Source organism: Eublepharis macularius, chromosome 8 (genome assembly GCF_028583425.1).
Source record: "Eublepharis macularius isolate TG4126 chromosome 8, MPM_Emac_v1.0, whole genome shotgun sequence".
NCBI classification, from domain to species: domain Eukaryota; kingdom Metazoa; phylum Chordata; class Lepidosauria; order Squamata; family Eublepharidae; genus Eublepharis; species Eublepharis macularius.
In genome coordinates this window covers 57,177,662-57,249,750 of record NC_072797.1, presented here as the reverse complement: position 1 = coordinate 57,249,750, position 72,089 = coordinate 57,177,662, and positions in this window count along the sequence as shown.

Genomic DNA, 72,089 nt, shown 5'->3' with positions numbered 1-72,089 from the left:
CCGCGCTGGGATGCGGCGCTGGCCCGCCGGCGGGCTTGCACTGGCGGAAGCCTCAGGCGCCCGGACGGCGGCGTAGGAGTGGCATAGAGCCCTGCGCCGGCATGGGGGGAGGGTGGGGCCGGAGTTAGTCCGCTCCCTAAGCCCCTCCAGAAGCGGGAACGCCCACAGCGGCGCAAAAAAGCTACGCCACGGAAAAAGAAGGCGTAGCCCATAGGCGTCCATGGAACGGCGAAAAATCAGCCCCCTCTCTGAGCGCCCAGCCCCACCCCTATGGCCCGAAGGAGCATAGGATGAGAACTATCCCGGGGACCAATCAGCGTGCGCACCCGGCGTGGACGAGCCCCCCTCTCTGCACCCAATCATCTGAGAACCCGCCCTACAAAACATCCGGCCAGCGCTGCCCAAACCCCCAGGTAAGTGAGCACTCTGCCGGAGGCTCTGCCCGTGTGCTGAGTGGCATTGCCCCTTTGAAAACCAAAACGGGCTGAGGGCATTCACGTTGGCAGGCGCAGAATGCACTCGGGGGACTTTGCGAAAAGTGGGGGAACTTCTCGTAAAGGGGAAGAGGTGCAAATGTCTGCCTAACTCCCTTTCTACCGTGATAGAAAGAATGACTCAACATCTAACTGGATTCATGCACGCTAGTTGCTTCTAACTAAGCACAAACAAACTAACCCTTCCGTGACAGAAGGGAATGACACTTTGCAAATTAACCGCAGGCTCTCCCGTTTCCTTGCAGGTGCCCTGACTCTGGCGCTCCCACCTGGTGATGACCAACGGAGCACTGACAGGTGAGGAGGAGGTGGGGGGGGGCGTTCCGCAGATTAGTGCAAACCGCCCATTCACCTGAACCCACCCGCTCACTTGCCGCTTTGGGTGAGGCCCAGCAGGGGTGGGGGGCAACCATGGCCGCCCCTGGCTGCCTCAGAGGCAGGCGCCTCAAAAACCACATGTGACCAGGTGTTTGTTGTGACCAGCTCATTCCCTCCCATAAAGGTAAAGGCTTCCCAAGGCCGAGTGCATCCTTGACAGACTGTCAGGCATCAGCTGCTGCCCTCGACCATGTGCAACCCCCCCGGATGGCGGAGTGTGGGGCTTGCCTCAGCAGTAGAATGAGGTAAAGCCCACATGTGTCTTTTTCTCCCGCAGGCACGTCCAGGGCATGCCTGCTCCCCCGCGCCCCACCCTCCCCAAACATCTCTGACGGACGGTTGGCTGCAGCCCAGGAAGCACCGTCGCGCCGCGGCCTGCATCCCAGCCCCGCCCCTCCGAGCGGGAAGGAGGGCTGTGTGGAATGCTCCGGCTCCCTCGCCAGCCTAAACGCAAGCCCGCTTTTTCCAGTGCAATAAAACGAGATGTACAACAACTGCCTTCTGTGTCTGCGAGTCTGACTTCGTCCTCCGCCCCTCCCCCAACACTCCCGTCACATATCTCCACCTGCACATTGCCACAAATGTATCCGACACACCCCGTCTTGCCTCCCCGCCCCCTCCCTCCCCTCACAGTAACGCCCCTCCCTCCCTCCTCCCCCCCCTCCTCCTCTGTATTTGACCAGTGTCTGTACCACCCATCTGCCGAAGAGAACCTGATTCTCAGAAGCCTATGCTACAATAAAATTGGTTAGTTTTAAAGGTGCTACGGGACCCTTTTTGAATTCGCTACCACAGGCTAACACGGCTAACCCCCCTGCATCTATGGCCAGGTAGAGGGTTGGGGTGGGGCATGTGAGCGGGGAGGGGGATCAATCCCTGGTGGGGAGAGTAGCTGGCACCCGATAAGCCAGGGAGAGGGTGGTGCGAGCTGCCGCTGCAAGGGGGCGGGAGATGGCAGGGGAAACGGTCCGCTCGCTGGAACCCTAGCCCCACCAGTGGAGAATCCAGGGTGGTGGCAGGCGGATGCCATATCCTGGGCAGGAGGTCTCGCGCGCCTGGGGAGGGTCGCCCCCATCGCAGCCGCAGCCCCAGCAACACAGTCCCGTGAGCGGCCGCCTCCCAGAGTGGGTCCAGCCCCTCGGGCGTCTGCAGCAGCCCCATTGGTCATTCCAACACCTTCCACCCCAGGGCGTCCTGCCTCGCATCCAATCCTGTGGGGCAGTTGCGAGGCCCCCGCACCAACACAGCGTGGTTGTTGGGAGGGAAGGGGTGCGTCCGAGGCTGCCTGTGGCTCTGCCCTGGCCCGGCGCCGTCTCCTGCGTTCAGCAATTGTGGCCGCTCGCGTTGCCCTGCCGGGGGGGGACCACTCCTAGGCTGCCAGCCCCGCCAATCCTGCAGGGAAGGCCACTGGCCCCGCCCACAGGGGCAGTGGAAGAGCGCACCAGCTGCACAAAGTGGCCAAAATGCGGGAGCCCGAGGCCTCCCGGCTGGCTGCCACAGCGCGCCCCTCCCCCGGCCGGGCCATGCAGGCTGGGTGGCCACCCCAGGCCCTGGGAGGGCCCTCCGATGGCAGGTTGCGTGACTGCCCCAGCTCAGGGCGGCATGCCAGGCAGGGCAGGTGCGTTAGGGCAATATGGAAGACATGCCAGAGCGGCCCCTGGCCAGTCCTTGTGCATCCTAAGCACCCCCCCTCTTGGAAGGGATGCGCTGTCACCGTGGGCCTGGTCATGCGCTCATGGTGCCAGGGCAGGATATGGCTGGCAGTTCACCAAAGTATCGCAGGCAGACACGGGTCCATGGGTAGATGAGCTTTATTCCCAGTCCCACGGCGCACCGTACGGCCAGGCCCAAGGGTTCGCATCCTGCAAGGATGCACCTGAGCAGCACAGCATCCCCGAAAGGGAAGAGGGCCCTGGGGCCATAGGAAGCCAACCACCGCGGCCCCCTCCCCTCCAACCCACAGGTCTGAGCCGGGGGGCCTGTGCTGAACCTATCCATGAACTATGCAGCTGCCAGACAGAAGATAGGGAATTGTTACATCTCAGACCCTCCAAGGTCAAGCCGGCGGGCGGTGTAGTTCGGCGGGCAGCACAGAAACACTATACCCACAGCGGTTCTGGCTGCATGGAGGGCGACGGGTGGCGGGAGCAGTGGGCGGCCAGGCTCGGGGCCCAGCTCATTGCCAAGGCAGCCGGGAATGACCTCCTGGCAGATGAGGGTGCGATGACTGCGTGGCCAGTTTACCTGGAGGAGCTCTTCCCTGGCCGTGCGGAGGAGGCCCACCTCATACGAGCGTGGCTAGACGCGGCGCTGTGCGAGGTGGAGCATGACCTCCTGGAAGAGGAGGTGGCTGCGGGCCCCGCGCGCAGTAAGTCGGGGTCCTCGGCGCCATCTGGGGGGCCTCCTCCGCTGCCACAGAGGGCAGGCCGTAAGGGCCCGGAGGCGTCCCAGCCACTTCCGTCGAGGCGCAGGTTGCAGGTGCTTGCAGCACATGCCGGGCTGCCACCAATGGGTGCCCCCCTCCCTCTCTCCCCCCTCTGCAGGGACCATCAATGACAGGTGGATGGCTGCCATGGACCGGGTTCACGGGGCATTCCAGCAGGTGCGGGCAGCGGCACCATGTGAGTCTCGACAACAGGAGGGGCACAGGCGGAGGGGCACAGGCATGTGGGGTGAGGTGGCCTGCGGCCGCGACGACAACCCCAGAGCCCACAGGGGTCCTGACGCTCCCATCCCCCACCTCTTGCCCCCACAGCGGCGCCCGCCCGGAGCCCCTCGCCAGATGAGGAGGAACTTGGGAGGGGCTTCACCGCCTGGTCTCCACCCCGCTACCCGCCACCTGCTGAAGACCCAGAGGGTGACCCAGTGGAGGGGCCTGGCAGGAAGCGGCCGAAGCTGGAGCCCGTCCCCGCGGACGGCCGGGCAGCTGCCGATATGCAATCCCAGGCACAGGCATCTGGGACCCCAGCCGGGCCCCTGCTCTGTAATGGGGATGCCGTGGCGGGGCCGCTGGCCTCCCCCTGCTCCGACGCGCTACCTAGCCCTCACTCTCCTGGCTGCTGAGGCCGGGGTTCTGGGTTGGCAAGCTGCTCTCTGGGCGCCTGATGAGGCCCTGGAATCGATTGGGAATAAAGCCAAGTTCGTTAACCGCTCTTCCAGTGCAGCCCGTCCATGGGGGGCGGTGGCTGCTGGCCGGGGCGACTTTCCCATGCTCTCTACATGCAGGGGTCGAGGGAGCGGGGACTTGGAGGGGCCGCCTGGGACACCATAGGGGCGTAAAGGGCGAGTGTTTGGCCGGCCGAGCCCCCCATGGCCAGGCATGGCCCTCAGCGCGCAGCATGCCACAGGTGCTCCGCGACCCTGTCTCGCACAGCTCGGTCATGCTCCTGGGGCTCTGCAGGGGCGTCAGGAGAAAGGCGACTGGCGGGCGGCAGCCAGGGGTCCTCGCCTGGGCCCTCTGTGGCTGGCAAGGGGAGCTGCTGGCGCATGGCAATATTGTGCAGCATGACACAGGCAGCCACGAGCTTGGCAACGGTGAACGGCTGCATGGCCAGGCGGCCGCCCGTGTGATGGAGGCATCTGAAGCGCATTTTCAGCTGACCGAAAGCACGTTCGATCACCATCCTCGTGCGCCGGTGGGCCTGGTTGTAGTTGGCTCTGTCGGCGGGCTCATCCGCAGGGTATGGCGTCAGGAGGTAAGGCAGCAATGGATAGCCACGGTCACCTGCAAGGGGAGGCGGTGTTAGGATCTCCCTTCCCATCCCCGTCCCCTCACAGCTCCCCCACCAACTCCTGACCTAGGAGCCAGCCTCTCCCCTCAGGCCATGATGACAGGAGCCTGTTCAGGCCGGAGGTGGTGAAGATCTGTGCGTCGTGGACGCTTCCCGGGAACTTGGCAACGAGGTCCGTGAAGATCCCCTGGTGGTCACAGGCTGCCTGGACGTTGATACTGTAGAACCGGTGCCGATTCCTGTAGACCTGCGGCTCCTCTCTGGGAGCGCATATGGCCACATGCGTGCAGTCGACTGCTCCAATCACATTGGGGAAGCCTGCAAGGGAGGAGAAGCCAGCCCGGATGGGTGCCAACTCTGCCTCCGAGGTGGGAAAGTGGATGTGCTCGCGGATCCGACCAACTAGGGCGTCCAGGAAGGCATGCAGGCAGCGGCTGGCGGATGACTGGGAGACCTCCAAGGCCTCAGCCATCACTCCCTGGAAGGAGCCGGTCGCAAGGTAGCGGAGGGACAGCAGGACCCTCTGGAGGACGGGGATGCCCCGGGGAGCCGCAGCTTGCCCCTGAAGGGTGGGCGCGAGCTCCTCGCACAGAGCCTGTATGGCTGCCCTGTCCAGATGGAAGCGGTCCAGGCAAGTCATGTCGCCCAGGAGCAGGGATGGCACCCTGGCCTGGAACCGGCGGCGGCGTCTGAGGCGGCGCCGCCTGAGGGCCGCTCGGACAAACACGGCTGGCAGGAGGTGGCTGGTCCGGATGGCTGGGAGCCGCGGCGGCAGTGGTGGGCACCAGGCGGGGATGATCGAGGTCCTGCCTGGAAGGAGCGCAGGTTGAGTCCCAGCACCCTGAACCCCCCCCCCCCCACGCACCTGGAAGCAGCAGGCCTACCGGTCTCAGCGGCCCGTTGCAAGTGGTGCTCAGGAGCAGGTCCTCTGTCCACTGCATGGGCCGTCCCAGCCACCCTTCCCGGTCCTGCACCGCCTGTGCCCTCCTCCATCTTGCCGAGGGGATGGGTGGGCACATGACTAGGTGGCTGGTTCCCACCACTTATCTCGGGGACCGGACATTCCAGCGGGCACTACCCCCATGTCTGCTGAGAGCACTAGTGGCGGCGGAAGCCAGCGCCAGGCAAACTGGACGGAGGCCGAGAGAGTGCTGCTTTTTGGGCTCGTGGTGGAGAATGCGGAGGTTGCCCTGAGCATGCACAGGGGCGCCTCGTCCCGGTCTCGACGACGGGCATTCTGGCAGATGGCAGCTGACAGGGTCTCGGCTGTGGGCAACGCGCCCCGCACTGCTCACTCGGCAATGAAGCGCTGGAATGATTCTTTCGGGCCCGCGCACAAACGAGTGCGCCTCCTCATGTCTCAGGGGGTTCCTTATGAGCGGGCCCTTGACGAGGGGCTCCCAGGCCCAGAGGCGGTCATGCGAGCGGTCATCCCGGAGGCGGTGGTGGGCGGCCTGGGCGTTGAGGTCCTGCCCGGTTAGTATTTGTGGATTCAGGGAGGCGAGGGGGGGGGGAACGCATGGATCATGGCACATGTGTGACAGGGCCTCTCCCATGAGTAGGCACGGCCCCTGAGGGTCCAGACCCAAGCCAGGCAGAGGCAGAGGCAGCGGAGTCTGTGCCCCCCCTGGCAGAGAGCGGGGCCCAGGAACAGGCAGCCCTTCCACCACCACAGCAAGCCCCTGCTGCCAGCGACGAGGAGCCTCAACCGGGCCCGTCGGGGGGCATGGATCCGGAGCACGGTATGTATCTGTGGCCCTGCTGCTGGTGGGGCCAGGGACCGGCTCGGCCACCGGCCTCGGCCACACATCCAAGGCCCCTCATGGCGCCGACCGGTCTCAAGACGAGGGGCTGCGGCCGCAGCTGGAATTGGTGTGCTTGGCCCGGCTCGGTAGCCTGTGGCAGCCCATGTTGGGCCGCTGCTCTTCCCTCCCTGGGGCCTCTTCCCACCCATGTCTCGCTCCAGCAGGGACCATGCGCCTTGAGATAGGCGGGGAGGTGATTGCCCAGCTGTGCGAGCTGCCACCCTCACGGAGGACCTCTGCTGCCGGAGCGGCTCTCCTGCAGTCGCTCGGCTTCCCTGTGTCGGTGGAGGGTGAAGGTGGCCCTGGGACTCCACCGGTTCAGGACACCTCATTGACAGAGCCGCTCGAGGAGCTGTCCCAGCCTGCAGCACCATCCCCTCCAGCCCCCCCGCCCCCGGGTGCCATGGGCCGTGTGCGGGAAGGACCTGGCTCTGCCTCTGAGGGGGATGGGCCCATGGAGGGGGTCCTTCCAGGCGCACGGGCTCGCGGCCCCCGCCCTGCCCAGCGGCTTCCCCCGACACTAGCCGCAATGTGGGCGGCGATTGAGAGGGAGCGGCTAGAGGTGCACGCTGCATGGGAGGAGGCGAACAACCGCGGCCGGGAGTTCATGGCTGCGGTACTGGAAGTGGGGGAAGGGCTCCGTGCCTCTCAAGCCCGTGCCGAAGCCCTGCTCGGGCAGCTCGTCGCCATCCTTGACCCTCCGGCCCCACCCTTTGCAGCAGCTCCACCCACCCCAGAGGCACCCCTCCCTCGGGCCCAGTTGCGTGCGAGAGGCCGGGCCCGTGGACGGCCAAGGGGGTCCGGCCGCCGGCCTCGCCGGTGACCGCCGCTGCCGCCTTGGGGGTGGGGTGGGGTGTTTTGCTGCACAGGCGGCTCTCCTACACGCCTCCCCTTCCTCACATCTGCTGCGGGAGGTGGGATGATATAATAATAAAGGCTGATTTCTGTGCAATGGGTGTCTGTGTTCTTTGCCTTGGGATGGGGACGAGGGGGCAGGCCCGCTGTGTCTGCCTCTTGGTGGCGGCCTCAGGCCAGCCCTCCCCTTCGGCGCCACTTGGGGGCTGTCCCCTGCTGCCAGAGACTGGCTGCTGCCCTGGATTCCTCATGGCAGGGCGCCTGCCAGTCCCATGCCAACCTCTCGACACGGCCGCCACGGACTTGTTGCTACATTGGGCAAACGGGGGAGAGGCTCCTCAGACCACGCCCACCCCTCTCCTTCCCAACTGCGAGCCCCGCCCGACGCACGAGCCGAGGCAGTCTGCCGGCATGGGCGCAGTTTGCCTGCTGCTCTGGGGCCTGGCCGGGATCGCGTGCTGCCCATAGGCTGCGCCTTTCCTGGCCCCTCCCCCTGCCGCTTGTCAGGAACAGCGCCCTTTGGCTGCGCCTGGCGGCGGCCGCACATCAGACCCACCCACAACACTTTCTGGTTCTCCAAATTTGCATCTCTGCGCCACTGTGGGCGCCGCTGCGGCCACACTTTGCTGGCACAGGATCCGGCCCGGCGGCGCCGCCACACCACCAGTGCAGCCGCGCCGGCGTTGGGGCCGGCCATAGGATTGTGCTGTTAGTGTCTCTGTCCCTCTTGCCTTGCAAAAAACCCTGCTCCTTGTTGTTGTATTATTAAATGATGTCTAAATTCAAAGAACAAATAGTCAAAGAGTAGGCTAGTGAAGAGAGAAAAGTTTTTGAACCATTAATCATTGGAGATTCAAAACACCTGTTAGGGAAAATATATAAAATATTACTGCAATATGATAGAGAATCAGAACAAGTAAAAAAGTGTGTGATAAAATGGATGCAAAACTTTGGAAAAAATATATGTATGAGCCAGTGAGAAAATCTATGGACTAAAGAAATTAAATTTACAGAATGTCAAATGTTAAGAGAGAATTGGTATAAAATATTCTTCAGATAGTATATTATTCCCAGAGACATTGCAAAAGCTAAAAACAGCTTCTTGGAGCTCTTTCAGTCCTACCCACCTCACAGGGTGATTGTTGTGGGGATAGTAATAACATACTTGGTAAACCACTTTGAGTGGGTGTTAAGTTGTCTTGAAGGGCAAATGTTAATAATGTCCTGAATAATCAAATGTTATTATTATAATGGAAAGTGTTGGAAATGTCAAAACATGGATGAAACATTTTATCACATGTGGTGGATGTGAAAGAAACCAAGAAAATCTTGGATAGAAGTACATGAAGAAATACAAAAGATATTAAAGTTTAAGTTTGTGATGAACCCGAAAAACATGTTATTAAATATTATACCAAGTAACATTACAAATATGCATAGTGAACTATGTAAGTATATAGTGACAGCGGTAAGAGTAGTATTTGCAACAAAATGGAAGGCAGAAAGATGTCCTGATCTGATGGAATGAAAGAATAAACTGTACAAATATGTGCCAATGGCAAAATTAACATCTTATATACACAATGGGCCAATTTCAGAATTTCAAGAAAAATTGAGAGTATTTTTGACTATATAGTTGAAAATTAAGAATAATTAAGAACAATTATTAATAGATATGAAGATAGACAAAAGATAAATAAAAGTGAAAATTTAAGAACAGATACGATTCGATGACAACATGATTTAAATGATAGTAGTTTATTCATTATGTTTTTTCTTATATAATCTAGATGATGTGTTTAGTTTTATGTAGATGATGACTGTAGTAGTGGATGATTGTAGATTTAGATGATTATATGATTGTAGATTATGTCTTATGTGTCTGAGTTTATCAACTGAAATAAAAATTCTTAAGATAAAAAATAGCCCCAGGACATAGGTCCTTTTGTGACAAAAGCTATGTGTGTGTGTGTGTGTGTGTGTGTGTGTGTGTGTGTGTGTTGGGGGGGGTCCTCTGTTGAGGAAGCTTTGGAAGTGTCTGGGTGATACAGTTGGAGTGTCCATGCTTCCTTCCCTGTGTGCTTACCTACTGAGTGCTGAGGAGTGGGGTAGTTTGAGGTCTCTTACTGGCCATGTCACCATCCCCCATACAGTACATGGTGGGTTTCTTTCTTTCTTTCTTTCTTTCTTTCTTTCTTTCTTTCTTTCTTTCTTTCTTTCTTTCTTTCTTCTCTCTCTCTCTCTCTCTCTCTCTCTCTCTCTCTCTCTCTCTCTCTCTCTCTCTCTCTCCTCCCATCTCCTGTTCTGTGTGAAGAAGTGGTGGTGTGCTGGTGTCAGTATCGATTGATTGGCTGCTTCCATATGTGGCTGGCATGGAGTTGGCTGAAATGCTGCTCTAGAATTGGAAGACTTGAATATAGGAATGCTAAGATTATTTTTATTAGTGTAACCTCCCCCCGGCTCCATAAAAAAGTTGACAAAAATCCTGAGTGATGGGCCGATTCCAGACGGGAACAAATAAAGCGAGTGCTTTCGCTTTTTCAGCGACAGCACTCGTAAAAACCCGCAATTTTCCGTCCCGGCTTACCTGCGGTCCATGGCGCTCGGTTGCGCTATATAAGCGGACGGTGTGAAGGCAGTATGGCGGGTTTGCACACTTCTGGATGCTTCGTCGCCGCGGAGAGGCCCTCCCCTTTCCCTCCTTCCTTTGCCTGCCAGCCGGCAACAATATTCCCTTAATTTTTTTTTTAAAACTGGGCGCCATTTGTGCAGTCGCACGTTTGCGCACATTAAACTGTGCAAATGCATACAAATGCACAAATGCACAAAAGCGCACAAACGTTGACTCTGCGTATTCGCATACCTGCGCATTTGCGCAAAACACGTAAATTTTTTTTAAAAAAAAAACCGAAATGCGAACCAATGAAGGCCCCCGACGTCAACTGTGACAGGGAGGAAACAACCAATCCCGGGTACCTCAGTTGGCCGTGCGAACATCCGGAAGCGGGATGGCACGGCATGCTGCGAGACAAAGCGGATGGAGACGAAAGTGAACGCGTGGCCGGTAAGCGATTATTTCCGCAGAAAAACCGCAATTTCTGGCCATCTGGAATCGGCCCTGGTTACAAAAACACTATTAGCAAATCTATACATAGGCTTCTATAAAAGGTTTCCAAATATCTAAAAATAAGTTCATATGCAATTGCCATCTGTATGTGATATGTTCAAATGTTAATAACTTTATAAGGTGCTCAATCCAATGAAGTAAAATAGTAAGGAGTCCAGTAGCACCTTTAAGACTTACCAACTTTATTGTAGCAGAAGCTTTCAAGAACCACAGTTCTCTTTGTCAGATGCAATCCAATGAATTATGGGAAGCAGGCTTTTGTCTTTCCAGTGCTGTAATATAAGTCTTTTAGTAACTGTAAGGGCATGTAGAGTTCATTTCCGTTGACCATCTGATTCCAAAAGACAGGCAAATAGTTTAACAGTAGATTAAAATCCGCAAAAATAAATGAATATTCTAATACAAAATTAATATGAATAATGAATTCCTTTCAAAAGGGCTGAATGACTGAAAATGTCCAAAGCATATGCTTAAGAGATGCATCTTATTAATTACATTGCCAATAATTAGACACTGTGCATAATCCTTTAGTAAAAAGGCGCTGTGGTGGCCAATATACAGTAAACATAGTTTTTTGCTGCATAATTTGCAGCGTAAGCCTTATCCCATTGCTTTAGCAAAACTGGATGGTCCATTCATCTTTAAGTCTCTGTGTATCATATTTAGTGAGCAACATCAAATATTTACATACAAATATTGTAGGCTTTGTTTCCTGTATTGATTCAATAAGAGTTTTCCACAGTGGGGGAGATTCTGAAGCACTCAAAGCTGAGGGCCATAGTTGAATACCAACAAATGTTCCAATTATAAATAGGGATGTGCGTTTCGGCTTTCCGAATCCCGAAAGAAAGCAGAAAGAAACGTCTTTCGGGTTATTTCGGGTTATCCAAAACTTTTCGGGGAAAGCCGAAACGTTTCGGGTTATCCGAAACAAAACAAGCCAAAACGTTTCGGCTTGTTTCGGCTTTCTTTCGGCATTCAAGAATCGCCATTTTGTTTTTGCTAGGCGTTTGCCTTAGCAAGCGTCTAGCAAAATCCTGCTAGAAGCTAAGGCTTCCTGCAGGCTCTTCGAAGAGGGGAGGGGGGGAGAAGGAGTGAATCACTCACTCCTTCTGTCACCCCCCACCCCTCTTGCAAAGGAGGATAGGGAATCCTGTGCTTTGCCTTGCAAATTCAAGGTGCATTGCTGCTAGCATGGCACTTTGCATTTGCAAAGCAGTGGAAGCAGAGATTCCCGCCAAAATTAACAGGTAGGGGAGGGGGAGCAGGAGGAGGGTGACTGTTGGAGTGTGGGTGGGGAAAGGCAGGGGAGGGGGGACTTTAGGAGTCACCAATCCCACTGCTGCATCCTTCTGCCAGCCAATAGATTTAAATCTTTGGCTGAGGCTGCAGCACGGGATTTAAATTTGGGGCCAGACTGGTCTGGAACACTTCTGTTGCTGCTGCTGACCGAGAGAGGAGAAGAGAGACTGCACCTGGAAGACATCTGCCTGGAGGATCAACTGTGCTGGACATCCTGAGAGGAGACCTGGTAGGCCTTTTTTAAATTTTTGTATTTTTTTGATGCTGGGCAATGTGCTGCTGTGGCCTGCCTTTGCAAAAAGGTGTTTCAGTTAAGTCTTGGCATGGCCTGGGGGACAGGTTGGGCAGACAATGTTTGGGGGTGGGGGGGTTCAGCATTGGTTGTTGTGCTTGCCTTCTTTAATGTTTACTTTGTCATGCTTGAGTGTGGGGTGGGCTTGATCTACTGTTTCCCAGGAATAAAAAATGAGTGTCCCAGCTTTGGGCCTACACAGGCCAGAAGCTCTGCTGGGTGGCTTTGGTGCCTTTCTTCTGGCTGGCTCTCACAATTATGCTTCACAAACTGGATTGGTGAGGGGTTGCTTTGCTGTGTCTGGCCCCCTTCTCCCAAGGCTTCCCACCAGGCTCTTGAACAAGTGTGCCAGCCTCTGGCCCACACACAGGCCTGCTGCTCTGGCTTTGGTCACCCTCTCTGCTAGCTGGCCTGGCACTCACAGTTATGCTTCACAAATTGGATTGGTGTGGGGTTGCTTTGCTGTCTCTGGCCCCCTTCTCCCAAGGTTTCCCACTAGGCTCTTGAACAAGTGTGCCAGCCTCTGGCCCACACACAGGCCTGCTGCTCTGGCTTTGGTGCCTGTTTGCTGGCTGGCCTGGCACTCACAAGCACGCTTCAAAAAACTTTTTTGTGTTGTGTTTTGTTGTTATGGAGGAGGTGTCAAGGGGATGAGCAAATTAGTATTTTATTTCATGATAGTTGTGTTATTTTCTGACTCAGAGTCTGAGACAATGCTGTCCTGCCTGTGCGTGTGCCCTGCTGCCATGTTGCCTACATCTGTCCAAGACAGAAAGTGTTTTTGACCCATTTTGCGCCCCCGCTGTGCAACCCACATCTTGTAATGCTGGTTACAAGTTTTGCTGATTGTCTAATATTAATTGAGTTGTGTGTTATGTTTGTGTAGTGTGAATCACTGCAAGCATGCTGTTTCCATGCCCTTTTGTGCCCTGCTGCTGTGTAAATTTAAGCAGTTCATGGAATAAAGTGTTTTTGAAAGCTCTTGTTATGGTTTTGTTTAATCTGTGATTTGAAGTTCGTTGTGTTAATTTTGTCTAGGGGACTTCTGTTTTCATGCCCTGTTGTGCACTCCTACTGTATAACCCAATTCAGTTCAAAAATATTAGAGTTTGTTAAAAGAAATTTTTTTTTAAGATTCTCTGATGTGTAGTGAATTGTGTAGTCCTTTTGTGTGGGGGACAATTTGTGTGATTTGTTGTGATTTTTTGACCCATTGTACTTTGAAAGTGATAAAATAAAGTTTTTTCAAACTTGAATCATTGTGTGTGTGTTCCCTTCTTTGATGTGAGGTTGGTTCCCAGCATTGGGAACAATGGGGCAGGCAGGCCAGCCTTCTATGTAGGTGGGGTGTGTGTCAGGGGGTGGTTGTGTGTCAGGTGCTCTTTCCCAGGGATAAGTTGGCACTCAGGAGTGTGCTCACCATTGTGGCACCCCTGGGCTGTGCGGAATTGCCCTGGGAAAGAGAGTTTAGGAGTTCCAAAAGGGGGAGGGCTGGCCAGCCTGTTCCTGGGGTTATGGTGGGTGTGGGGCAGCTGGGGGTGGATTTGGGTCTGTGAGGGGCTACTGGGGGGATTTGGGTCTGTGTTTGGCAGATGGGGGGGAATTGGGTTTGTATGGGGCAGTAGGGGGTGGACTTTGGGGGCTGAGAGCACCTACTTGGGGAGGCCATGAAATGGCCCCCCCAAGGGGGAGCAGGCTGAGCCTTGGTGGGGGGTGGGAGTAAGGGTGGGAGAAGGGCCCCTGAGGGTAGGGGTGGCATTTTGCATGCAAAATGCCACCCCTGGCAAGACAAGCCTCCCCCAGCTGTAAGCAGTAGAGAACAGAGCACCTACTTGGGGAGGCCATGAAATGGCCCCCCCAAGTGGGAGCAGTCTGAGCCTTGGTGGGGGGTGGGAGGAAGGGTGGGAGAAGGGCCCCAGAGGGTTGGGGGGCATTTTGCATGCAAAATGCCACCCCTGGCAAAGGAAGCCTGCCTCTTCATTTTTTCCCCATAGGAAATAATGAAGAAGAAGATGAGCAGCAGCAGGCTAACAATATGCTCACCTTCCTTTTCTTAATGAGAGGATAGGGTGACCTGGTTTGGGGGGCCATAACATGGCCCTCCAAAGTCCAATCGGTCTGAAACTTGGGGGGTTGTTAGAAAGGGGTTAGAGGAAGGTCCCCACCAATTTTGGCTTGTTTCGGTGGGAAAATGCCTCCCCCAGGCATCTGGGAAGACGGAGGCATTTTCCCATTGAAAAAGCCGAAAGAAAGCCGAAAGAAGCCGAAACAAACCCGAAAGCCGAAAGCTCGAAACATAACGAAACAGTGTGCCTTTGCACACCCCTAATTATAAATATTGACATTCAGTAGAAGTTGAAATATATAAAGGGGGCACCATGTAGTATACTGTATACAAGGGAAAAGATGACCTATGGTGGTAAGATCTTGAAGACCTAAGCGTTCTTAAAGGGCACCAAACAGCAACTTAAATGGACAAAGCTATTGTAGTAGCAATTTATCAAGAAAATTCTATTTATATAAAGTGCTAGGTGTTCAATAGATCAACTATGAAATACACAATTGTTTCGTTCACATCCACAATTCAAGCAACAATTTTACATAGTATACAAATGTCCATTCCTCATGCGAAAGAAAGTTGAGCTGAAGCTGCCTGCAAGTCCATGACCACCAGGAATACTCTACAGGGGGCTAGCTGTACTCCTGTTTCGTAAGATCTTTGTCAAGAGTGTTCAAAGACGGCAATTATATTCAACTCCAAAAAATGTAGTTACAATTCACTTCTACAAACCCATCTGGGACCCAGATACAAGTTCCAGATACCAGTTCCTGGTGGTCATGGTATCTTCCCCTGCATGCCCTGGGTCCCAACCTGTGGATTCTCCTGACCGGGAGGTGGTGGCTGTGCCAGCTCCTGCCGTGGTCTGGATCTACAGTTGCCTTTGGGCAAGGAAGAGAGAGTGTGCTCCAGTTGTAAATTTTCAATTTAAGACTTTTGGCAACCCTTGGACTTGCAGGTGGCTTCAGCTCAACTTTCTTTCGCATGAGGAATGGACATTTGTATACTATGTAAAATTGTTGCTTGAATTGTGGATGTGAATGAAACAATTGTGTATTTCATGGTTGATCTATTGAGCTCCTAACACTTTATTTGTTCAAGCTGTTCATAAAAAAAGATTTCTTCCCAATTTTTAAATTTAGATTGGAGTATAATTTATGTTTAGCGTGTGAAAACAGGTCAAATTGATATTGTCTTGATTTTATACACCATGCTTCTCTAGCTGCAGAGATTGCAGGAAGAACAAAATCCATTTTAACACAGGTAGACCAGAATGCCAAGAATTTTATAATAATAATAATAATATTTGATTTATATACCACCCTTCAGGACAAATTAATGCCCACTCAGAGCAGTTTACAAAGTATGTAATTACTATCCCTACAACAAAACATCCTGTGAGGTGGGTGGGGCTGAGAGAGCTCCAGAGAGCCGTGACTAGCCCAAGATCACCCAGCTGGCTTCAAGTGGAGGAGAAGGGAATCAAACCCGGCTCTCCAGATTTTGAGTCAAATGTGTTAAGTAGTCAAATTTAGGGCCAAACTAGATGTGATGTTATCCTTGCAGCTGCTGCAGCAAGGATACTGCCACCATTTGAAAGTCATTTTAAAATGCTGAGAGGGCCTGATCCTGATTTTGCTCACAGTGTGGCAGGCTGAGGTGCACTAGTTCTACTCACACCTTATAAAGTACAGAAACAGTTTCATCCCCTGTGGTTATTTTGGCCCTTGAAAAGGTGGGCAGGGAGAACAAGAGCTCCATCAGGAATAGGCTCTTATAGCACTTTAAAATGGTGGTTCTGTCCTTGTGACCACGAGGATGACCATGTTAGATCAAATACTAGTGTATGAATTGAATGCTTGCCAGACAGGTTTACATCTGTTTTTTTTCAAAATTGAGCATGTACAAAACGCTGCTGATACAGGCAGACTGGCAGCTGTTTATGAAGGACTACTTATTCTAAAGACTACTTATACAAACACTGAAGAGTGGGATTTTTTAAATTTAAAAAACAGCATTTATTTATTATGACTGATTTAGTTATCTATGGCTGTATTCACAGAAAGATACACCATCTTCCCTGCATATTTTTGCCTGCCATTTTACTTGCACTTTCCCCCTTATAATTTCACAATAGAAGGGGCAATAGACATCTGAGATCAGATGTCAGCGACGGACTCAAGAAAATCACAGTTTTGTAGCCTCCATTCCACTACTTGTACAGTTCAAATATTAGCTACTCCTTCATTGAGCTGTTTGTTATGAATAGAGATGGGCACACACTTGGGAAAAAATGAACCGTGTGGTTCGTGGTTCATTGAATTTCAAGAACCATGAACTTTCATGAACCGGTTCACGAACTTTCATGAACCAGTTCATCTGGTTCATGAAAACACCACTTCCAGGTCAGCAAATCATTACTTCTGGGTCAGCAGAAGGTCTGCAGAAAGCCCATCCTCCATTGTCTAGGGAACTCATTGATCAGCGCCAGGCTGTCTGCAGTGATGAACCAAAAATGAACCAGACTAAAGTTCATGGCAGTTCATCAGAAATGGGCTCTGACGAACTGCTGGTTCATGCCAAACTTTTGTTCGTATTTCGGTTCATGCCCATCTCTAGTATTTTGGTTCATGCCCATCTCTAGTTATGAAGGCAAACAAAAGAGATAATAAAGCACTTCATTACTATATTTGGATAATTTTGTCTTTCTAGTCAGAAGATCACCCAAGGCAGCTTATAACAAAACGTATCAAAATACAACTAGCTAAAAATATAGAAATTAAAACAAAGTCTAGAAGCAATAGATATAATAAAAATGAAAGTTTAACAGGAGCAAACTAAAACATGACATTGAAACCACCTTAAAAACAGCACAGGATAATAAAAAACAGCTCAACTAGCTAAGATAATATTACAGGAGCAACCTGGAAAACATATAAATAGCTGCGAAAAGTCTCCAGTGCAAAGAAAACATTAATAACAAAGGCCTCTAGAAAGGCCATAGTTTGAGGTCATACCAGAAGGCCAAGAGAGAAAAAGACTGCTATACCTCTAGAGGGATGCAGTTTCATAACCTGGGGGGAGGAGGTTTACAGTTGAAAAGCCCTGCTGGGAGTGCTTGCTTACCTTACTTCTTAAAATGCAGGCTCTTGCAGGAAAGTGTCACAATCCAATATCACTTTGTAAATTGTAGGAATCACTTAAAGGGACAATTTAAGCATAGTTTTAGTAGGCATCTGTTCATTTATTCTTTCTATTGGCAGGGTTACACACTAATTGTATGTGTTCTTTTCCCTGTGTCTCCAATATCCAAATGTATAAGGAATGGACTTTAATCTGAGAGTACTTCTTTACTAGGGTTTTTTGCAACAATTCTAAGATTTTTTTTTTTGGTTATCATGCTGGCTGCATTAGACCCAGAAGAAAACAGTTGAGCTTTCTCTTCCACAATAATCTCTCTCGCCTTTCTCCAGGGCCACATTAAGACATGCTGAGGCCCTAAGATCTCAAATTTGAGAGGCCTCATAGCATTACTGCAATATTTTGCATGCACCATATTTAATTTGGATTGTATTTCTGCTTGCTAATGTGAAGTTTTAAAATCTTTTACTGTTAAGTTTAAATGCAGGCTTCTCAGGAAAGAAGGAGACGGTCTGAATGGGTGAATGGAGTGCAATCTGATTGGACAGTAGTTGTAACCTAGAGGGCAGAGTGAACTGGAGTTTTTAGTCAGAGAGCTGAGGGAAAAGGCTTTCAGTCAGCCTTTGTATATCTTAGAGAGAGGTTATTCTGACTTCTCAGCATTCCCTGACAGACCAGGTAACTACTCTGAGTTTGTTTGATTTGATAATTGTTAGATCTTGCCAAGGCAAACAAGTTAAATATTCAATGTCCAAATTGGAAGAGCAGCTGTGAGGGCACTACATAAGATCCTTAAAGAGATGCCTCTCTGGGAACCAAGATCAAGATAATCCAAACTATGGTATTCCCCATTACTATATATGGATGTGAAAGTTGGACAGTAAAGAAAGCTGACAGGAAGAAAATTGATTCATTTGAAATGTGGTGCTGGAGGAGTATTTTGCGGGTACCATGGACAGCCAAAAAGACAAATAAGTGGATACTAGATCAAATCAAGCCTGAATTCTCCCTAGAAGCTAAAATGACATAACTGAGGTTATTGTACTTTGGTCACCTCATGAGAAGACAAGATTCTCTGGAAAAGTCAATAGTGCTAGGGAAAATGAAGGGCAGTAGGAAAAGAGGAAGACCTAAAACGAGATGGCTTGACTCAATAAAAGAAGCCATGTCCTCCAGTTTGCAGGATCTGAGCAAGTCTGTTAATGATAGGATGTTTTGGAGATCTTTCCTTCATAGGGTTGTCATAGGTTGGAGGCATCTTGATGGCACATAACACACATACACTTGCGCAAATTAATATGACTGATGGATCTCTTTCATTTTAGAAATTGTTAGTCTGTGTCTAAGCGCATCCACACATAATTGGATAATTTGCTTTTTTTATTGCTCTACAGAAATGTTCACATGTGGCTTTTCCTCTGTGGACAAGACAATTCAGTTGCAATTTTTTTTCTATAATGCAATGATAGCACAGCATCCAACAATGTGGGAGTGCAGTCATCTATACAATGTGGGAAATACTGTTGGACTCAATATAGGATTACCAACAACCTGGAGAACAAAAATGTTCTGCCCATTTAACAGAAACCTAATGGGAAGCTATTTACTTCTGTGCTATGTAAAGCTTCAACTTTCCATTTTCACACATTAAGACTGTGAATGGGGCCGGACATTTTTTCCAGGTTGCTGGCAACCCTAATTATTAACATGTTAACAGCTTTGAATAACTTTATCCAGTGAGAGATGTCAGAGTGCAAGAATTCTTCTAATGTATCCAAAAGGATTCAGAAGGCCTGAGAAAATGCTAAAGGGCCTCTGAGTCAGGGATGTGCAGCCAGAAATCTATTAGTCAAGATGAGACATGAGAAATGCTCTTTCATGAATATAATAAATGCTCCAAATATGAACTAAGTTATTTCTGACATTCTGAAGTAGTTGAAAATCTTTTATTTAGAGAGCTATGCAATTATCCATTCCAGATCTATATATACCTTTGAATGAACTCAAAAATCTCAAACCTACGCATATTTATATGGAGGACAGACCCACTGCATTTCATAGAACTCGTTCCTAGCTAAGTTTCCAAAGTATTGCTTCCTTAAACATAAATGAGTAAAATGTGGAAACAAATCATGCCTTTACATCTAATGTTGGCAAAAACTGCTGAAGTTTGATTTTATCCCATTAAATGTACAGATCATCCAGTGACTGGGATGAAAGATCAAACACTTTTTTGGTGTTAAAAAATAAATTATTTAGTTCTTTTTTTTTCTAAATCATTATTCTTCTCCCATACATTCCGATAGGATTTTCATACCTATGTTTTCATAGCCTTATGAATTATTCTCTTCATCTTTAGATTGTGCTGCAACATTTCTCCCAAAACATGGATTGGCTGATAGTTTCATTCATACCCCACTTTTCTCTACAATGAGGACCCAAGGCAGCTTATATTATTCTTCTCTCCTCAATTTCAAATCAAAATCTTTATTAGATATTTGTTACAATAAGCAAAATACCAAAATACTCCATGGTAAAAAAGAAATAAGTAACCACATTAAGGTAACAGTAGTAAATTATCTTTAATGTAAAACTAATCAGAAAGAAATTATCCATAACTATTCACCAACAGACAATGAATCCTTGTAGCAGCTAAGAAAAACCTGGTAAGTTGATTGGTGATATAAGGATTCCAATCAGATAGAAGATATAAGACCAGCCACTTATTTGTATGACTTTCAGATTCATATAAAAGGGGACTAATTATAAAATTCCTTAAGATGGTATAAAAACTACAATATAACAAATACGTGATCAGTATTCAGGAAACCCAACTCCAAATAAGCAATTTCTTTCCTGTAAAGATGTTCCAAAAAATCTACCATGAAGTGTTGTAGAAGGTGGGATATTAAATCTGGTAAGCATAAAAGCTCTGCAGACTTGTGGGAATTTAAGACTGGACAAATAAGAAGCAGAAGCCTCATAAACTGGTACTATATCATATACAATAGGGGAACATATTCTATTTGTTAATGAGTACAAGACATGACTCTTGATGTCGGACAGCAGCAGTCTAAAAGCTTGATGTCTCCCTAACATAAAGAAAGAATCAAATGGGATACCAACAGAGTTAATTTTTTGTAAAACCAGACATGACCATTTACTTCCAAAAGAATTTGATAACACAATTTGCACATAAATAGGATAATCAGATAGAAAATGAAGGTGCAGCCAAAATTTTAAGGCTCTAGTTTCCAAAATGTTAGCAGTCAGACTCCTCCTCACTGCTTGAGAGCAGTTTATGGGTGGAATGTCATAAACACTGTTCTCCATATATCATGAGTCCAAGGCACTGCCTGACCCAGAGTGGATGTCAGCCAGGCAGGAGCCTGGAAAATTACCAGAGGGAGAGTCAGAGCAGCTGACTGACTAATGCCCCTCCATGCCTTGGAGAGAGATGCATAACTTAGGACAGTGAGGTCTCCCAAGAATCTCCTGACTTATCTCATAGACACCCAATCTCACTTCTCTACACCCACTTACCCTAATCAAGCTATTCAGTAAACCTATCAGCGTTTCCCACCTGGTACTCAAAGGGTCATCAAGTATTTTTTCACCTGTAGTCCACCTTAGATAGGAACCATCAATCCTCTCTCAACTTATGGTCCAACTTCTGGACAACTCATTAACATATTGTTTTTGGGATGAAGATGTCAGTTTGCCCCAGGAAGCATTTTGCCCTATAATTGGACTCCCTAGCCACCATTGTGTGTGTGTGTAGATTCTGGATCTGTCCACACACACCCTAAACCTGGTTGGGCTTCTTCTCTCCTCCTCATTAAACTCAGGTTGTTTTGCTGCTGCCTCCACGAACCTCTATCTTCAAGACTGGTAATTATTGCCCCCCCAAATTGCTTTCTCCCACTTTCCTCCCTGATTTTCTTAGTTAGCCTTATATGTGTGCTGTGTGCGATTTTCTGTACATTTGCCATTTTATTTCTCTTTTAATTAAAAAAAATCTTCCCAGTTGAATATCTGTCTGGCTTATTTGAGAGTTCTCTAAGAGAATAATCCCCATATATATAGGTGGAGAATCCCAGTTACCCCCTCTCCTCTAACTAATTAGGAGACCACCTATTTGGGTAACAAGAAGCCCAATCCAGTTTCCAAATACGTGACTGCATATCTTACACAGTTTGGGGCATTCAAACTGCAGAGCAGAAAGGTGGCTTGAACCTTTTCAACAGACCAATTGAATGCACTAACCCATATGACCCTGAACTCACCCAATCTCGTCTGGACTCTCTTCATGATTTTATTTTCACAACAGCCATATAAGCTTAGGCTGGAGTGTGTGACTGGTCACCCAGCAAGCTTCTGTGGCACAGTGGGGATTCGAACCTGGGTCTTCCATATCCTAGTTCAACATTCTAACCACTACCCCATACTTGCTTGTACCAGTCACTAAAACTGGTATGAAATATGATAATCTAACTGAAACTGACTAAAAATGAGATTTAAAATCCTGAAAAAATGTTCATATAGCTCCACTTGAATTCTGACATCCTTACTAAATGGTTATGTTCAAATGATGTGACAGCTGATAACACCTGAACAGAACTGCTCCCTGAATCAGTCATATTATGATAGAAAAGAGCCAGTAGCACCTATAAGACTAACAAAATTGGTGGTAGGGTATGTGCTTTCATGTGCAACAGCTCACTTCAGATATCTACAGACAGACTAACACAGATGCCCATCTTGATCTATCTTCATATTATGATAGGTAGCTTTGGGGCTAAGTTCATATTCTATTGAGTCAATTTTAAAATTGATTTTAACAGAACTGTAGTGTATCCCTTGAAAAACTGTACAGGTTTTGAGATGCCACTTCCAAATTTCTCAAGCAACAAATGTGAAACTTGCTTCCAACACTAATATTATGATTGTTTCTGCAGATAGGTTTCCACAGTTAGTACTGAAGAACTATTTACAGTTTAAATTAAACTTTGAACTTCCATCTTGGATACACTGCCAATTTAAATCTTTCCACAGGAAATAGGAATTCATGTTATACAAGCAAGCTGCAGCTTCTCCTTGGGTTTGTCCACTGTTGTATATAGTACAATTGCTTTATGTGTTTAATGTGCTTTCAAATGTTGTAATTATTTTCTATTTACTAGCTCTGCTGCTGATAAAAAGGAAAGGAAAATACTATGAAAGTTTGCTAAGCAACGTTCACAACTTTTTAAATAGTAGTTAAAATATTTGTAAGTAAAATAAAGAGCAGGTGAATCTGCCTAATGCCGAGTCATGCCTTGGTTCATGTTGCTTGGTATTGTCACCTCTGACAGCAGCAATTGTAAGCAGTCAGCCCGGCCACTGCCATTTTAATAAGCAGTTCTGGATATGGCTGCTTGTGATATTAAAGATGTTCAGGCCTCTGGAGTTAAAATGGCTGCTGTATTGCCACTAGAGAGCCTCTAACAGTTGCTGAGTCCCACCTGGGAGAACCTGGCATGCATGAAATGCTGAACAGGAATGTGGAGTGATTAAGAGACTATTGGATTTATTATCCTTCCAGCCCCAAAGGTGCCCAGTGCAACAAAGGTCTCGCAGAGTCATCCCCGCTTAACACATTCTTTTCCCTTCTTCTGTGATGAGATCTCCTGTCCTTGATTGAGGAGCTACTCAAATGACATTCATAAGTATATACAGTTGTTCCTGGGAAAGAACAGTCCCCACCTAAAAATCATCAAGTTAGCTCCAGTGGAATTCACTAACAAACTATCCCTTTTGTACAGTGCTAGAACATGTTTTGCATTTGCTTTCACACACCCCAGCAGCTACCAATCAAGGTACTCAGACCTTTTGTCAAACCCAGGAAATGACCATTGGAGTCTTTGTTCTAATGGCTAGGTGGGATCTTCCACATTTTACCTATAAAGGTAGAGCCCTGGCCTCATTCAAATTGTACACGCTTCTGGATCCATAAGTGCTGTTCCCTTGAGGTTTGCCCAAGCCTCTTGCTCTCTTGGCTGAGGACGCTGACCATTTGAAGCTACTCTCTTCTGTGGACTGGACCCCTCTTCAGGATAGGTAGATATATTTGCTCCCTCTTTCTCTATTCCCAATTTTTGACTAAGCTTCCTAGGACTCTGTGTGTGTGTGTGTGTGTGTGTGTGTGTGTGTGTGTGTATTTTTACTCCGTAATTGCGAGTGTACGTGCATGTCATTTTGTTCTTAATAAAAGTTATTGTTGCTATCTTGGGAAGGGACCTGGTAGAAACTGGTGACAGATCCCTGTGGTTACTGACCTCTTGTATAGCCATTCTCCTTGCTAGCTAATTCCCCCACAAATCATTTTATTGCAAGGAGACCAGTTCCAGTAACACTCTAGAGTTCAGGAAGATAAATGTCTTTCTCAACACGTGGGCCCTGAGATCCTTTAAGTGGAGATTCCAGGGTCCGAACCTCTCAATGTCATGCTCTTCCAGAGGTTTCTGTAAGATTATTGTGCAATTTTTCTATCTAGAAGATATTATCATAGATGCTTGGTTTACCATTCTCAAAACTGTGAATTTGTCTCTGCAGAGATCACATGTCTCTTCTTCACAGCAAAAATGTTATAAAATAAACATACAGAGCTGAGGAAAAGACCTTAAGCTCATTGTTCCTTTGCAATTCTATGTACACAGAATCAAACCCTTACCTCTTAAGTTGTAAGTTTCAAAAGATTCAATGAACAGAAGATTGTTGGGAGTGGAATACATCTGCACAAGAAGCTAAGTGTAAGAAGGAAGGGGCAAGCAGTAAAAATGAAAGTGAAACCTTTTGAGCAAAATACTCCATAAGTCTTTGGTTCTTTGTATGTATAGCCTGAGGTTTATCATATTATTCTTTCCCTGGAGGAGAAAACCTATAATGGCAGCAGGCCATAAAAGAGACAGTTTGGGAATTTTAATGAAGTTCCTCTACCTATGGATAACAACATTAATAACATAACATTTGATTTATGTACCACCTTTCAGGGCAACTTAACATCCACTCAGAGCAGTTTACAAAGTATGTTATTATTATCCCCACAACAACAATCATTCTATGAGGTGGGTGGGGCTGAGAGTACTCTGGAAGAGCTGTGACTGACCCAAGGTCACCCAGCTACCTTCAACTGCAGGAATGGAGATCTCCAGATTAGAGTCCTGCCACTCTTAACCACTACACCAAACGGGCTCTCAGGCATGTGTGCAAAATGCAAGCACTACAACAAAGAAATGCAAGGCTTAGTGGCCTGAATGAAACAACATCATGAGAAGTGGCGTGATGAAGATGACAAAAGGAACATGTTTGAATAGGTAGGATCTTCAAGTTGGTAAATGTTTTGATTTCATCATATTTGAAGACTGCCTTGAGGAACCATCATTTTTGAGCAAAATTATATTTGTTATTATTATTACTGCATGTAACTTATTTTGATACAGTTGTTATGAAGAAATAGAGTTGAAACAAGCAAATATTCTTTGGGGGGCAGTACTGAGTGGCAGTGAATATGATAAGTAATACTAAATAAGCAGAAACGGTATAAATAATAACAGCACTGACTGTTTTGTTTAGGGGAATCGATCATTAACATAAAGAATTCTAACCACCTTCTAGATCACTATCTTCCTGTTGTACAGTTTCAGAGTTATCAGTCCAGGATAGTGTTTCAGTCACATCATATACATTACACATCCACAATATATCACCTAAAAGAAAGAAAAAAGCTGACCATCCAGGAACCACCATAGATAAGTTTGTGATGAAAACCAGCGGATTAGAAAAAGAGTTAACTGATGAAAAAAATGCCCAGTTTGTTTACATGGCAATCTCTTCTTTTCGTCTGATTGAAAACCCACACTTCATTAATATGGTAAAGTCACTGAGACCAGGATACAGTCTACTCAGCACAGCAGATGTTGCAGGGCAACTGCTGGATAAAGTATATGACAGAGAAATAGAGCAATGTGTAACAGCTCTAGAGGGTAAAATTGTTAAGTCTTGATGGGTGGAGTAATGTCCACAATGATCCTGTTGTATCTGTTTGTCTAACAACAGAAGAAGGGAATGTCTTCCTTACAGAAACAATTGATATGTCAGGAAAGGAACACACAGTAGAATACTTACAAGAAGTGGCAGCAAAAGCTATAACATGTGAACAAACATTCGAATGTCTAGTACAGAGTTTGGTCACAGGAAATGCTGCAAATGTGTTCAAGATGAGAACAAATTTAGAAGAGCGGGAAGGGAACACAAAGCTAATAACATGGTTGCAGTGCTCATTTGCTGCACTTCCTAGCCAAAGACTTCAATGATCCAGAAATAAAGTCTAATGTCATTGACATTGCTAAATACTTCCATAACTATAATTTTGCAGCAGCATCTCTGAAAAGAATGGGTGGAACCAAGCCAACGCTCCCACAAGATGTTAGATGGAACTCTGTAGTGGACTGTTTTGAGAAGGGTATCAAGCCTATTCTGGCCTATTCTGATTATTGTGAACAAAATCGAGAGAAAATAGATGGCACTGTCACGGCCAAAATCCTCAACACTGGGCTTAAGAGAAAGGCTGAACTTATGCTGGGCATCCTGAAACCCATTTCTGAAACTTTGGACAAAATACAGAAAAATAGCTGTTTTATTGCTGATGCTGTTGAAATTTGGAAGGAACTGAGTGAACACTTGAAAACAGAACTACACACTACAAGCATTTAAAAAAAAATGAATGGGACAAGCACTGTCCCCAGCTCATTTTCTCACAAATATTGTCAATATCTTATACCAAGGTCAAACCTTAAGTGCTGATTATCTCCTACAGAATACAGCAGAAGTCCCCAGTATGATATCCATGGGTCCTATAGTGCCTGCCAGCACCTTCCTTAGGGCCTGTCAAGTGTTTTCCGGAAGTGGACTTCCAGTAGAGGTCGCGGAGTAATCAGAAGCAACTCTGTGCTGCTCCTATCTCTTTTGTGCACCAGGCATTGATTTGGACCTGTCTTCTTTAATGCAGCAGTAATTAGCCTTTATTTACTGTTTTGTATTTTTTCTTTCAAGTTGAGATGTGGGCTTATAACTTTCAACTATGAGCCATAAGGAGAAAGATTCAAAGATGGCCCCTTCTTTCTCCCCTGGAGCTGGCACAGAAGCTCAGGGAGAATTGTTGAAAAATATAGGGGCTCAGCGAGAAAAAGAATCTGAGCAACAAGGTCTCTTGCAGGTGCCAGCCTGTACATGGGCAAAATCAACAGCAGCCTGTACATGGGCTTTCTCTGTGGTGGCCCCTACCCTATAGAATAGCCTGCCTGAGGAGGTCAGGAGAGCTCCCACGCTCCTGGCTTTCCACAAACGATGCAAAACTGAATTATTCAAAAGGTCTTTTTCTCAGCTAAGAGGGTGGTATTGTAGGAAAGGAGTCCCAGATGTTTTGTTAATGAGTTAGGAACCATAGATTTCACCATTATGTTGCCTTACATATTGTTGCTTTAAATATGTACTCCTATATACTACCTGTGCTTCATGTTGTTTAATGTAAGTCCTAGAATTGATTATGTTCTGTTTCAGCAATTCTTCAACCCCATATTGGATCCTTGCTAATACTGTCTTTGTAAACTTGCATTAATTTACCCTATGGGTTTGTTTATGGAAATGTTCTTGACACTGTATGGAAATGCCTGCCCTTGTCCTTAACACTTATTGTACTAATCTCACACTATGTAATCCACCTTGAGTCTCAGTGAGAAAGGCAGAATATAAATTTAATTTAATTTATTCAATTTATACTCTGCCCTCCCCACACCAGCGGGCTCAGGGTGGATCACAACAAGGCTTAAAACACATTACACAGTTCAAACCAATATTACCATTAAAAACATAAAATACTACATACCACACTTTAAAATACCACATCTATATAAATATAGAAACAAGAAGCACAGCAGCACATAATCTAGATGATCACCTTTTCACCATCTCCAAAGCGTTTTTACCAGAAAAATATGTGGGAGACGGAATGTGGCATTGGACGGGAAGGCATATATTTTTTTACCCCTGCCTGGAGGGGGTGGCACCGCCTAGCATCAACCATATGCCTGGTGGAACAGCTCTGTCTTACAGACCCGGTGAAATGCTAACAAATCTTGCTGGGCCCTAGTCTCATAAGACAGAGCATTCAACCAGGCTGGGGCCAGGACCGAAAAAGCCCTGGCCCTGGTCGACGCCAGGCGGGCCTCCCTAGGGCCAGGGATCTTTAACAGATGTTTATCGCTCGAACAAAGAGTCCTCTGGGGCTCATATGTGGAGAGGCGGTCCTGCAGATACGTTGGTCCCAGTCCGCATAGGGCTTTATAGGTTAGTACCAAAACCTTGAACCTGATTCGGTACTCTACCGGTAACCAATGCAGCTGGCGCAATACCGGTGTTATATGCCCCAATATTGGTGTTCCGGCGACCCGTGCCACCACATTCTGTACCAGCTGTAACCACCAGATCAGGTTCAGGGGAAGCCCAGCGTAGAGTATGTTGCAGTAGTCCAGCCTAGAGGTGACCATTGCTTGGACCACTGTTTTATTTTTATTTTTTTTCTGTTTTGCACTAATAATTTTTTTTAAAAGTGTTTAAAGAAAGAGTGTGACTGGGTGGGGCTTCTGCCCCACAGAGCTTCTGATTTGTCATTGATCTGCCTGTCTGTGCAGATTAAAATAACATTTCTGTAGCAGCTGCCACTATTGGTTTCATTCTCTGACTCCTATTTCCCAATATACATCTTTTAAAATTACACCTATTGTCCCCTACACTTTGGCTACCTCTGTGTATGTATGTGGCTGTGCATCCCATGGTGACCACACAACTATGTCAGAATTCCAAAGATGCCTACAGGCTCAAAAAGGTTGGGACCCCTGGAATATAGTTTCATGCTTAGGGGCTAAATAAAAAGGACAAACCAATTAGTATTTAGGTTTGTACTTGGTGGGTACAGTAAATCTTTCTTAAACCAATTTATCTTGTAGAGCAGTCAGTTTCAGGTGGGTATCCATGTAGAGTCTGCAGTAGAAGGGCAAGATTCAAGTCCAGTTGCACCTTAAGACTAACAAGATTACCAGGGTATAAGCTTTTGAGAGTCAAACCTCTTGTTGGTCTTTAAGATGCTACTGGAATCTTCAGGAGCAATCAGTCACTCAAATGCATTTAAGTACACATTCTGAGTACCAAACATGCTACTGAGTGATTTCTATTGTAGAAAATAGGTGAATAACACATTGAATATTAATAAGCTAAAATAAACTCAGAAAACTAAATGGTACATTTTATGCACTTCAAATATTTCAGTCTTTGAAATTCGTGTGACTTCAAAGTCATATTTCAGGAAATATTTCTCTCTCGGAAATGTATTTTAGCAAGGATTTTATCATGTCTCTCCTTTTATAATCTATTGTTAGAAATTGACCATTTTTAAAAGAAATGATACAGCAGCCTTCCTATTAAATTCCCTCCTTTAAGGCTATTTTCAATAAAGAACATTACTACTTATGTTGCCCTTGTGCTGAACTTCGTTCTAAACAATCTCTTTAAAATGCTGTTACACTCAGCAGGTTTGCTTCCCAAGCAAATGACAGGGAGACTGAGATAGTTTTTTTTAAAAAAATGCCTGTCCTGGTCTTTTCATTAGCATCTCACTGCTTGGAGAGAACAAGATGGTTTCAACAGAGCTGAAACAAGCCAGTTGCCAGACATGTTTAGTCAAGTTAGTCATGCTAGTAGTGTGTGATAAACTCTTTGCAATGATGCTGGATCTAACAAAAGATAATCTGAAAACACAATGGTCAAAATTCAAGAGGGTTAATGTAATAAGCCTTTTAGAATGTTTAGCTTCCACAGAATTTAATTATCCAGTGGTGGTGATTGGCATTAGGAAAGCATTTTGCAAATGTGTCTAACCACCATGTCTATCTGTCCTTCAGATAACATTTTAAATACTGCCTCTTTAACACAAACTCTCCTGAGTATGAGTCGATAGTAACTCTACCAAGCTGGGCTCAGATTTATTCACAAGACTACTTCAGCCTTAAAAACTGCACTGAAAAGTCACATCACAGAACCTTTTTCGTGTAATAAAAGACCATCAGGTTCAGACATCACAAAGAAACATGAGCTTCTTCATTACTAGCTCAAACCTTGTTTGTTCTCAAGTTTATACATCCCTGCTCTTTCCCCCTTGAATGTGGAGCCACAATATAAGACTTCCTCATTTAGGTAATGTTTAATTTAGCTTCAATTTGTCGTGACATCCAAATTAGGAATTCTAAACCAGGATTAAGTCATAGTTTAGAATCCTGGTTATTGAGTGGGAAAAAACAAACAATGTGTTACAGTGCCCAAACCGAGATTTCTCTAAACTTGAATTAGATCAAAGATTTTGTAAACTAGGGACTCTCCTGTCATAGGTCTGTGAATAATGGAAGGTGAGAGGAGAAGGCAGGGTAGAAAGAGTGGGAGAACCTGAGGATTTGAGCTCTTTCATATCATGAATAAATCCTGGTTTGTCTGAGATGTCTGAATTCAGACCATACAAATGGTTCAACAGGAGGAATTAAGGTATATGGTTTGATAATATGAAAATTATTGTTCATGTGATGTAGGGGTGCACACTGAAAAAAATTCCGTTCCACTTTCAGATCCGGGCTTTCCAAAGAAACTATTTACTTTTATTGTTTTTTCCCAGATGGGGCATTGCCAGCTCAGATCTAATCTGTTTTGGCTTTTTTCTTTCTCATGAGTTTCGGCCTTGTTCTTTGCAATGAGGGCTTCCAGGATTTTTGGGACAGCTATTTTTTCATTCAGTGGCACCGAAATTGTAGCGAACATAGTCCTCCCTCTAAACCATTGATTCACCGACTTTTCCTCAGTTACACTACAAACACACAACAATGGACCCTGAGAAACCATGTGCTAACAGGGGCATACTATGGCAGAAACCTGGCTGGCAAAAGGGTAGTGGGGCTGCAGAGGCATTAAAAACAATCCTGCTTTATGTGCACTTTTTTCTTTTTGTATACTACCTTTGTATCCTGCTGTTGCCTGTTGGTACCTCCAATGAAGGGGGTGTTCTCACATTAATCACTGTGCAGGCAAGCAGGCATCATGATTATCTAAATCCCCACCACTACCTAAACAGACCTGTGGTTTTTCCATGTTTTCCTTTTCCTGTGAGCAATCAGGATTGTTTATGAAATGGCAGGGTAGGCAAATGGCTTGCAGGATGGGGAGGAGCAATCCTAAACTTGTCTACTCAGATGCAAGTCTTACATTATTCAATAGTGCTTACCCACAGGGAAGCATCTCTAGACTTGTAGTCTATGATAGAAGTCTACACATTCCATCTTCCAAATGTTTCCAAAGCTGATATGTGGAAAGGGGTATCCCCTTGCAAGGACCTGACTGGCAGGGAGACAATGTCATTGCCCAAGTAGCAACAGGAAAAAAATAGATGCACTCATGCATATTGTGTACATTCCTCCTTCCCGCCAACAGAGTTAATTAATAACATAATTCTCCCCTTGGGAATTGATTGGTGAATGCCGTTAAGGAAAATAAGACATTCCTGAGAATGTCACTTCATGACGTCATCACGCAGCACCGGGAGCGCACATGTGCGGCCAGACATGGCACTGGGAACCCTAGATCTGGCTCTGCCTCCCACTCCTGTATATGACGGATTGGTCATATATCTTTTGGCCAGTAGTGTTTTTGCCCAAATAACTGATAAGATCTGATGGTCAGCTTTTAAAATTGTTTTTCGAAAAATCTGAGTCTCTTTGTTTAGAGAGGAAAGATTGAAAAGACAAAGGGTGGAACATTTGATGAAGATGTGAGATTAAAATATTTCTGGAATATATTCTGAAGATATATTTTTGATTTTACTATCATTTTTATAGTAGCATGAGACTGATCTCTTATATTAATTTTAAAGTGCTCAGTATTTTAAGTTTTTATGCTTTTAAATTGTTAACTTTTATGGTGCTTTATGTTTTACATTGTAAACTGCCTCAAGCAGGCTTTCTGGAGAGGTGGCATAAAATAGGTTGCCTACCATGATGGGCAACTTTCCATCCCTGCTGGCTCTCCCCAGCACTGCCTGCTCTTGCATTAGGAGAAAACGTATGTATGTGTGTAATATTGCAGGCATAGCAAAGTCACTTCTGGTTACTGTTTCCACAATTCGTCCAGTTTCTGTGACCAGTTTGGTGTAGTGGTTAAGAGCAGCAGGACTCTAATCTAGAGAATCATGTTTGATTCCCCATTCCTCCACTTGAAGCCAGGTGGGTGACCTTGTGTCAGTCACAGCTCTTTCAGAGCTCTCTCAGCTCCACCCACCTCACAGAGTAATTGTCATGAGGATAATCATAACACACTTTGTAAATTGCTCTGAGTGTTAAATTGTTGTGAAGGGCAGCATATAAATCGAATGTTGTTGTTGTTGTTATTGATGTTCCTCCTCCCTATGCCTTGCCTGCAAATGCTCCTAGGAGTCCCAGGCACAGGCCTGGCTACCGTTGGATGGATGGATCTGGAAGTCACGGGGCAAATTTCTGCCTAAAAGTCAGTCAGGAATAGAAGTCTAGCTAAGACCAATTACAAGTTACAGAAATAGAAAAGAAAGGATAAATAACATAAATATGCATATCATATACACTCTGTTTGAGCTACCGTAACTAATGGAAGGTTTCCATAATATAGAAGGATATTCTAAACTTTTCACAACGCCATCCTAAGCAGAATATCAGTGGGCATAGCTCTGCTTAAACCGGCACAGTTAGAGTCCTGCTGTTATTCCTGGCAAATGTTTTATTGGAACACATTACCTCTTCATCCTTTATTTTGAATAGAGATTCTGCTTTCTTTATCCCATTGAGGGTTTGATATTTATTATTTTTTGTTCAGCAACAAATCTCATGTATTATCATCCCTCTAAAGTTGTTTAGTATACAATGTGCACATTATGACCAATAAATTGCACATTATGACCAATAAACTGAAACGCTACTAGTTGTTTTATTTGCTTTATGCTTTTGATTTTTATTAGTTGGATTTTTACAGTTTCATTATTTTATTTGGCTTTGTTTTGTGAGTGGCCTCAAGCAGGTCTCTGAAGAGGTGGCTTAAAAATCTTCCAAGCAAGTAATTAAATAGATCTTAAAGTAAAACTGATGCCAATTAATGTGATACTGTGAAAATGGCTGGTGAGGCAACTGGGATACTTTTGAGGTTTTGGAGGGAAAGGCTGCCATTGGGGTATGTAGGGTGGTGGTGGAATCATTTCAGTTTTTGCTTCAGGCAGTATGACTGGCACTAGACTACATTTGTTTGATGCATCCTGTCAGGGCTTGCAGCGGCTGCCGCTGGGTGGGGCACTGCACGGTCTGCTCCTGACATCAAAAGGGGGCCAGGGATTCTGCAGGACCCTGCTCTGTGGAAGGAGAGGCAGTATACATCACCCATACTCCCTCTCAATCCACTCGCTGGCCTGCTCAACCTGTGCAACTCACCCTCTTTGGTCTCTGCCATCTCCTCCTCCTTCATCCACTCTCCTCCTAGCCTTTGCTCTCACACTGCTCTGCTTTCACTCCATGCCATCACTCCTTACTCACACCCAACCACCCCAGAGCTCTTCCCAGCCAGCTTTTATAGGGCCTTCTCTCAGCACCCTGCCCTCCTTGCAGGTCCTGCCTGCCAGGCCACACCCCTCCTTGGCCTCCCAGCATTGGCCTGGGCTGTCTCAAGCTGCTGCAGCTGGGGTAGCTGGCTGGGCTGCCTGGATCAGCAACAGCTGCATTAAGTTGGCTGGCTGCCAGGCCTCTCTGGCTAAGCTGATTACTGAAGGTAGGCCCAGCTGTGGCCCCTTGGCTGGCTGCCCAGCTCTTCCCACAGAATGCCTTCAGCAGCTCCACCTGGAGGGGCTTGGTTGTGAGCATCTCCTGAGCCAGGCTGCTGTCTTCAAGCTGAGGTGGAGGCTGGGGCATGGCTCTGAGCTGCTGTGGCTGCTTCTCCTCCCTGCCAGGTAAGAGCTCTGTTTGGGCTGCTGCTGGGCCCCTATTCCCCCTGCCTTGGCCCTTTTCCTCTGGCCTGCTTAGCTCCCTCTTCTCCCCCTGGGGGGTGGGACTAGCTGGTCTCTCCCTGCTCCCTCCAGCCCTCTGAGGCTTTGGCCTTTTGCCCCTTCCCCCTGGAGTAGACAGGTCCTGGACCTGGTTGCTGGCTGGGGTGGCAGGGCCACTGCCTCCTGGTTGCCTCCCACTGTTCCCTCCTGGCAAGTCTGGGGGCTGGGACTCAGACCCTGGACACATCCCACTTTTCTGTACTGTTGTTCAGCCTCTTTGGAACAGGGACTACTAGGTATTTTGTGCTTGTGTTGTGAACAGAAAGGGGAAGCAACATTCTTAGGAGTTTTTAAAGCAGACAGTGCGCCCGTTAGACCCTCTAGCATTAGAAATATAAAAGAACAACTGGAATATTGATAAGTGATTTGCCAGCTGATCATTCTTCAGGGGATTCTCAGAGATATTAATTTGCTGCACACCCACCAGTAAGACTGTGTTAATAAGTAGCCTGATGACAACTGAGGAATCTACTTCTCTAGAGACTATAAGGAGAAACATTTTCCCTAATAATACCCCTCTCTTCAGTTGTATTAGCTATCATTTGTCTGCTTACCGCAATTCTTCCAGACTTGTAGGATCTGTGACTACTACCTTCACCTACATTTCTCCCCTCATCCCTGTAGGTTCGCTTAGACTCCTTTTAGTTTCTTATGCCCCGGGGGAGTTGAATTTATGCTGCTTCCTTGAATGTTCTTCTTCAAAGAACAGCATAAGGGACCTTCTTAAGGGGGAAAGGGATTATGTTTTTATAGTGCATGCCTCTTTCCACAGACCATTGAGAAGCCATTGAAGAAAAAAAACCCAGAAATGTTGGAAAATTACTCCAATACTAGTTCGTTTCTTGCTCATTTTTACCCCACTTTTGTTCCCAGTGGGAACCCAGAGCAGCTTACTAAAATACCATTTATTCAAACAGAAAAAAGTACTATAAACTACATTGTAAGCTGATTATGGATCCACTGGGCCAACTTATTCAGGGCTACAAGTGACAAGCCACGGGCTAAGAGCCAAGCGGCCAGGAGCCCTTTAATTCCCTCCCTTTGGGTCTTGCCTCTGGCTGTACCAGGCTTTAGTAAAGGAAAGGAAAACATAAGCTCAGCTTAGATCTTAGATCTTCCTAGAAGAAGCTGGAGTAAAAATTGGCAGAAGGAAAATTAACAGTTTGAGATATGCAGATAACATCATGTTACTGGCAAAAATAGTGAAGACTTGAAACAACTACTGATGAAGGTTAAAGGAGAAAGTGCCAAAGCAGGATTACATATGAACATCAAGAAGACAGAAGTAATGACTGCTGAGGAGTTACACAATTTTAAAGTTGACAATGAGGAAATTGAAATTGTCCAATCATCAATTGAATTGGCTCAATCATCAACCAACAGAGAGACTGCAATGAGGAAATCTGAAGGAGATTGAGACTTGGAAAATCAGCTGTGAGGGAGCTAGATAAGATCCTTAAAGATAAAGATGTCTTTCTGGGAACCAAGATCAAGATAATCCAAACTATGGTATTCCCCATTACTAAGAATGGATGTGAAATTTGGCCAGTGAAGAAAGCTGAGAGGAAGAAAATTGATTCATTTGAAATGTGATGCTGGAGGAGAGTTTTATGGATACCATGGACGGCCAAAAAGATAAATAAAATCAAGCCTGAATTCTCCCTAGAAGCTAAAATGACAAAATTGAGGCTATCATACTCGTATCATACTCATAATGTGAGGTCACATTATGAGAAGACAAGATTCTCTGAAAAAGTTAACAATGCTAGGAAAATTAGAAGGCAGTAGGAAAAGAAGACCTAAAATGAGAAAGCTTAACACAATAAAAGAATTCTGTTTATGCAGCATCAAGACATAGTCAAAGATTCCCAAGACTGGTGGAGCAGTTCAGCTGGTCAGACTGACGTTGCCTGACTTGCAAACTAGCATTTCTCAAGAAACCATTAATGTTGTTTAGCTGTCTCCCTCTTTCCCTGACATGACTTTCCCCAGGATCTGAATAATCCTAATAGAAGCCATTTCCACACATTTTACCAGCCTCCGGAATATTGTGCAAAACATCCAGAAGATAGTGTCTTGTGCGAAATTGCGCCAGGAAGACTCTATCATCCGGGAGTTTTGCGTGACATTGCGTCTTTCTGGCGTGATTTCACGTGAGAAGACGCTATCGTCTGGGTGTTTTGTGCAATGTTCCAGAGGCCAGTAAGATGTGTGGAAATGGCCAGAGTTTAGACATTATGTTAGATTTGTTGGAATGATTGAAATTACACAGCAGATGATTCAGTGCCATATAGTAGAAAGTGAGAATAGTAGAAATCATATCCAAAACTTTATGAACATCATATTTGAACCAGCTCCCTCCAAGGCCAAGAGCATTTCCTATGACCTCTTTTGTAAATTCAGTTTGAAACTAATTATATGGTCCTCTAAAAAGTCAGAACCAGAACAATTACTTCCTTTATCAGAAAGCATATTTGATGCTCTCCCCTCTGGGTTGGCAGCGCCTCTGGGTTTGGGGTCAGCTACTGCCCCTTTAACTGCTGTCCCTGCTTTCTCAAGCTACTCCTGTCTCTTCCTTGTCTCTCCACACTTCTCATCTAACTCCTTACTCTCCACCCTGCTCGTAGGGGGGAACTCCCCTTTTATCCCTTCACCAATCCCAGCCTCCACCTCCTAGCCCAGCCCCTAACAACCTAGCTGTCATATATGTTTCTGCCCAGCCATCCATGCCAATTTTGATTCTACTGCTCAGTGCTTGATGCTGGATGCTGGATGCCAGTATTTGTAAACAGAGGCTTGATGTACTTTGATTTGTTTTGTTAGTGTTGTAACTGTTTCTCAAGCTTTGCAGGTGGCTATCTACTGGACTCTACTGTTATGACCTTGGGTTCCCTCTCAGACTATGATATGTCTTTCCTCTTGGCAACAAAGCATGATAGCACAAATATGTAAAATGTTCTCACAGAGAAGGAGCGGGGAAACTTTGTTGATAACTGGGAGGGGGAGGAGAAGAGTGAACTAGAAAATAACTGTTTCTTTCTCATGTCGTCATTCTGGTCGATCTCTAGTCGAGCTGCTTAGATGTTTATGTTACACCTAAGTAGACCTATGGAACTGAATATTGAAATGAACTGATTTCTGAATAAAGTCCATTTGACTAAGTACTGGTGTCTTTCTGCAAATGGGCCAGAGATCTGTCTGCAGTATCCTGTCATCCATAGCCTGACATCCTTGGCTGCCTTAGGCAGCTACATCTGTGACTGCTCTGCTGTTGGCTCTTCCAGGCTACTCCCCACCCTTTCTAGCCTGTCTATTGCTTTGCTGTGCTGCTGCACCTCTCCTGCTGGCTTCCAGATGGTAGTGTGGCATGGTGCCATCTTTGCTGCCTTTGGCCTGCTGCTTGAGTTGGTGCTGGTTGGCTGTCTCTGCCCTCTGTCTCTTCTCCCCCGGCTGGGCTGTTGTTCTTCCCCTGGGCTGAGGAAAGAGGCTGCCCTGGAGCCCTGGGTAACTGGCAGTTGTTAGAACTAGACATGGGCTCGAATGGGAAAAAAACCTGAACAGGCTATTCGGTGTTCATTCCTGACAACAAACACAAATAGCCGACTGGAACCGAACATGTCCCCTTAATGAACATGTTCAGTGTTTGTTGTTCGGCAGCACCAGAGCAACCCCCTTAGCACTTAGAGAGCCCATATTCACAGAGAATGTGCAGCAGCTTCTTCTCCAGCCATCAGCCAAGTTTGGTCAATATTGCAGTATGGATCTCGGAGTTATACATTCCCAAATTCGACACCTTCATTAACACAAATGGAGTCACCCTCCGCAGTTGACTTTGGCACCATGCGGTGATTCTGAAGGACGGCTGCCTCCCCTCTCGGGGATGGGGGGCGTCTGGTTGCTGGCCAGCAGCACCCCCCATGTTCCCGCCTGCCAGGCCTGCGGGTGGGAGGAAAATTATCCACTTATGTAGCAAGATGGTTGATGATTGTGGCTGCCGGGCCTGGCAGGCTCAGGGAGGTGGTAAAGTGCTGCCTCTCCTCAGAGGGGGGTCTGGCCACTCACCGGCAGAACCCCCATGTGCCCACCCACCAGGCCTCCGGGTTGGAGGGAACAAAAGTGGTCAGGGTGGGAGAGGGGGACCAAGGCATTCTGGGTGCGTTGACAAGCCACACATGGAAGATCCTGCAACAGGGCCTGGAAGACCCTGAATCAGCATCTGCTGACATCAACCACCTCCATGCCATCACAGAAAGGAGGGGACGGGGCGGTACAGGTGGTGGGGAAGGGACTCGTGGCAGTACCTGAGAGGGAGACGTATGGACCGGTAACTGGAAAGCTCCCAAGCTAGAGGTAGTTGGGAGGGGTCAGAGTGATCCCAGAGAGGGAGAGGAAGAAATAGGGCAGTGGCAGCAGCTGCCATTGCCCACATTCCTGCCTTTGCGGAAAGGACAGGAGTCGTTGGACACATTTCCACCCAGCTCAAAGGGGTCCAGTCACTCCCGTTGACCGGGGAGCCGCCATGCAGTGCATCCACCTGTATCCCTATATGGTACAAATGGCTGTGTGATCACAGGTGAGCTGTCCCTCATGACCAAGGAGGGAGCAGTAACAGGATAGTTCGTCATGAAGCAGTGGCTGACATGACCCACCATCCTGCCTTCGAGGAAAGAAGGGGATGGACAGGATAGGAGAGGTCATTCATAAGGGTCAGAGTGGTTCCACAGAGGGAGAGGTAGAAAGAGGGACCAGCAGCCCCGAGAAACAGTTTGGGCGGCACCGCCAGACACCAACTGCCTTCCTGCCTTCACAGAAAGGAGGGGATGGATGGGACAGGAGATGTTGCTTGGATGGGTTAGAGTGGTTCTAGAGAGGGAGAGGGAGAAATGGGGCAGCAGCAGCTGACATCGGCCACCTTCCTGCCTTTGCGGAAATGAAATGAGTCGAGGGACCCATTTCCCCCTGCTCAGAGGGCACAGCATTTGCAGTGGATAGGGCCACTGTGCGGCTTGACTACATGTGCAAAAGCTCCTGAGCTGTTGCACAAGTGCCCAAAGGAGGCTGCTGCCAGCATCACCCACTTTGCTGGCTTCACAGAAAGGAGGTGTCATGATGATCTGGCTGTGCCAGGAGGGCCTAGCAAGGCCTCGGAAGCCTGTTAGCAGTGGGAGTGGGCCTGGCTAAACCTGATCCAAACATGCCATCCCTTATTCAAGATACCCGCCAGACTCGACGGGCAAGGGCGCACGGCGACGGCATGGAGAACCAAGGGTCAAGATGCTTTAGTAGCCTGTGGAAGCCCACACAGTCCACGATGGATATGGGCAAGCCATGTAGGGCAATTATCTCTGCCAAGAGCCCTTAACCACGCCGTTGTAAGCGGCGCTGTCCCAGACTCTGAGGGGGACAACCTCCGTGAGCGCAGCCTGCCTGAGTGCTTCGCTCCCACCAGCGTCACCCTCAGGGCAAGAATTCTTGCTTGGGGTGGATTCCTGTGACCCTCCCACTGATCCCTGCTCAGAAGAGCTGGTCGCCCCCTTTCTCCCCGCAATGGATGTTTTGCTGGGCGCGGATGAAGACTGCAGGCTCGGGTAGTGTGTTTTAAGGTGCTGAGTCAGGGCCGTCGATGACAGGTGCTTCGGGTTTTTGCCCCTGCGCACCAGGACATCACAGGCATAGCACCACACCACACGGAGGTCATTAGGAAGGGCCTGAAAGTGCCTCCATACAGAAATGTTGAAACGTGGACCACTAACTGTCCCAGGGTAATGAGGACGAATGGTTACAGGCTGTGCTGCGGAGCTGGCCACAGATGACAGAGTGAAGGGAGAACTGCAGGCAGGGACACCACCAAGAGTTTGGGATGGGGGAAGGGATGTTTTATAAAACACAAACCATTCCTCCAGAGATCCGTCACCCATCCCCTCCTCCAAATGTTGAGACAGATCCTCTCCCCCCAGCAGAAAGACCTCTCTGGCCTCCTCCACAGTCCCCACAGGTGAATACAGGGGAGTGGAAGTACTTTCTGCTGCCCCCGAGCCACACCCAGTACTGCTTTCCACAAGTAAACCAGGAGGACTGCCTTTGCACTTCACCCCATGACCACTCATGGCGGTCACCACAACAGGAAGACTCATTGTGCCACCAAACTACAATTAAGGAGGACAGCAAAGGAGAGAACACTGTGAGGCCTCAGCCAAGGTGCCCACTGAGCTTGGCTCCAGGGCCTGGCAGCAGCCCTGCAACCAGAGGGAGAGGCTAGAGCCCTAGCCCAACACTCCCAGAGACCTGACCAGATCAGGCACTAATAATGAGGGTGAGCCCTCAGCCTAGGTGCCCACTGAGCTTGGCCCCAGGGCCTGGCAACAGCCCTGGAACCAGAGGCTGAGGCTAGAGCATTAGCCCAGCACACCCACAAGCCTGACCACGAGATCAGGCACTGATACTACTACTAATAATAATCAGGGTGAGCCCTCAGCCGAGGTGCCCACTGAGCTTGGCCCCAGGGCTTGGCAGCAGCCCTGGAACCAGAGGGAGGGCATAGAACCCTAGCCCAGCACTCCCAGAGACCTGACCAGATCAGGCAATAATAATCAGGGTGAGCCCTCAGCTGAGGTGCCAACTGAGCTTGGCCCCAGAGCCTGCCGCCAGCCCTGGAACCAGTGGAGAGATGGATCCCTCTCTAACCACACAGAAAAAAATCCCAGCTCTAATGCACTCTCCCTGTCTATCTCCCAAACGCTATTAAGAACTCTGTCCCATTGCACTGCTTACTGAAAGTGAAAGCCAGAACTGGGAGCGCAGTGCCCTTTTATAAGCAGAGGTTTCATGGAGTAAAGCAGGGGGCCTGTGTTTGGCAGTCAGAACTGCCTAACAGGGTTTGCAGGGATGAGATTGGAGTTTCCATGGCCACAGAATGCCCCCTTCCTCCCTCCCTCCCCCCTGGTGTCTGCTCCTATGTTACTAATTGTAACCAATTTTGCAGCTTCACGCTTGGTAGGAAGACCTGCCCATCAAGCTAACTTGGGCCTTGATTGGGGTGTCCAGGGCGACAGAGGGAGTGCAGACAGAGTTCAGGCACCCCGCCCGTTGCCAAGGCAATTGATTGAAGGCGCCTGAGTGTCTAGCTTCCCGAACGGCGGCCGAGCACAATGAACAAGGCTTGTGCCGACCACCTGTTCGGCTGGAATGGCGCATCACGAACGACCCGTTCGTGAGCAGCCGAGCGACTTGTTTGTTGGTTTTTTCCATTCGTAATGCTGTTCATGCCCATGTCTAGTTAGGACCCAGGAGACATTGCCTAGCCTCCTGTTGTTGAGGCTTCGCCTGAGCTTCTTGCACCTAGGACTTTGTCTGAACTTTCTGCACCTGGAGCTTTTTTGGCATTCTTGGCCCTTGTTGGTGTCTTTGACGTCTGTCCTCTTCTGGCTGGGTGAGTAAGGGTGGTAGGGCTGGACTGGGGGGCTGCAAGCCTTGTTTCTGGATTGGGTGTCCCTGGGGCATTCCCTAAGTCCAGCACCAGCACCGGACAGCATACCATCTTATCGTTTTTGCAAGCAAGAGCCTAAAAATTTTCTTGGTTTTCCACAAGCCTGTCAGTCAGGTGAGGATGCTTATTTTGCTTTCTGATCAAGCAGGCCATGAATTGAGCTGATGCAAGCTAACTCTCATCAAATGAGAAGAAATGCTCAACCAGCTGGTCAGATTATCCTCATCTGACTTGCAAGGTTGCATTTCTGTGTGGCACAAGCATCCACTACTGATGCTAATTAAGGAAATGCCAAGGAGAAGACAAGATCACAGAAGGATGTGTGTGTGTTACATTGGATCATCAGGTGGTAGGGTTGCCATGTGTTCAAAATTCTTGCCAAAGTCCTGGTGCAGAAACATCTGGCATGAAACAGACAAGCAGCTCACCACACCAACAGCATGAGCTCCCCTTAAACTTACCAGTACTACCCTAAGCTTGTTTTCTGAAAAACATACTGTCTACTTGCTTTAAAAAAAGGAAATGCTTATTTCTTCAGAATTCCCTTACACTTTTATCCTTTACCTACCTATGAACTATTCTCCTGTGATATTTCATTACCTTGATGCCCTTTTCTAATCCACCTTGTGGAATTTCAGAGTTTACTGCATGCCAGCTAAAGTTATTGAACAATGTTACATTGGTTCCAACTCCTCTGCTTGAATGGTTTGGAACTGGAGTGATCACCATTTTAATTTTAGTGATACTAATTAATGGCAACAGCAGAAATTTCCCTGTACCTGAGTCCATGATTCTTAAGCAATTCATTGAACTGAGCCAATGCATCAAAAGTGTTACCTCAGTCAGAACGAAATAGCCATGATTAAAAACTGTAAATAGCAGTTGTGGAAGGTCTAATTCAGAGTGGAAGTTTAACCCTTTCTTTCCATACATTTTTCACTGTCTTAATCACCTTCCCCCTCATTCCTGAATAGGCTCACAAGGAATATACACAAGGGTCTGTAAACTATCTGTCTTTGACAAAGATGTTATTTTATTCTTTAAAAGGAACAGAGCAAAAAAACTCTAAGTTTTGAAGGACAAGTGGAGCCCTGGGCAGCACAAAGCCATTTCCTTGAATAGTTAAAATAGCTTTGATTTTCTTTCTGATCCTACACCCATTGTGTTCTGCTATGTTCTACTATATAAACATGTTGCTAACTTTTAAGCCATTAAGTTAATAGTTTCCATTGTCTTCTTTGATACGTTCATTTATGAACATGTGTAGATTTTCACATGAATTCCAATTAGGAGTAATTTCTTTTAGATTTCTCAACTTTATTTCTCCTTTAAGGGCATTTTGATGTTGTCGTAACATCTGCAGCACTTGTAACTGAGCCCAATCAGCAGAACCAATAGTTTCTTGCAGGTGTTTTATTCCTTTGAGGTACAAAAGAGTACAGCCATCCTTATCAGTTTACGACAGACATTTTATTCCTATACTACATATGCAATATCCTATATTCTACAATATATGATTCCTTCAGTGTCTCTAGTTAATATGCTTTGCTACTCAGCCTGGTCTGTTCTTCTGAGCAATTTAATGCTCTATCTGAGCAAGCATGGATTAACTTTGAGTACTTTTATGAGTACGATACTATCTAACTCAGTTCTCCAATATATTTGACCGCTGCATTGAAGCATGGACTATGGAGTGACAATCTAATCATATACAACAGAATAGCATTCATGTGCAACTAGTTACTTCTGAATGCTAGAAATGTATGCCACCCCCCAAAAAAACTTGGGAGTTCTTTGAGGGACAAGCAGAAGACACTCTACTGCAAATTTGGTGACATTTGGTTGAAAAACAATGACTCCAGCCTCCCAGAACTCCCCCATAGGGAATAATGAAAGGGAATAACATTGGTGGTGGTGATGGTGCAGAATCTGTAACCGAAATCTTCCTCACTTTCTGAAAGGAAACAAACTACAAACCACAACAAGGAAGGAAGGAAAATGCAGAGTTTTCAGTGGAAAGGTAAAAATTTTTGTCAGTCAGTGCAAGTGAACAGAAATGAAATGCATGCAGAAAGGACTTTTTAAAAAAGAATCTCGTGGCTGGCTGAAAATCTCTTTCTGATGCTTGACAGCTGTTTTAGGAATCAACAGAGAGAACACTGTAGTTGTGCAGAGAGAGACTCACTTTGAGGGTCTGTAAACCTCCTACCTCCTTCAAGCTGCTTGAAATTTAGTGGTTCTTTAGATTAGAGGGAGGACTGTGTTCTGTACAATTTTGGTTCCATTAAGTGCAAAAGCAGCTTCCCCAAAGCTTCCAAGTGGTCCTGTCTGTTCTTCCCTATTGAAAATAATAGCCACAAAAATCATAAGAATCATGGGAAAAAACCAACAAATTTTGACCCTGACCTGACAACCTCCCACCAGAAAACAACCCAATCACATTAAACACAGTGAAACCACAATGAAAATTTTCTAGATGCATGGTCCTAGTATTTAAGCCTGGGTACAAGTCTTCTTTGCCAGCCAGAGGGCAACAACCATAGGGCTCTTGGACCTTGGCTCTTTGCTCATGGTTTGCAGCCTGTGACCATGAATGATCTGACCCATAGATCTAGGACCAGTTCAGCAGTTGTCTTGTATGTTTTTTTGTCCAAATTATATAGTAGTGTTTCTTTGTAAGATGCTTTGAATCCTTGGTGGGGAGGAAAATGAGATGGAAATAAATAAATGTGTGCATCATGAAATACATTTCTTTTGTGCATCTTATACCTAGAGGTCTGACAGGCTGGAAAAGAAAAAAGAAAAAAATAAATGTTGCTGTATAAATTCAATGAAGGCTCCATAGCCGTCTCAGCTATAGCATGAGAAGCTCATGCTATAGCTGAGCTTCTCATACTATAATGGAAGTCAGGAAAGATCCAGTGCGTGCATGGAAGTATTCGGGGATTTCTGGGTCTGAACCATAGCCAGGAAGCTTTAAAGTACTTTTGCATGCGGGAAGGTTATAATATAGCTAAGAAGGAATCTGAGCTGGATCCAAGGATTTCCTGCCCAGTGAAGGCAGACTAAACCTGCCTTCACTGGGCACTTAGTAGAAAGGTGTCCTGGGATCCAACCCAAGGACAATGTCTTTAACTTAAAGCAATGGCCAGTTCAAATAAGGCCTTATAAAATAAGAACCTAAAGGAATATGGTATAAATACAACTGGGATTTCCTGTTAGAGAATGTCTTTAAGTGCCATTTGGTTCACTCTGTAAATGAATTATAATGATGAGAGTAGGAGGCCCAGAAAACATTTTTCAAGGTAGGGGAAAGATTTTATCTTTAATGTTTTTGATTATCTTATCTGGTCAAGTACATCAATATTGGGTGCAAATGGACTTCTTAACACTTCTGCAGGCCCCTTTAGAAGAGGCCTTCTTTACAGAAGTAATGATTTGTTTCAGAATCAGCATGTTTTGTAATTTAGTTTCATTGACCATATTTGTCTCTGCCTGTATGTGATTCATAAACCTCTCAAGGCAGCTTAATTGCACTTAAACCTGCAAATGTGTACCTTCCTGGCTTTGATCCATAAAGCAGTTACACCAGAATTCTTGCAGTTAACCCAGTTTAATGGTGAACCATTAAACCAGCTTAGTCTAATTGACTTTAATAAAACTAAACAGCTTGACTAAAGGTTGTCACCTCCCCCACCCCCGAAGCTTTCTGTTCCTTAAGAGCTGTATGACAAGAAAAAATTCAACAGGTAAAGCATTCCCCATGACTACATCTCTTCAATGATTAGCTGAAGTGTTGCTTTAAAAGATAAAGATTGGCTGCCAGAGGAAAAGGTTTAATCTTATTCAGACATTGCTGCCTGAATTACTTGCAAACAATATTTGATTAAAGAGAAGGCTACTTGTAATAGGGCTGCTGATTGCACAGACTACATTAACTTACAGTGCATTTTGGAAATGACAATTTTTCATTTGACAAATGTTCAGATTATAGGAATGGAATAGATACAAAACTTTCCAGAAGCCTCCTGTGCCATTGCTGAGGGTCAGCTCAGTATTAGACATGGGCACGAACAGCATTACAAATGGAAAAAAAACACGAACAGGCTGCTTGGGTGCCCGCAAACAGGACGTTCATGATGTGCCATTCCAGCTGAACAGGTAGTCGGAGCAAGCCTTGTTCGTTGTGCTTGGCTGCCGTTTGGGAAGCTAGACACTCAGGCGCCTTCAATCAATTGCCTTGGCATTGGAGGGGGGGAGTGCCTGAACTCTGTCTGCACTCCCTCTGTCGCCCCAGAAACCCCATTCAAAGCCCAACTTAGCTTGATGGGCAGGTCTTCCTTCCAAGCATGGAGCTGCAAATCGGTTACAATTGGTAACATGGGAGCAGACACCGGGGCAGAGGGAGGGAGGAAGGGGGTGTTCTGTGGTCATGGGAACTCCAATCTCATCCCTGCAAACCCTGTTCGGCAGTTCTGACTGCCAACCACTGGCCTCCTGCGTTTCTCAATGAGTCCTCAGCTTATAAAAGGGCACTGCGCTCCGAGTTCTGGTTTCACTTTCAGCAAGCAGTGGAGTGGGACAGAGCTGTTAATAATGATTTGGAGAGAAGAGTGGGAGAGTGCATTGGAGCTGGGCTTTTTTCTGTGTGTAGTGGGTGGGATAGGGAGCTATCCCCTCTGGTTCCAGGGCTGCTGCCTGGCCCTGGGGCCAAGCTCAGTGGGCACCTTGGCTGAGGGCTCACCCTGATTATTAGTGCCTGCTCAGACAGTGCCTGTTCTGGTGGTCAGGCTTGTGGATGTGCTGGGCTAGTGCTGTAGCCTCAGCCTCTGGTTCCAGGGCTGCTGCCAGGCCCTGGGGCCAAGCTCAGTGGGCATCTCGGCTGAGGGCTCACCCTGATTATTAGTGCTTGATCTGGTTAGGTCTCTGGGAGTGCTGGGCTAGGGATCTAGCCTCAGCCTCTGGTTCCAGGGCTGCTGCCAGGCCCTGGGGCCAAGCTCAGTGGGCACCTCAGCTGAGGGCTCACCCTGATTATTAGTGCCTGCTCTGGTCAGGTCTCTGGGAGTGTTGGGCTAGGGCTCTAGCCCCTCCCTCTGTTTCCAGGGCTGCTGCCAGGCCCTGGGGCCAAGCTCACTGGACACCTTTGCTAATGGCTCACATTGTCCTCTACTTTTCTGTGCTCCTTAATTCTAGTTTGGTGGCACAATGAGTCTTCCTGTTGTGTTGGCCGCAATGGGTGGTCGTGGGGTGAAGTGTGAAGGCAGTCCTCCTGGTTTACTTGTGGAAAGCAGTACTGGGTGTGGCTTGTCAGCAGCAGAGAGTCCTCCTGCTCTCCCAAATTCACCTGTGGGGGTTGTGGAGGAGGTCTGTCCGCTGGGAGGAGAGGATCTCTCTCAAAATTTTGAGGAGGGGGTGGGTGACGGATCCCTGGAGGAATGGTTTGTGTTTCATGAAAGGTCCCTCCTATCCCCATCCCAAGCTCTTGGTCGTGTCCCTGCCTGCCATCCACCCCTCACCCCGTCGTCCGTGGCCAGCTCCGCAGCGCAGCCTGTAACCATTCATTCTCCTTCCCCTGGGACAGTTAGCAGTCCATGTTTCAATGCCTCCGTATGGAGGCACTTTCGGGCCCTTCCTAATGACCTCATGTGGTGCATTGCCGTGCCTTTGATGTCCTGGTGCACAGAGGCAAAAACCCAAAGCACCTGTCTTTGACAGTCCTGACTTGGCACCTGAAGATGCACCACCAGAGCCTGTGGTCTCCATCCTCGCCCAGCAAAACATCCGTTGGGGGGAGAAAGGGGGTGACCAGCTCTTCTGAGCAGGGATCAGTGGGACTGTCACCTTGCCTTGAGGGTGATGCTGGTGGGAGCAGAGCGCTCAGGCAGGCTGCGTTTGCAGAGGTTGTCCCCTTGGGGTCTGGGACAGCGCTGCATACAACGGCGTGGTTAAGGGCTCAGGAGGTGGGCCTTCATGTCTTAGCAGAGACAATTGCCCTACATGGCTTGCCCACATCCATCGTGGAGTGCGTGGGGTTCCGCAGGCTACCAAAACATTTCACCCCTTGGTTCTCCATGCCATCGCTGCACACCCTTGCCCGTCAAGTCCTGCGGGTATCTCGACTGAGGGCTGTCACGTTTGGGTCAGGTTTAGCCAGGCCCGCTCACACTGCTAACAGGCTTCTGAGACCTTGATAGGCCTTCCTGGCACAGCCATTTATGACAGTGCCTTTCTGTGAAGGCAGGAAAGTGGGTGATGCTGGCGGCAGCCTCCTTTGGGCACTTGTGCAACAGTGCAGGAGCTGTTGCACATGTAGTTCAGCCGCACGGTGCCCCTATCCATTGCAAATGCTGTGCCCTCTGAGCAGGGGGGAATGGGTCCCTTGACTCATGTCCGTCCCACAAAGGCAGGAAGGTGGCCCATGTCAGCTGCTGCTGCTGCTGCTGCTGTCCCATTTCTGTCTCTTAATCTCTGGAACCACTCTGACCCATCCAAGCAATGTTTCCAGTCCTGCCCATCCCCTTCTTTCCGCAAAGGCAGGACGGTGGGTCATGTTAGGTGCCATTTCGTGAGGGACTATCCTGTTACTGCTCCCTCCTTTGTCACGAGGGACAGCTAAGCTGCGATCGCGCAGCCAATTGTATCGTATAGGGATATGGCATGGTTGCACAGCATGGGGCCTCCTCTGTCAATGGGACTGACTGGACCCCTTTGAGCTGGGTTGAAACGTGTCCCACGACACCTGTCCTTTCCGCAAAGGCAGGAAGGTGGGGGATGGCAGCTGCTGCCACTGTCCTATTTCTTCCTCTCCCTTTCTGGGACCACTCTGACCCCTCCCAACTACCTCTTGCTTGGGAGCTTTCCAGTTCCTGGTCCATACCTCTCCCTCCCAGGTACTGCCAGGAGTGCCTTCCTCACCACTTGCAGTGTCCCGTCCCCTCCTTTCCGTGATGGCAGGGCGGTGGTTAATGCCAGCGGCCACTGATGGATTGGGGTCTTCCCGTCCCCCTCACAGAATTTTCCAGGTGTGGCTCATTGCTGTGGCCGGAACCCCTGGGTCCCCTTCTCCCACCCTTACCACTTCATGTTCCCTCTTTCCTCCTCTCCCTCTCGGGTACTGCCATGAGTCCCTTCCCCAACACTTGCACTACCCTGTCCCCTCATTTCCATGATGGCAAGGAAGTGGGTGATGTCTGCATACACTTATGCAGGGTCTTCACATTCCCTTCGTGGGATCTTCCAGGTGCAGCTTGTTTCCGTGGCCAGAACCCCTGGGTCCTCCTCTCCCTGACCACCCAGTGGCTGCAGTCATCAACCACCTTGCTGCACAAGTGGATGCTTTGTCCGCCTCCAACCCAGAGGCCTGTTGGGTGGGCACGTGGGGGGTTCCACCAGCGAGTGGCCATACCCCTCGCCCCGTGAAGGGAGGCAGTATGTCACCACCTCCCTATGCCCACCAGGCCTGGCGGCTGTAGTCTTCACCCACCTTGCTGCACAAGCGGATGCTTTGTCTGCCTCCCACCCACAGACCTGGCGGCAGGGACCATGGGGGTGCCACCGTCGAGTGGCGAGATCCCCCACACCGAGGGGATGTGGCACACCACCGCCTCCCCATGCCCACCAGGCCCAGCGGCTGCAGTCTTCACCCACCATGCTGCACAAGCAGATGCTTTGTCTGCCTCCAACCTGGAGGCCTGGCAGGCGGGCACATGGGGGGTGCCACCAGCAAGCAGCCAGACCCCTCACCTCCTGAGGGGAGGTGGTATGTCACTGCCAGGTGGCATGTCCCATGCCCGTCAGGCCTGGCAGCCGCAGTCTTTACCCATCTTGCTGCACAAGCAGATGCTTTGTCCGCCTCCCACCCACAGGCCTGGCAGGCAGGCACATGGGGGGTGACACCCACGAGCGGCCAGACGCCCCACCCCCTGAGGGGAGGCAGCATGCCACCGGCTCCCAGTGCCCACCAGCCAGCCCATGGGAAAGCGGCATATCACCGCCTTCCCATGCCTGCCAGGCCCGGTGGCCGCAGTCTTCACCCACCTTGCTGCACAAGCGGATGCTTTGTCTGCCTCCCACTTGCAGGCCTGGCAGGCAGGCACATGGGGGTGACACCCACGAGTGGCCAGACCCCCACCCCCTGAGGGGAGGCAGCATGCCATCGCCTCCCCGTGCCCACCAGGCCCGGCGACCGCAGTCTTCACCCACCTTGCTTCACAAACAGATGCTTTGTCCACCTCCCACCCACAGGCCTGGCAGGCGAGCACATGGGGGGTGCCACCGGTGGGTGGCTAGACCCCCTGTCCCCAAGAGGGGAGGTGGCACACTTTCAGGACCACCGCACGGGGCACTAGTGAACTAGGGAGGGTGGCTCCATTTGTGTTGATTGGGAGTTTCCGGGGGCATTGAATTTGGTAATGTATAACTCCGAGATCCATACAGGAATCTTGACCAAACTTGGGTGGTGGCTGGAGAAGAGCCTGCTGCACATTCTCTGTGAATATGGGCTCTCTAAGTGCTGACGAACAACCAACATCAAACACGTTAGGTAACGGGACATGTTTGGTTCTGGTCGGCTGTTCATGTTCGTCGTTGGGAACGAACACCGAATAGCCTTTCCAGTTTTTCTCCTCCGTTCATGCCCATGTCTACAGCAATAAAATGAGAAAGTTGACAGGAATCATCTTGCCTGATTTTTGCCAAGCAGAACAGAAGTTTGTGGAGGCTGTTCTGCTTATGCAATAGTGAAGTAGCCTGACCCTTCCCCAGTTTCCTTCTCTGATGCAGCCCTTTGGGGTACATAACATACAGTTCTTGGAATAAATGCTTGTGTGTACCACTTTAAGTGAGAGACCTCAAGAATTAGCATCTCAAGGTCTGTATAGGAAGGGCCTCACTTAAGGCTTGAGTTTGGGTACCAAGGTTGTAGTCCTTGAGTGTATTAGTTAGTCAGTATTCTTACCCAGTTAGAAACACTAAGAAGACCTCTTATTGAAGCTACCAGAGTCTCCTGTGTATTGGCTATGAAGCTAGACTGAAGGATGAACTGGAAGCTGGATTCCTAAGCTCATCCCTCCTCACCATTTCTGGTGAATATTTCAGCCCCCAGCAGCAACTGTTTAGGAGGTACAGGAGGTAACTGGGAGAAGGGAGCTATAAGAATAAAAATGTAGATTGTTTCATTGAAATCATTCTGTTCACCAAAGCATTGGATCTAACCCAAAGTGGTGTGTGTGTGTGTTTTAAAAACTAGGTTGCAAACTGATACCGTGAACAAATGTGAGAGACTGCTATTACTCATTGAACATTTATACAGCATCATCAATGCACAACAGAACCTTCAAACAACATCTGTGAGCAACAAATGTTCATCAGCAGTAATGGAGATTCATCAATACTTCCAGAATGTCTTTTATGGTGCAATCCTGTGACAGGTTGCTCTAGTAGCTAAAGTTTTATAAGATCCGGCTGCCTATTTGTGGAAAATCAACAGTGTATCAGGTTGCTACAACCGATGATAGAAACACTCCATTCCTTTCCAAGTAAATAATTAATAGGCATCTGCCTATTTTAATTGCTTAACCTTTGAAAAAATAAATATTTATAGATGGTTTTATTGCTGATTTATTGTCTGACTTAAAAAAAAGAAAAGAAAATAGTGACTTGGGAGCCAGCTTAACACTTTCACCTTAGTTATGAAACTGCAAAATTTAAAAGCCATAAAGCTTAAAAATGCCCAAACAGTAACCGTGATTAAAACTAGTACAGGAAGAATGCAGTGTTATTTTCATCACTTTGCTAAAATTTAGGTTGCAAAAACCAAGTTAATAGTAATGGCTGGAAGTCACTAAGGATAAGGAATTGAAATGCAGTTTTAAACTGTGCCTGATAGCAAAGGAAATAATACTTCTCTGCAAAAAAAAGTCTCGTGTGATTTGAAAAACTTTCAGTTGGCAGATACAACTGTAGATTTCTCTTTATATACTGATGATATGTCAGCCATGCCATGATATGTCAGCCATGCCACAGGTTAGTTTACAGAGTTCTTTTGCTAGAAAGACAGCTTAACAGGAGAAGGGGGTATGAATCCAATGACTTTTAGAAGTATGCACTGAAAAAAAATCCATTTCAGATTTGGATCAGGGGAGTTCCTAACTAACTATGCACTGTTACTGATTTTTTTTTCCAGCTGGGGTGTTGCTGGCTTGGATCTAATATCTGTATCTTTTCATTATCATGAATTTCAACCCTGTTTTTTTCAATGTGGACTTTCAGGCTTTTGGGGCCAGTTGTTTTTGTACTTAATGACACCAAAATCACACAGTGTATAGTCCTCCCTCTAAACCATCAACCCATAGACTTTTTGCTCAGTTACACTACATATGTACACAATAATGGGCCCTGAAGAAGGCGAGTGTCAGCAGGTGCACTCTATGGCAAGAAACTGGCTGCCTAAGGGAAAGCAGGGAGGAGGCAGTGGCATTAAAAACAATCCTGCTTTATGTTCATTTTTTCTTTTTCTATACTGCCAATAAATTACTATCTGTCACGGGCTGGGCCAGCCCAAGCAGGGTGGTTCAAGTCCAAACCTTAAGGCCAAAGTCAAAGGGGAGTTCCAAGAGTAAAAGCCAAGTCAAACCAGTGGTCAGAGCACGAGATAAAGCCAGGAGTGAGTCCAGAGTCCAAGAGCGAGGTCAGGCACAGTCCAAGGTCAGTCACCGATAGTGTCAGGTCCAAAAGCAGGCACAGGCAAGGTTCACAGAACATGGAGTGGTTGCACGTTGCTTCCACGCCCAGCAGTTCCCCCAGACTGGCTCTTATAGCCAGGCATGGTTTTCAGCCAGCTGCTGGGGCTCTATCCTGCCACTACTCATCGTCACTCTCCAGCAGCTGGCGTTGGCTCAAGAGGCGAGCACTGTGCCATCTCTCCTGCAGTTCTAGTCTCTGGCGCTGCCTGCAGCGTTCCTTGGGCGTGGGTGAACCTGGGGGGGTGGAGGCTCTTGGCTGCGCTGCACCTGTAGAAGTCCCTGGCTGAGCTTCCTCTGTAGTATTGGAGCTAGAGGGTGCTGGTGCCTCAGCTGCTGGCTGTAAGCTCTGATCAGCCAGCAGCTGTTGCTCCTGATTGCTGGCTTCTGCTGAATCAGGGCTAGGGCTGGCTACACAGGGCTCCTCTTCTCCTGAGGAGTCCTGGCTGGCTACACAAGGCTCCTCTCCTCCAGAGGAGACCTCACTCTCAGACTGGGCCATGACACTACCTTTGGTGTCATATTTCCTTGTGCTTACTCTCAAAGAAGTGTATTTAGAATTTCAGCCTACGATTGAAGTCTTCCAGGGCTTTTATCAAGTTTGATTGAACAGACCACCACTACCATCCTCGTGGCACTTTTCCTCACAGTGGCCCTCCAAGTGCCCAGATGAGGGTGAGGGAGACAGACCAGTGCCTGGGTATTGCTGCAAAACAAACCCAGCTGCACACCCAGCAGGTCTACTTAGAAGTTAGTCTCATGTTATTCAATAGAGCTTACTCCTAGAAAAGTGTCTTTCAAATAGCAGCCTATGATTCTAGTTGATCCAAATGTTTCCAAAACTGATATACTGGGAGAGATCTTCCCTTGCGAGGACCTGATTGGCAGGGAGGCAATACCACTGCCTGGGCAGTGGCAGGGGAAAAAAGATGCAGTCATGTGCATTGCACTCATTTCCCCTTTCTGCCAACAGAGTTAATTAATAACATAAGGTCTTTCTCCCCTTGGGATCTGGTTAATGCTGTTAAGGGAAACAAGATGCTGCCCATTGCTGCTGCACTAATGTGGTACGAACCAAAACAAAACACAAACACTTTTTGTTCAGAGTGCGCCATTATAACTTGGTTTCCCATGTCTGGTTCACCATTCTGGAAGCTGCTTTAACAAAACAAAACAGTGATTTCCAGGTGTATTTCCAACTCATTTTTTCTTTTATTTTGTTTTGCACACCCCTAGTGGCTTTCAGTCTGGGAAGCAGACAGGCTCACAACAAACAGGTCTATATTAAGTAGCAATACAAGAAAAAATATTTCAGGGAGAGTGATGAAGATGCAAAGTAGTCTTATCCCTGTCTCCTCCTCAATGAAAACACCAGGTTTGTTCCCAGTGAACACTTGAGGGGAAAGAAAAAGGATCATCTCTTGAGGAAGCTTCTTTCATTTGCAGGAAAGTTTTGATGTTTTCTTTTTATTTTTATTTTACTCTTCATGTTCACCTATTATGGTAATAAAAAATTAAACATTTTCTACTCCATCTGCCCTGCTTTTTACAGAAGCTTATAAAGAGTAAAATAAAGAACATTTTAACTTCTTAAACATCATAGTGTACATTTTTTCCATTTTTGTTTTGTTTTATTTAAAATAAAATTAGTTTATAATAAGTCCTTTTAGGAATGGCACCCCTTTCACATCTTTTCCTTCTTCTTTTCCTCTCTCCCCGTCAATACCTACCCTCTGAGGAGCGACCTTATGATTCTACTAGCAGCAGAGCCCGTTGTCTGAAAAAAATACAATGGGCTCTAGCAATGGCTGTGGAGGCAGCATAAAGCCTGCCTCCCCCAGCCATGGCCTTCCAGCCACCTCTGCGTTGCATTGGGAGAGAAGCATTGGGAGGGGATGCACTGTAGCAGCTGTGGAGGTGGTGGTGAGCCTCCCCCCATGTGGCCTTCCCACTGTCTCCACAGTGCATTGGAAGGGGCACACCACAGCAGCTGTAGAGGTGGTGGCGAGCCTTGCCCCCTGCCATGGCAGCTGCCTACCTCGCCCCTCCTGTGGTGATGGCTTTCTCACCACCTCTGTGGCGGCTGCGGGGCTGCACTACACCTTCCCATCAGCTTTGTGCCCCCTCAGAGACCTGCTGCAGGTGGCTTGGAAGCCCAGCACAGACCTCTGAAGGCCCTGCAGCCCCCCCCCCCCAACTCACTTTTATCCTGGTGCAGGAAGAAGATACAGCCGCCACTATCTGGGAACATTACTGCAGTGATTTGTAACAGCAATGATAAGTGTCCTCCTACACCACTACGCTCCTGAGGAAGAAATTCTGCGAAATCTGAGCTTTTCAGCCGGCCCCAGATTGGGCGTAGGACTGTGATTTGCTAAGCTCCATAGCAGCTAATATACAAACAACTAAAGAAGAAATAGGACACACTATTGCTTTTGGCATAGTCTTTATTTTGAAAGAAGCAACTGGACATAATTGCCTTTGGCAGAGACTTTATTTTGGATAACAGGACCAATTACACCCAGAGAAGATACGGTGTGGTCTCCTTTTGTGACTCTCCCGGACTTTTGTTTCCTTGCTTGCTTATATGAATGTTTATATGAATGTCATATGAATACTCACGATATTAAGTTCTTTTGATATAATTTGGTCATCTTATTGGTTACACATGAAACAATAGAAGTGACTATTAGCATTTGTGCTTTAAACTGAACCAAGAGTTGTATTATTTTCTTTTCTCCTGTGAGGGTTTCCTTCTTTATCAGCAGTTTCACATGGGAGTTGCCACTGTTTTCTTTTTTGCCCCCCGCCATGGCAGCTGCCTACCTCACCCCTCCTGTGGTGATGGCTTTCTCACCACCTCTGTGGCGGCTGCAGGGCTGCACTACACCTTCCCATCAGCTTTGCGCCCCCTCAGAGACCTGCTGCAGGTGGCTTGGAAGCCCAGCACAGACCCCTGAAGGCCCTGCAGCACCCCCCCAACTCACTTTTATCCTGGTGCAGGTGCATCCTCAGATCCCCTTAGTGCACCTGTGCCAGGATTAAAAGTAAGTCATCGCCAATACGCCTCACCTTTTATGTAGTAAGATGATACATGATACAGGCTTAAGTGCATGCTCCTTTTTCCTGGAGAATGATCCCAGGTTGGGTGGAGGTTGGGTGTGTGCTGAAGTTCTGTACTTCCCAGCTGCATGCACTCCCAATTCAAATTGGTAGTTTGGTGTGTGAAAAGAGTGGGTTTAAACATTCATCCCACATCATTTTCTGACCTGAAACAGCACATGGGAGCACTGTTAACCCTGTTGGGAACTGCATTTAAACTTGAGCATCATGTAGATGAAGCAAATAGCAGCCCCAGGACCATTTCATGTTGGGAAAATGGCACAGGAGAGGGGGATCTAAGCTCTTCTTTGTGTAACTGCCTCATACTGAATCAGATGACTCCTCTATCAAGATCAGCATTGTCTACTCCAGCTGGCAGCAGCTTTCCAGGGGCTCAGATCGAAGTCTTTCACATCATCTACTACCCAATACTTGTATCTGAAGATATCAGAAATGGAACCTGGAACCTTCTGCATGCAAAGCAAATGCTCTACCACTGACCCATGGCTCCACCTCATTCTGATTTCCCAATCCAAATTTGGCCCATGAACACCGGGGAAACATGGAACCTCAGACATGCCTCTTTACCCCACCCAGAAACATTTTGAGGTCAGGTCCATATCGATAATGAGGACTGTCAAACACATATCGATAATGAGGAAATTGTCAAACACATATATGTGTTTGACAATTTCTAATTGGGGACTCAGTTCCCAGGTGCATGGGGTTTAACTTTGGTTGGGGCCATGGCACACATGGCCAACCTGAAATGAGCCTAGAGCGGCACTGTTTTTCCTAGTGGGAAATCTTTAACTACCCCATCAGTACACATGGACCCCTCAAGGGGACAAAGCCTGATGTCTACTTGTGATGTGGCTGTGATCATATTCAGGGTCTGTATGCCTGGGAGTTGACTTCCCAGTTAGGAACTCACAAGCACAATCTGAGCAATGGACCCAGAAAGGACCTGGGGAAAAAACATAGTGTGAACTGGGGCTGCAGCTACTTGAGAAGCTGCAGCCAGGTAGACAGGGTGCTGGCCTGCCATATGAGCCAATGGTGGGTGGAAGAATCTATGTGACTCACCACCTCCCATTTTCCCGACACTTCCAACTCATAGGCTGAATGGTTAAATATTAAGGGAAGGGACAGAAGGAGAGAAGCCCCTGTGCTTTGCAATGATACTTTGCCCCTTTTCTTGGATTTCAAATGAAAACAAAACAGATTTTCTTCATTTCAATTTTTCACTAGTCGGTGGGAAGGGAGGGGAATTGCACATCCCTACATTCTAACAAAATAAGAGCTACTCCAGTTTGAGCTATAGCCACTGGAAATTTCATTATAAGGTGTACATTAAACATTTGAGACATGGAGAACTATTAGCAATTTGTTATTTTGTGTACTTGTTACACTAGAACAGCTCTAGTGACATGAATGGTATTAATCCTGATCTATTGCTTTGGTGGATCATTGCTCACATTTACCATCTAAATTTGTGTAGTCATTGGGTTCCTTTCAGCTCCTGCTTCCTTTTGTGACTGTGATAGAAATCACTCCTAGTTACTTATGTGAAACCTGCAAGCCTCCTTCCCATCATTAGTTCCATTGATTTTAGTTGAGCATCCAGACGGGATAGGAAAAATCCTTCATTAGATCCAAAGGAGGTCAAGAAAGTAGACACAGTGCAGTTGCATTAATATTGTTCATTTGATCACTCAAGGGACATTAGGAAACATTGTTACATCTGTTTGATGACCTTTCCATTTACTGATTCTGTTTTATTAAAAAAATAATTAGAATTTTGCCTGCCTACATGAAATGCTTGTGCACTGGGGTAAACTTTATTTGGCCAGTATGGACACTGAACACAAACTTGACACCGTGAGCAATATGTATTGGTTGAGAATAAAGTACTTGACAATAACCAACAAAGGCTATTGGACTAGATGTAGTTAATAGTTTTTGTATAATCACAAGAAAAATATCCATGTCTCCAAAGATCTCATTTTAACCTTCAGATTGCAAACTAGCCAGAATAAGGAGGGACCAATTTTTGGCAATTATTCCGTCACTATAAAAGGTCAGATTTACAGTTTGGGGGACAGGGTTCCCAGATGCCTGCTGTTGGTGGTTCCCTCTGCCCACTGGTTGCTGGTGATGAATGGGAGGTGGCAAACTGCCCATCACCAGCATTAATCCCAGGCAAATGAACAGTGTGCATGATACCAGACGGATGCAACAATGTCACTTCCTGAAGTGATGTCATTGTGCTGGCCACGGGAATGCTCCCATGCTTTTGCAAAGCTGATTTTGTCCCCAAACAGCGCAATGGTGTCACTTCTGGCAGTGAAATCATTGTGTATTGCCCAGGGATGTGTGTGCACAAAGTGCATGCATAAAGAAAAAGACACCTAGTAAGTACCAGCCCTCCTTGCTTACCTGGTTGCTAGGGAGATTTGACAACTCTATTGGAGGTTGATACTGGATTCTATATTTCTTATGGACACATATCATATCCATAGTCTAAAATGCCTTCTACCAACTTTAATTGGTAGTGGAGTTATATTCCACTTTAAGAAAAAGATGATGTTGCCATAGTTTTACATCTTATTTACTAGTAGCAAGTCTCCAGATGTATCTATGGATAATTATATCTGGAGACTGAGCCATGAATGGACAAGGTGGATATTCCTACAGACCTGGAAAATGCTCTAGGTTTGCAGAAAAATCTGAAATCTAAAAAAAAAAATACACTAATGCATTTTTTAAAAAACTCAAATTGATAAATAGAATGCCTGTAGTTTTAAGAATCAGATGCCCTCAGTGGCTGTTGATAGTTAATCATAACTGTTTAGTCAGTATTCCAGGCTTAATTTCTGTCAGGAAGAGGCAGGGAGAGGGGCAGAGCCCTTTCCAGGGCTGTTTTAGCCTTTGAGGGAGGAGTCATTGGGATCAGAAGCAACCACTAAACTACTTGATACCATGCAACTTGCATGACTCATCCAAGCCTGGGCACTTGCTATTGTTCAACAGCAGCCCCTTCCCACAAAAGCTAGTGTGGTGTAGTGGTTAGAGTTTCAGAATAGGATCTGGGAGACCCAAGCAAGGAGAATGATGTAACCTACTTTGGGTCCTCCTTGTGGAGAAAAGCAGCATATAAATCAAGTAAATTAAGAAATATATATGAAGATGAGGACAAATAAAAGGTAAGCTGTTTAGTGGGTCTGAAGGAGAGAAGGACATAGGGAAAGGTGAGCATACAGAGATTGCCAGGAGGAAGGAAAGAGGAAATAGTGTGGGGGAAGAGGATATAGGGAAAAGTAAAGAACCTCACACGAGTCCTTGCAGGTTCCCCACCATGCAACTGGGCCATAGGGGAGAGGATGCCAGGGGAGGGGGGAAGGTAAAGATGGGGACAGACAAAGGTGAGTGGGAAGGAGAGAAAGAAGCAGGAAAAGGTGGAGAGGCCATGAGGAGCAGGGAAGTAAAAGAGGTAGTATTGGAGTGGAGGAATGAGATGCCCCCAATAAGTCCTTGCAGGTGCCCCACTTGCCCTGCTGAAGTGGCTCTGACCCATGTGGATGCTTGTGTCTGAGGATTGGTGCTACTGCAGAACAAAACAGAGGCTTTTGCATCCTAGGGATACCCTTCCACCCAGGGTTACAAAAGAATTCTAAAAGCTAGAAAGATGCATTGCAGGGCTTAAAACTCCCCAAACAACAGCATGCTCTGGGTGCTGGCACCACTTACCTGCTCACCATTGAAGCACATGCTGGAGCAACCCTGTGAGGCACAGACAGCATTGGCACACTCTTGCAGCCTTAAGACAAGAGAGCCAGGCTGAGGGAAGGGCCCAGACACCCTTGGAATGGCAGGACCTGCTTTTCTGCCCCCAGCCCCTGTGTTGGGACACATGGAGGAGGCTGGCTGGCAGGCAAAGAAGAGCTGGGCTGAACAGAGCCTCATTATGCCTAGCTAGAACATCACCGTGCAGAGCCGTACTGGGCCACACAGAACTTCACTGTACCCTGTCAGTGCTGTACCACACAGAGCTTCACTGTGATCCGCCTGTGATGGGCTGTGCAAATCTCCACCATCTCCTGCAAAAGCTGTAGTGTGGTAGACCCCACTGGCCCAAGGAGGGACAGTGCTGAGTCCAGCTGTCTCAGGGAGGGCCAGCCCTGGGGTGAGGATTTCCAGAGAAAAGTTAGGAAGGTGGAAAGGGTGTTTTGGAGGAAAGGGGGAAGATGAAGGGTGCTTGAAGGAGACGGGGTAAGAGTAAGGGTAGCATTTGATGGAGAGGGGGTAAGGGTCTTTGGGAGGGAGGGACAGGGCCTTTTTTCTGGGAAAAGAGGTGGTGGACCTCTCAAGAGGGAAATGAGGGAGAAACACGCAGAAGAAAACTCTTGCTACTTTCAAATGCCCTGCTGCTTTCTTCAGTTAAGGGGAGGGGGGTCCCTCCTCTCTCTCTCTTCAGCTGAAAAAGCTGCCAGCATTTTAAAACAGCTTTTTTTCAGCTGATGGGAGGGGAATCTTCCTCCTTTCAGCTGAAAAAAACTGCCAGCTTTGAAAGCAGCAACACTTTTCTAGCAAGGCAAGTAAAGTGTTGCTACTTTCAAATGCCCCACTGCTTTTTTCAGCTGAGGGGAGGAGGAGGAGGGAAGTCCTTCTCCCCTCAGCTGAAAACGCTGCTGGCATTTTAAAACATCTTTTTTTACCTGAAGGGAGGGGAACCCCCCCTCCTGTCAACTGAAAAAAAACCCAGCCGAATTTGAAAGCATCTACACTTTTCTTGCAAGGCAAGATGGGGGAATCACCCTTCCATCAGCTGAAACGTGGCAGACTTTGAAAGCAACACTTTTCTTGCTGCTTCCAAGTGGCAAGAAAAGTATTGCTTTTTGCCTGAAGCTAAAGAGCTGGACATCTTGGGCTGCACACGGGAGGAAATGGGACCAGGGGTGGGGCCACCGGACATTTGATTACTTTCAAGAGGTGCTGGAATGCCATTCCACAGCATTTTGGCTGGAAAAAAAGCCCTGGGTAAGAGGATTTGCCAGGGAGGGGGAGAAAGGGTAATGCTGTTTGGGAGGGATGGGGAAAGGGAGAGGGTGTTTGGGATAAAAACCCTCTGAGGCTGCCATGGTTCTCCACATTGCCAGACCTGGTGCACCCTCCATCATCCCAATATAATCCACAACATTTTGTTGAGGGCCCCCTCTTGTGCTTTAATAATATGCAGACTACAATACTGCAATATGTTATATGTGTTGGGCCAGTTCTGAAAATTCTTCATGAACTGTAATTGAGCAATACTAAGCACAATTTGCCAGTGTGCTGGCTTTCAGTTTGTTTCTTGACATAATTCAGAGATCTGCTGCTGGCCTAACCTTTCTGGAACCAGGGAATCTGAAGGGATATGTTGTTGCATATGAACCTACCCATAAACTAGAATTATAACTGAATGTTCTTCTCTTGGTGTTCCTGTCTCCAGAAGATAGGTAAATTTCTATATACCAAACAGGGTCCTTTCTATTATTACGCCTTGATGATGGCACTCTATTCCAAAGGATTTTCTCTAGTGACATCTTTCTCATTATCTAGTCCACATTGGTCTGCTTACCTTATTTTACACCAGTTTGATTTAGTGGTTAAGAGCATGGGACTCTAATCTGGAGAGCTGGGTTTGATTCCCTGCTCCTCCACTTGAAGCCAGCTGGGTGACCTTGGGCTAGTCATGGCTCTCTGGAGCCCTCTCAGCCCCACCCACCTCACAGGGTGTTTTGTTGTGGGGATAATAATGACATACTTTGTAAACTGCTCTGAGTGGGCATTAAGTTGTCCTGAAGGGCAGCATATAAATCAAATGTTGTTGTTGTTTTTGTTCTCTTTATCACTTGTGTGTGAATCAGTGCTTTCTGCTCTTGTCTTTCCCATAGTCCTGCATACAAGCAAGCTGCTATGGTGCCTTCTTTGCTGTTCATTCAACAATTCTCATGGGCCAATTCTTTGGGGGCACCATTCCCAATATTGTTTCTGCCAAACGAGCAAAGCAGGAGAGCAAACATCTGATCCTTTAGTAGCAATTGCTGCCTGCCCATTTGCTTGTTTTGTATGGGGAGATTGGAGGTGGGCAAGGGGCAAACCTGATAGTATCTAGCTGATGCCAACTCAGTTTTGTGCCTCTGAATTCCATCTCACATATTGTGTGGCACAACTTAATTTACTATCTAAAGAGAGAGAGTCTGACGTTTTAGAATGCTACTTCTTTCATGGTTCGTTATCCAAAAGTCTTGTCATATTTCCCTGATGCAAAAAATCATCATTTAATACTAAGACCCACTCAGCTCAGTAAGTAATGTGAAAAAACGAAATTAATAAAAACCCCACCTTGATGGTGCTTTGCTATAAAAACAGGTGCAAGGCTTCCAGAAAGGAGGGAGAAAGTCCTCTAGAGAGAACAGCTTGCCCTGAAAGCATATGTTATTTTTATCGACAATTAAAAACAAAACGGCAGCCTACCTCTATAAACACTTGGACTTGTTCCAGCAGAAACAAATCCAGCTAACTATGCTTTGGGTATCAACCTCTTACTAAGCCAGGTGCTCCTAGAAAAAAGAAAGTGTTTATCATATAGGCAAAGCTGGAGAATTCTCTTTTGTGTTTTTATTGGGCTAGACTTGCACCCTTGTGTCTACATTTAAAGTCTATCCTCACAGACAGGAAAATGTGGCAAGGGTAAAATAAAGAATAAATAAAACAGTTGGCCACCCAAAACCAAAAATGAAATAAACATTTTAGGAGGGTTTTTTTTTTGAGGTTTAACGTAATGTTCTGGCAGCTGTAGACAAAACAGTGAAGCTGTTTTGAACATAGTGCTGTGCCTAGTACTGCCTTCTACAGTCTGAAACAAAAATAACTCTAGAATTCTATAGTCAAACTGCTAAAATGATGCCTTTTCTGCCATGAAGATATCTGTGGCTAGTGGGAAGATCAGCGTGCATGCACATGTGTACACAGGAGGAAAGTTTCAGTTCTAGGTTGGAACCTACAAGTCATGGGTTAGATCCAGACAACTTCGGGTAGATTCAGACACTTGGCTTAGATCCAGATAACAGTCTCACCCAACCACCTATTACAGCCCCCCCCCCCATGGCTTTTGTTCACGAAAGTCCCATTATCTCCAGTGTAGTCTTTTGGGGTCAACCCTTTCCTCCCCTTTTAATCAGTGGCAGGGATTTTTTTCAGCCAGAACACTGTGGAACAGCATTTCAGCACCTCTTGAAAAATACCCACATGTCTGTTGGCCCTGCCACCCTGATTTCCAGTCAGAGAGCAGTTCCCCTGGAATAGGGGTGGTCAAATGGTGGTATCATGGCCCAGTCTGGGCTCAGTGAGAGCAAGGACTCATCAGGAGGAGAGGGGCTTCGTGTAGCCAGCCAGGACTCCTCAGGAGAAGAGGAGCTCTATGTAGCCAGACCTGACTCAGCAGGAGCCGCAGCTGCTGGCTAATCGGAGCTTACAGCCGGCAGCTGAGGCAGAGCCACCAGTACTCTCCAGCCCCAGCACCACAGGGGAAGCTCAGCCAGAGACTGCCAACACCACAGGGGAAGCCCAGCCAGGGGCTTCCACCCTTCCAGGTTCGTCTACACCTAAAGAATGCTGCAGACAAAGGCTGAGGCTGGAGCTGCAGGAGAGACGGTGCAGTGCTCGTCTCCTGAACCGATGCCAGCTGCTGGAGAGCGATGATGAATAGCTGTACAATGGAGCCCCAGCAGCTGGCTGTAACCCATGCCTGGCTATAAAAGCTGAGCTGAGGAACCTGCCAGGTGTGGAAGCAAAGTGTCAAACTAGCTGCAACTACTCTGTGTGCTGTGCACCTTGCTCGTGCCTGCCTTTGGATCTGACACTATTGGCAACTGACCTTGGACTGTACCTGACCTGGCTTTTGGACTCTGGACTCACTCCTGGAATTTAGTTTGTGCTCTGACCACAGTTTGGACTTGGCTTTCAACCCCAAGACTCCCCTTGGGCATTGTGTTGGTGCTTGGACTTGAACCCCCGCTGCTTGGGCTGGCCCAGTCCGTGACAGGTGGCTTGTGAGCCACACATGGATCTTTGAGCCATACTTTGCAGCTCCTGGGGCCAGCCAGCCCTTCCTTGCCATGCTGGGTGCTCCTCTGGGGATGCTGTGCTTGGCCAGCCCTCTGCTTGCAGTGACACTGCCTCAGCACTTAGGAGGAAGGGGAAGGGGAAAGGAAGCATCAAGGAACAAAGTGTCGATGCAGAGATGGCCTCGAACTTCCTGCTTGCAGCGGTGTTCACATTCGTGTTGTGTTGCCATCAAATCCCATGATTAGTGTGTGAGGAGGGTCCACACATGTGCTGCCCCTCACCTCAAGTGCACCATAGTTCAGAGGGCTTACTGCCAGGGCATGTTAGCTTGGGTGGAAGCCCCATTCACAGTGCAGAGGACTGGCTGGCCTGTATGTGTGTGTGTGTGCAGGACTGTTGGGGCAGAGGGGCATGTGCTTGAGATTGTGTTGCTTCACTTTCTGATCTCTCAAGCCTTCAGCCCCCATACACCCCATATCCCCACCCCCGGCAGCCTACTAATCCCCATGCTGAGGCTTGCCTGGCTGGGCATGGCTATGCTTGTATTGCCCCCTTCAAATCCCACAATTGGTGTGCGGGTCCATGCATGTGCCGCCCCTCACCTCGAGCGTGCTAAAGTTCAGCGGGCTTACTGCCAGGGCACATTAGCTCAGGAGGTAGCCCCATTCACTGTGCGGAGGACTGGCTCGCCTGTAAGTTCATGCATGCAGGACTGCTGGAGTGGAGAGGCATGTGCTTAAAATTGTATGGCTCTGCTTTCTGATCTCAAGCTTGAAATGTTGTGAGGGGTAGTTTTCAGGTCCTGTACCAACACGCTAAATACAATTTAGTGAAGACTAGAAACTGGCACACAGGCACAGCGTACTTAATCATTTAATAATTTAATAATTTCTTTCTTTTTCCCTCTCTCCTTCCTTCCCCTCCCTCAGGGAGGGAAGCTTGGAAAATGTAGGGGAGAAAGGGAGGAGGCCTTTGTGCTATTAGAGTATGTTTCTCTTTCGTTTCCCTCTTGAGAGTTCCACCACCTCTTTTCCCAGAAAAAAAGCGCTGAACAACTGTTTGGATCCATCCTCATGAAACAAAGGTGTTAATGGAATGAATGTCTCCTCTTTCACCCCAAATCCTCCTGCATTCTCCAAAAAAGTTTGTAAATTTCAGGATCATATAATACAAGTACCAAAACTACTCTTAGGATCAGGGTTTGGTATTCTGGGAATCTCAATTCTGTATTTGATTTCTGCTGGTTTTAAATCTTTGCAAATTTGCATTTATAGACCCTATTGCATTTTTTATTGAAATGCCGTTGAAACTGACTTTACTAATATACACTGTGTAATCTGCCTTGAGTCTCAGTAAGAGCCAGTTTGGTGTAGTGGTTAAGAATGTGGGACTCTAATCTGGAAAGCCGGGTTTGATTCCCCACTCCTCCACTTGAAGCCAGCTGGGTGACCTTGGGCTAGTCACGGCTCTCTGGAGCTTTCTCAGCCACACCCACCCCACAGAGTGTTTTGTTGTGGGAATAATGATGACATACTTTGTAGACTGCTCTGAGTGGGCATTAAGTTGCCCTGAAGGGTGGTATATAAATCAAATGTGGTTATTATTAAAGTGGACTATAAAATAATAAAATAAGAATCAGCACTGAGTACATCCGAGTACTTCAGCTGTTTTCAATTTATTTACTGTACATTATTTAGGTTTTTACTGCATTCTTTCCCAAGCCCCCCAAAGCAATAAATTATTGTAAACCTAATTGAAATAAAGCCCCCTTTCCACATTTTGTGAGAATAGAAAATGCCCCATTTTAAATGTTATTGAAATGGATCCCTATGAATAGGGTGTATATTGACAGACCAGCTGAAGGACTAGGCTGTAAATCCTTGTCTGGAAGATAATTTCCACAAATTGCATTATAATTATTGGCCATTTGTTATTTGGATATTTGATCTTCAGTGGTTAATTTTGATTGGAATTGTGTGTCACATGGGATGCTTTGTTTACTTATGAGGTCAAGGGTCAGGTTTCCAATGAGAAACCATCACATGCACCAAATTGAAGAAGGGAGCTCTGGCTCTGGAAAGCTTACACCCTAAAAATCTTGTTGGTCTCTAAGGTCCCACTGGAATCAAATCCTGATGCACCAAAAATGGCTTTAAAAATAGCCTTGAGATTGTATTCATGCTCATTGTTTCTATAGTATATCAAGCAGTATGCATTATTTAGATACACAAAAGGAAACCAGTTTCAGAGAGTTTCTAGTGAAACAAACAGTGTTAATTTATTTTAAGGACCAGAAAAGAAGGGGATATTTACAGTACTTTTCTGGTAGCCATCAGATAACTTTAGCCTTCAATGAAACGTGGACTGGTACGGCTCTATGAATGGCACTCCAATGCATGCCTGCAATTACACAAAGAGCCTCTCATTCTTTAAAGTGTACAACAGGCTTATACAAGAGCCCTATGAATATAGGTATTGTATTGGTGCAAATAAAAGTTAATTGCCTTTAGATGGGCTGCTGTTCTTTTTGGCAGAGCTCAAAGTATCTGTGATTTTGGTATTTCTTTAAGAAATGCTGTAAAGGCCATTAAAGAAATATAGCGTTTTTCATATTTAGACCGGTGTCACTTCTTAGGGGAGTACTGTTATCAGAATAGCCCAAAGTGCTAGAATGAATAATGCATTAGCCCTCTATAAGCCTCTGATTTCCAGGGAACTGGAAAGTGAACAATTGTTTAGTCTCTTTGCCTACTTCTCTCAGCCTAGTGAGAACAAACTGGCCTTTGCCCCTCTTGCTCTCAACCATTACCTTCCCACCCCAAGCTATTCAGTCTGAAAGAGCACTGTACTTGCGGCATTCCCTGTGTTCACCTTCACCCACTCTCCATGGCACAGCTGGGGAGGCCCAGTGCAAAGCTCCCCTCAGAAGACCACACAAAGAGCTGACTACTGTGTTGCAGCTGTGACAAACCAGCCATTCTTCTCAAGCCACCTAAGCCACATATTCCACAGTCCAAGAACAGATGCATTTAAGCTGAGCTCGAGGGGTAAGAAATCTGGCACAGTCCTTTGAATCCGATATGCATTCAGAGGCGTTCAGGCCTTCCAATGTTGTGTTCAGAACCAACATTCCAAAGTGAAGCAAGCTTGTGGGGGGAGGGGGACAATGAGGTCATCTTGCCTTCCCGCAGTCAGAGAAGCCCATGCTGAATGGACAGCACACAACAAATCCAGTCATGGATTTATACCATTACTTCTCAGTTCCTGAAAGTGTTATCCCCTTCCCTCTTCTTATATCACAGGAAATCTGGGTGTATATTGCACTGAACAATAGAGGTAATGCATGTATTTTTCTTACTTATTCAGCAATCGTTCAATTTCCCACCAGTTCACACAAATGCCCCCAGAGAGTGAGACTTTAACCATTTAATCTATATAGACCTAGTGAGCTGTGAAACAACATGCTGTTGTACATTGTTATCTGGGGAATATTAGCCACACTTTTTGGCTAGCTGGATGCAGAGTTGCCTTGCTTCATAAGAAGCCAGAAAAGATGTTTATAAGATTTCTTATTACGGATTAGCTGTTCTGAGCTTTTTTCTTTTGTTTATACAGATTGGCTAAAAGAGATAGATCTTCCCCACTTTTCCAAAGAACATTTAAAGCATCTGGGATAGATTTGTCAGGTCCTCCCTGGCAGACAGCAGGAGGCAGGGGAGAGTATTTATCTTGCATGTGTGCATGCCCCAGTCAATGACATCACTTCCAGCACAACCCAGAAGAAACAGTTTGCCAGAGATGATTCTGTTACATTTGACTCAAAACAGCAAAACGCTGTGTTTGGGGTCAAGTGTTAAAAAATCGGCCTTGGCATGCTGCTGTCACTTCCAGTTAGGGCTGCCAGGTCCCTTGGTGGGGATGGCGTATCCCATGTTCCCAGGATCTGCCCCTGCCACCACTAACCCGGCTGGCGGGGGGGGGGGCAGGGGAACAGATCTTCAGAGCACTCTCCCACATGGCATGATGATGTCACTCTCAGCAGTGGAGTTATTTTGCAGATCCCGGAAGCACTCCCATGCATCGTGCCTACCTGATTTGGACCCCAAACAGGCCAATTCTTTAAGAATCAGCCTGGTGTGAAGCCCGTGAATGCTTCTGGAGGCTGAGTGATGACATCACTCCTGGAAGTTATGTTATTGCACTGTGCTTAGCACTTCCACAAAGAGAGAAAAAAGGTGAGTGCTCCCCCCACCCCTCCGTCACCAGGAGAATAATTGGACTTGGGAGCCCTACTTTAGGTTGAACTGTAAGTACGGTTGCCAGGTCCCCATACAGTCCCGGTGGGAGGCTGGGAACCTGACGCTTAACCTTTCTTGCATTCCAAGCATGCTTAGCTTATATGTGCAAAGCACGTACAGCCCCACACCTGCACAATGATGTCACTTCCAGTGATGGCACTTCCAGGTGATGTCATTGTGCAGGTGCAGGAACACATGCACACTTTGCAAGGGACTGATTTAAGTCTCCAACAGGCCCAATTCAGCCTGTTTGGGGCCCAAATTGGCCCACAGCAAAATTCACATGCATTCTTGGGGTGGTGCAATGACACCAGGAGTGATGTAATCACACTCCTGCACCTGGGAGCGCATCCAGGAGGTCTATTCCCACACCCTTCTCACCTGCCAGCCAGGTGAGTGGTAGCGGGGGGGGGGGTAGAGGGTGAAAGCGGAGATCCCAGACAGATTGCCTGTTATTTGTGGGCACCTGAAAAGCCTACTGAGGGTACAGTGCGTATTCCTGACACAGGAGTTACCCATGATGCCTTCTTAGTTATCCTAGTTCTTGCCTTTGTCACAATTACAGAAGAAATCATTGGCTCAGGAGTGCCAAAAGCCTCTGTGTTGGGATTTTTAAAAGTGTCATTCTCTTCAGTTATAAAAGAGTTAATTTGTTTGTGTTTGGTTAGGGACAACTAGTTAGCATAAGACCAGTTAGATGTCGAGTTGTTCTTCCCACCAGGGTAAAAGGGGAGTTGCATGCTTAATGAACAGATCTAGGATTGATTATTATTGGCTGACTAGGTTTATTGGGGGGCAATTGACATTCCTTTACTCAGGACGCCATTGCTCTCCAGTTAGTTAGATCGTTATCTTGAGGATGTAAGGATGTAGGAACTAAGTTAGCTCTTCTTTATTTTATCTCCAATGTACCCTTTATTATTTTTTTTCTATATGTAGTAAACATTTATTTTAGAAGCTGAACACACGTGTCTGTGATTCTTTATCTGCTGTGCAAATTTTCTACTCTGCAACAATACTTATCCAACACTCTGCTTATGCTGGGACTGGGAACAGGCCCTGGCAGTGACTCAAGAATTCTAGCTGCAGCCTTGTCAAGAGCTTTACTCGTAGGGTTGCCAGCCTCCAGGTAGTAGCTGGAGATCTCCCGGAATTACAACTGGTCTCCAGGCCACAAAGATCAGTTCACCTGGAGAAAATGGCTACTTTTGGGGATCAACTCTATGGAATTATGCCATGCCAAGGTCCTTTCCCTCCCCAAACCCCACTTTCTCCAGGTTTCACTCCCAAGATCTCCAGGAATTTACCAGCTTGGAGCTGGCAGCCCTACTTACTCAAGATCAAATGAGTTTCTTGGTCTGAGTGGTAGAGAACTGAACTTGTAAAATTCTAAGCTTTTGTTCAGAAGTGCAGAGTTAAATTAGAAGATTTCTCTATCTAAACCATAATGTCAGTGCTCCAGAAATTTGTTGTAGGCCCTCCTGCATTAAGATGTAATGACAAGCCATGCTTTGGCACCATGAAAATTATTTTTGCAAGTCATCAGGCTATCCCATTCTATTGCCCTCCCTTTGCTTGTGGCTCAGAAATGAAAGCCTTCATTCCCATCAAACGACAATCTCCTGTTTCAGCTGAAATACTTTTTTAATTTATTTCACTCAGTTTAAATCCCACCTTTCTCCCAAACGAGGATTCAAAGCAACATACATCATTCTTTCCATTTTATCCTCACAATAAACCCTGTGAGGTAGTTAGGCTAAGAGTATATGACTGGCCCAAGGTCACTCAGTATCTTTTCATGGCACAGTGGAGAATCTAATCTGGATTGCCCATATCCTAGATAGACATGGGCACAAACGGAAAAAAACCCAGAACAAGCTGTTCGTTGTTCGTTGCCATCCACGAACAACGAACAAACAGTAACGAACATGACTGTGTTCACAAACACGTTCATTGTTCGTGGCCCCTTAAAGATCCCTTTAAACTATCAGCTGGCAGCTGGCAGGGGGAAATCCCCCCTGCAGCCTGCCAGCTGATAGTTTAAAGGGCCCTTTCCTGCCACATGCAAGGGGCAGGGCCCTTTAAAAACCCTACAAACTGACCTTCCCAATGTCCAATACCCACCAAATTTGCAGGGGACATAGTCGTCACTGTCCTCCAAAGACCCCCCCAAGTTTCAGGGAGATTGCACCCTGGGAAAGGCATGATCCATGTGTTCCCCCCCCTTTGCTGTCATTTTCTGTTCATAGTGGCAAAAACAGAACTGCCTGTTGGAAGGCAGCTACTTTGACGGGTTACAAACCGACCTTCCCAATGTCCAATACCCACCAAATTTGCAGGGGACATAGTCCTCACTGTCCTCCGAAGACTCCCAAGTTTCAGAGAGATTGCACCCCGGGAAAGGCATGATCCATGGTCTCCCCCTTTGTTGTCATTTTCTCTTCACAGTGGCAAAAACGGGACCCTCTGCTGGAAGTACTTTGAAGGGTTAAAACCAGAAGGAAAGCCAGAAGGAGTTCAGACAGAGTTCAGTCTCTGCTGTTGCCAGGGGAATTGATTGAAAGTCCCCAGACTGTCTGGCTTGACGAACGACTGGCGAAGGCAACGAATGAGGCTTGCAACGACCACTTGTTTGTTTAGAATGGAGCCTCACAAATGGCTTGTTCGTGAACAGACAAATGGGCTGTTCGTGGTTTTTTTCTGTTCGCAATGCTGTTCGTGCCCATGTCTAATCCTAGTCCATTCCTCTAGCCTCTGAATCATATTCACTCCTTCCCACCATTACCAACTATAGTTCACCTCTCCACTTGCTTACAAATCAGGATTCAAAATCTGGATTAAAAATAGGTTAGAAAGCTTGTTTGTAAGCATAGTTGATAATGTCAGCTAATTAAATTTTGAATGAAATGATAAATGTGGAAGTCTATTTCCCAACCTGCATGTGAGAGAAGAGTAAGGGAGATCATTATGACTCAGCACAAAGGCTCCTTCTTCTAAAGACAAACCTTAGTTATTTTATTAGAAAGAAATGCTATTGAAGTCCTGAGATTAATATCATTTCTTTATTTCTCTTTTTCCTAGATAATTAGATAGGCATGGAAAAGTAATTCCAAGACCTTATCAAAAAACAAGAGTTAAACAATGTTAAGTTATACAGATTTAGATATAATTAATAATCAAAATCATTATGATTTTAACATTCAGGCTGTTTGCTGTTGTTTTAAGAAATGACATTCCATTTACAGGGCAATCTGTGATAATTGACTGCTTTAAAAATCAGTAATGTTGAAAAAGCAAGGCAGAAACCAGGTGATTATTCAGCATAAGATCACCTTGAAAGTGGTTGAAAGTAGGGAGAAAATGATTGGCGAGAACAAAGACATCTGTTCTTTCAGACTTAAAACCCATTTATGTTGAAAGTATTAACAGGTATTGCAAGTATCCATTTCATGAACAAGTAAGCAAGCCAGTAGCTGTTCGTAAGGGTAGATCTGGAAAGAATGGAATGTTTTGACTGTTCCTCTCAGAGATGGAGCAGCAACACTTGGGAGTGTGGTGCATGTATGTATCTATGGGCCAAGCTACAAGTGACAAATGGCACTTGAATGGCAAGTGAACAGACTCACGTGTATTCCTCCCTGTTCACTTGTGCTCCTCTTGGAGCACAAGTGAACAGGGAGGAATACACGTGAGTCTGTTCACTTGCCGTTCAAGTATCATTCGTCACTTGTAGCTTGGCCCTATGTGTGTATGCCTTTAAGAACTAGTTTCTGTTTCCCTCTTAATATATGTATGTGAGGGGCCTCACTTAGGTCATGTTCTTCATGCTGGTTGCAGTCTATCAATGTGTGTAGGTCTTAATGTTCTCTCTCAAATTGAAGCAAGAGAAATGGCTGGAAGGAGGAAATGGCTGGGAGGAGCCCTTGTTGTTCCCGTTTCTTTGAGCTGCATGTGACTTGGGATCATGTGACTGAGTATACAAGAAGCCTGAGGAAGGGGCAAACAGGCCACAGATATTTCTGCTGGCAAAACTGGCTCAGAAGGGAAGTCTGAATCTCCTCCTCCTTTTGAGCCATGCTGAGCAATGCAGCAATTTTTAAAGGTGAGTCCTTGGAATACAACATGACTTTGTTCCCATGATGCCTTGTGTCACTTGTATTGTTTAAATGAGCCCTAAGTGTGAATTGAAGCAGGATAGATAAACTTACCCTCACCTGACATGCTTTAGAGATACAATAGTAAAGTTGCAGCGACAAAGAAAGGGCAGTGTTTGGGGACTGAGCAGCTAGGGTTACCTGATGGGAGTGGGGATTTTCATCAAATGGCCCCCATGGGGGCCTTCTCTTCCTTGTCACGCCAGGAATGATGTCATTCTTGGTGCGGCAAGAAACAGCACAAGCCACACAGGCAAGGTTTCCCCCGTGTGCCCCCCCACCCCTATGACACCCCCCCACCCCCTGAGTTGGGCTCCAGGGACTTGGGAATCCTATGAACAGCTGGTGTTCAAATAAGGTTGTCAGCAACCTGTGGGGGGGACTTGCCCCATTAACAGAGACTTAATGTTTAGAAATGGGCAGGTGAAACTTTTCCTGCCAGTTTAATGTCGTGGTTAAGAGCTGCAGGACTCTAAACTGGAGAACCAGGTTTGATTCCCCATTCCTCCACTTGAAGCCAGCTGGGTGACCTTGGGTCAGTCACAGCTCTTCCAGACCTCTCTCAGCCCTGCCCACCTCACAGGGTGATTGTTGTGGGGAGAATAATAACATACTTTGTAAACTGCTCCAAGTGGGTGTTAAGTTGCCCTGAAGGGTGGGATATAAATTGAATGTTGTTGTTATAGTATGGAGATAAATAATGTTACCTGGTAAATAACATCTGTTAAAGAAGAAGGACATTTTTTCTCCAAGTTTTGAAAACCAACCATGTGTTCAAAACATGACCCTGGCACTCCTAAGGCCCAGCATTTCCACTTCCATTCT